Source organism: Stenella coeruleoalba (genome assembly GCF_951394435.1).
Source record: "Stenella coeruleoalba genome assembly, chromosome: 8".
In the NCBI taxonomy this organism is placed as follows: Eukaryota; Metazoa; Chordata; class Mammalia; order Artiodactyla; family Delphinidae; genus Stenella; species Stenella coeruleoalba.
In genome coordinates this window covers 15,353,656-15,423,327 of record NC_137154.1, presented here as the reverse complement: position 1 = coordinate 15,423,327, position 69,672 = coordinate 15,353,656, and the positions used below count along the sequence as shown (strand labels likewise).

General features: G+C 54.9%; 1 protein-coding gene across 2 annotated transcripts; it reads left to right on the top strand.

Annotated features, from left to right (window-relative positions):
* The first annotated feature begins 15,785 nt into the window (after positions 1–15,785).
* On the top strand, positions 15,786–67,470 carry CD82 (CD82 molecule). Of its 2 annotated transcripts, none has more exons than XM_079929693.1 (9): positions 15,786–16,118; positions 42,847–42,929; positions 47,979–48,051; positions 52,858–52,982; positions 53,138–53,212; positions 62,319–62,420; positions 65,744–65,950; positions 66,176–66,259; positions 66,556–67,470. In XM_079929693.1, the coding sequence occupies exons 2-9, from the start codon at positions 42,867–42,869 to the stop codon at positions 66,631–66,633; spliced, it is 807 nt and encodes a 268-aa protein (XP_079785819.1). In that variant the 5' UTR covers positions 15,786–16,118; positions 42,847–42,866; the 3' UTR covers positions 66,634–67,470. The 2 variants fall into 2 exon arrangements, with proteins under 2 accessions (XP_079785819.1, XP_079785818.1); XM_079929692.1 differs by having other exon boundaries at positions 15,981–16,118; positions 42,799–42,929.
* Positions 67,471–69,672: the final 2,202 nt, after the last annotated feature.

The window sequence follows — 69,672 nt, the reverse complement described above, 5'->3', positions numbered from 1 at the left end:
GCACTTTGTATCTCCTACGTTCCTGGACAGCCTGCTCCCAGACTTCCTCATTCCAAGGAGGCATCTGGAGATGCTCGCTGTCCCAGAGACCTGTGGCCAGGCCACCGAGCCGAGCACTCAGATGATAGCATGGATAGCCCTGGACCAGGGAGGCCCTTCCTCGGCTAATCCTAGCCGCAAACCCAGAAGGACATATGTTACGTTCCCTGACTGCAGAGGCTCCTGGGTGAGAAGAGAGGCTCAAGGCTATGAGGTGCGGGTTTCTGAGGGTGAGCTGAACGCGCAGTTATGGCTGGGCACCGGGTCCTTGCTCAGTGGGGCTGCGAGCGCTGGAAAAGTCAAAGAAATCAAAGCCCAGAGCCAGGAAAAGGAGGCAGACACAGTTCTGCATCACGGGCGTACACGCTGATGGGGAGGTGAGAGGCAAGAGACAGGGCGCAATGATTTTAGATGGTAAGAGCTGCGAGGAAAAGACATGGCGGCGTGAGCTTTGGGGAGTGGCAGGGCCAACTTTGGGTCCGTAAAGATGACTCTCTGAGAAGGGACATTTGAGCTGGCACCTGGCTGATGTGACTCTCTGGAGGAAGGGTACTCCAGGCAGTGGGAACAGCCAGTGCAAGGGTCCTGGGGCAGGTGCAAATCTCCCACTAGAGTGAAGGCCAGTGCAGCTGGAACATGGCGAGCTATGCGGGGAAGGACCAGTTGACAAGGGGGTGAGGAGAGCAGGGCCAGGGCGTGCTGGGTGAGTCTGGGTAAGGAGTTCGGCAGGTTGTAGCAGGATGGGATCTTCCTCTTCAACAGATGGCTCCGGATGCTGGCTGAGAACGGACTGGACGGCACACTACAGGAAGCAGGGTGGCAACTGCAGTTGTCCGGGTGAGACGGTCTGGTGTCTGGGCTGAAGGCAGGGCAGATGGGATGCAGGGTCCGATCAGGCATCCATTTGCCGGGAGGGTGGAGAGGAGTTTTGAATGGACCTGCCTGTGCTCTGTGGACAGACGTCCTGGGGAGCAACTCGAGGGCGGGGCCCGGCCTTACAGGGCTTTGTGCCCCCTTCGGAGGCCAGGCCCCGTGGGTACGGCAAGCAAATAACCTGCAGAGCGTGGGTAACTCCTAAAATGTCCTCGGGACGGCACGATGTGGCGAGAGATGGGCCAGGAGGAGCAGTGAGGGCGGGGGCGGGGCTGGGCCGTGACCTCAGCAGGCCCTGGAAGCTGGGCCCACCCCAGCTCTGGGGAGTCAGGAGCGTCCAGGGTGCTGCGGCGGGCCAGGCCCGGCCTGGACTTGATTAGCCGCCGGGAGGGGAGGGCGAGGATGTTGACCTTCGGAGGCAGGCTGGCGTCCCAGTGGCCCCGACACCAGGCCTGGCACCCACAGACATCCGGCCCCTCTCAAGCAGACCTGGAAGAAGCTCTAGGGTGAGGGGCGGAGGTGGGGTGCAGGTTGGTGGGGAGGATTCGGCTCAGACCTGGGAGTCCGGGGACCTGGCTTCCAGCCCCAGCTCTGTCCCCAGGCCCTGGTAACCTTGGACTAGTCCCTAACTCACTTCTCGATCACTTCCCCCATCTACAAAAAGTGGTGGATGAAGCTGGTGGCCCCCTTCCAGGGGCTCCCTTCCAAACCTCACATTCCCTAGGCCTGAGACTGTGGGGAAAGTTCAGGGGGGATGAGACGTCTCAGGGGTGGGGGAGGCCTGGCTGTGGGAGGACAGTGAGGTGACTGGGAGAGGAGGACCTGCAGAGTCATCAAGCTGCACCTGGAAGGGACCTTTGGGGATGCTCAGGGTGACTGCAGGGGAGGGGGTCAGAGGGCTCACAGCTCCTCTCCTGGCCCCTCCAGACCCTGACGGTGTTGCTTTACCTTCTTCCACAGGGGATGTGGCTCGAAGCAGCTTCTACTGCTAAAGATCAGCTTGCAAACTCCTGACCTAGGCCCATCCCATTTCACGGATAGAACGGCCCAGAGATGGAAAGGGACCAGCTTGAGTCACACAGCAAAGAAGGCCGAAGGGACGGAGGTAAGAGAGGAGCATCCACGCCACCTCCCTTATCCCCTTAACACTAGCATGGTTGCCTCTCAAGAAAGATCTTTAGTCTACCCAGGTGGGTTCATGCAGGCACAGAAGAGTCACCCAGAGGCGTACCCAGGCCATTGGCTCTTCTGACATCTTTGGGCAACCCAATCTCATTTATTCTTCGTTATTTGTCCCTACCTCCTCAGAACGCCAGGCTGGTAAATTTTTCACTTCATTCCACTCAGAGAGGTGGGATAAGGTGGGAAGATCTGCAAATGCCCCCGGCTTCCCTGGCAAATGCAGGGGAAACCTAAAAACAAGCAAGGAAACAAGAAAGCAAAGCAAATCCTTATCGACTATCCAGTAGGGCCTGGATAGGAGACCTATGTCCAGACGTAGCACTATTGCCCCCACTTGGCAGACGGGGAAACTGAGGCTTAGAGGGGTGAAGGGACTGTCTTGGTGTTCCCAGCTGGGACCAGAATCCAGGCCTGGGGACTCTACAGTGCGTGATGCTTGCTATGGTGAGGCTTTCCACGCCTCTCCCAGTGCCTTCCCTTGGTTGCTGAACAACTCCCCTCCTGCCCATCCACTGGGTCAGCAGCATCTTCGGGCGTCACTTGCCCTTGCATGAGCCTGGACCACAGTGGCAAGGCCCAGAAGACCCCATTTCAGAGACAAGGGCGACTCCTGGTGGCAACTCATGAGTATGACATGCTGCTAAGTGCTTTGGGAGTAGCCCGGGAAGACGCCAGGGAACTTTCACTCTCTCCTTTCCTCAGACGCTGCTCAGTGTGCCTTATAGAAGGCCTGCTCTGTGCCAGGCACAGTCCAAGGTGTTAGGGACACAAAGCCAAATGTGATCTTTTCCTTCAAGAAACCTCCAGCATGCGAGAAGTTTCCCTCAAAAAACTTCAAGCATATAATATTGTTATATAATAATAATTGCAATGCAAAGCATGAAAACCAAATTTTCACATATTTTTTCCTCTTAATCAGGGCAAATTAAATCCTATACGGAAGTGTAATTTTACAGTAACATCCAACACTACTGGACATTTACTACAGGCCAGGAACTGTCCTAAGTGCTTTACCTGAACAAACTCATGTAATCCTCCCAACAACCTTAGGAGGCAGGCACTGTCATCAGCCCCATTTTCAGATAGTAAGTGTATTACTAGCAACATGTGATATCATGTACATGGTAAGAATATTAACTCCATTTGCAAACGAGTGATCAGAGAAGCTGAGTAACCTGGCCAGGGTCACACAGCTTGTGAGACAGAGTCAGGATTTGAACTCAGGCAGGATGGCTCTAGAAGCCTTGCCCTTCATCTCAATGTCACACTGCCTCTGTGTACAGGTTATACAAGTGAGGCTTCTCTGGCTGAAAGGAAGGGGGGTGGCTGAGGAGTCATGCTTGTTCAGCCCATCCCTCACCTCCTCTGGACACCCAAGGGGTCGTCAACAGCTGTTGACCTCAGTGTGGAAATCAGTGCACACCTGACATGGAGATGTTGACAGATTTTAAGCACAGAAGAGGAACAATTAGATTTGCATTTTGCAATGATTACTCCAAGGTGGGCTGTGGACAAAAAATACTGCCTGCCATTCCAGTAAACAACTAATGTTGCCTGCCATCAAGCCACCAGCCACTGCAGCCTCCCCCAGTGGTGTGCCCTGACGGGAATTCAAGATGAAGAAAAACAGGATACTGGCCCTAGATAGTTAAGATGCGTATCTAAGGAATAATTTCATTGAACTCAGACTCTTGCATCTTCCCATACATAGAAAAGCACTAAAATCATTAACTTGAGATGTCTGGGTTTTTATGATTAGCAGTAATCTTTAATATTTGACTACATTTTTTTTTTTTTCAGCAAAAACTCCTATATATCCTGGCTTCTCCCTTACCTTTTGGGAACTTCCTCAGAGCTAGCCGAGAGGCTCTTTCCCAGGCTATGGTCCTCAGTAAGGTCTCCGAATACAACCTAACTTGCAACTTTTAGGTTGTGCATTTTTCTTCAGTTGACAGGACCAAGGGGCTCAGGACTGGAGACTGTGATCAGAGTTAAGGGGCTGAACTGGGCCAGCAGCCACAGAAGCAGAGGGCAGGAGGGGAGAGGTGAAAAAGTGATTGGTCTTCACCATGGAGAACATATGGCCACAAGCCTAGTTTTCTTTTTTTGCGGTACGCGGGCCTCTCACTGTTGTGGCCTCTCCCGTTGCAGAGCACAGGCTCCGGACGCGCAGGCTCAGCGGCCATGGCTCACGGGCCCAGCCGCTCTGCGGCATGTGGGATCTTCCCGGCCTGGGGCACGAACCCACATCCCCTGCATCGGCAGGTGGACTCTCAACCACTGCGCCACCAGGGAAGCCCTAGTTTTTAATTTACTTGCAGGTTGGGGGTGGGCTATGTTTCTAGTTTGCCTCAGGAGCCAATCAGTTCGTTCAAAAGTATTTATAGAATCACTGCTATGTGTCAGCCATTGTTCTAGATGCTGAGGATATAGTGGGAAACCAGAATGCATTGTTGGCTTTGATTTGCTAATATTTCGTTGATAATTTTTGCATCTATGTTCGTGAGAGATGTTGGTCTGTAGTCTTCTTTTCTTGTCACATCTTTGTTTTTGGTGTTAAGGTAATGCTGGCTTCATAGAGTGAGTTAGGGATTAGTCCCTTTACTTCTATTAATATCTTCTTTTATTTATGATGAAACTTAGAACACAAGTGTATATGAAAATGTGTCTACTACAAGGACAATGTTAAAATCAAATGTTTGTCTACCCAAGCCAGGAAGTGTGACCTTGGGATGGTTCCTCCGTTCCTCTCTTCTCTTTCCTCATTTGTAAACTAGCATTGATCATAATAAACATATCTTACCAATAGGCCTGTTTTAAGTGTCAAATAATTTACAGCACGTTAAAGGCTTAAGCACAGCCCCAGGACATGGGGAAGGCTCATTAATATTAGATAGCGTTATGACCAGGTCTTTAATTTTACATATAGAAGTGTGCCTCAGTATAAAAGTCTCATTCATGCCTAAAGTATCAGATTGTAAATTTTGCACGAGGGACTACATTCTTCTTTTTCTCAGTGCAAAAAATAAGAATGCAAATAATGCACTCTTAACCCATTCAAAATTCCCAACTGATTCCCCAAATATCATGTAAACATATATAATAATTGACTAAGGATTTCTGCATAACATGAAGCAGCTAAAACACCGACTGCCTAAATACTCAACCTCTGTTGGACTCACGAGCGGGTCTGTTTGTCCTCAGGGTGCAGCTGTGTGGATACGAAGCTCGGGCTCCTTCGTGGATGAAGGTTGCAGGCCGCCACGCAACCATTTCTCTAGGTTTTTCAAAAGCACCCCATCACGCTTCAGGAAATGCGGTAATGCATTCCAGAACCAATAACGTCTTTCTAATTACCTTTACTTTCTTACACATGAAAAAAAATGCTACTGCTGGAGGCACACGTATGTGCAAATGCACCGTCTCATACCCTCATTTCCTCCATTGCCAAGCTTTTCTATTAAGTAGATTAGATAGTCCAGGTCTCCGGACTCACCTTCTTTCTTCTCAGGCTTTTTCCCTTTCGTAGGAAACATTTACACTTCATAACGTGGGGAAGACGACAGTGTCGGCTCATGGCCCGTTACACAGTGTAGACACTGGACGTGGATGTCCGGGAAGAACCGCTGAGCTGCTGCCGCTGCTCACACAATCTTTGTACCAGATCCCCCCGCGGTGTAAATGTCTTTACGCCGTGTTCCCGCAGAATCATCAGAGCAGGGTTTCGTTCTTTAGTCAGAGAGTGAATTTGGGGTAAATATTTTTTTCAGGTCCTTTTGAGAGTGTGTGTGTGTGTGTGTGTGTGTGTGTGTGTGTGTGTGTGTGTCACCCTTTCTTCAGAAGAAGTCTTATTGTGATATATACAAAACAGTGGAGCGCAGAGCTGCCCGAGGAACGGGGTAGTGGAGCCCGAAGCCCCGCCCCTGGAACCACCCTGGTGGACTCCAGGCACGTCCACAAAGATATGAAGATATACATCACCGCAAAGCTTGAAGAGCACTGAACCAGATTATTTTCATATTTACAGCACTGCAGTGGCTCGATTTTGTGCTCACTTGTTAGAGCTTTTCTCAACTGGGCTTTTTATAGATGTAATTTCTCTTTTCCTCTATATCATGCCCTCCATCATTTTTGCGTTTGTTGATAATGTCTGCTCTTGTGATTACCGGTTGCTCCTGGGGATATAAGTAAATCGATAAGTGTACTTCTGAATGCTCGCTGGGCCCCCTTGGTCCAGGTCAACATCTCCTGCCTGGATTATTGCAGTAGCCTCCTCCTTGGTCTCCCCTCTTCTAGCCTTGCCTCCCTAAGGTCTGTTTACAACCCAGCAGCCTAAGGGATCCTATTAAAACATGAGTCAGATGATGCCATTTCCCAGCTCAAATGCTTCCCTCTGAGTAAAAGCCCAAGCTGGGAAGGCCCCCCATCATCTGGCCCTGACACGTCTCCGGCCTCATTTCCTATTACTTGCGCCTCACACACCCTATTCCAGTATAGCTTCAACCTCAGGGCCTTTGCACGTGTACCTGCTCTGCCTGGGATGCTCTTCCTCTAGGTAGTCTCACTCCCTCACTTCATTCAGGTCTCCGCTCACATGTTACCTCCTCCGATGGGCTTCTTTGATCTGTTATATGAAACAACTTCCCTCTTCCAGAAACTCCCTACCCTCTACCCTGCTTCAATATCTCCAATCCACTTGTTGCCACCTGCCATACTATATATTATTTTCTGTCCTTCACTGGAAGGTAAGAAGCTCCAAGAGGCAGGGCCTTGACTGTTCTGTTCGCTGCTGTCCTCTCAGTGCTGGAATATTGCCCAGTACACACTAGACACTCAACAAACATTTATGGGATGAAGGAATGAATGATCATTAAGTGTGAGTTAGTGTTAAGCACGATTTTTTGCATTCGGTTGCTTTGCAACTGGTTCATATGGTAACTCGGCTACCTGGAATGCAGCTATGGGAGCTAGAAGAGCTGGTGGTAGAGGGTACTTTGGTTCCCAATTAACCACTCCCCATCCCTGTAAGAGGATTAGACAGCCCCGCACATTGTCACATGACTAGAGGCACCTCCCTGAGGGAGGATAGGTCTCTGCCCACTGACGTGGAGCTTTAACCAACGGAATGTGGGCAGAAGGGACAGGTGCCACGTCCGAGCAGATGCTTTGAGAGCCATCATGTGGCTTGGCCATTGTTCTTTTTCCTTCCCCCATGAGAGCAGCATATCCCAAAGAGGGGCCAAATTTTCCTCTTGAATGTAGGAATGACAAAGACACAAGGAGCAGAGCCTCACCTGACACATGGCAATCTTCAGCAATCACTTAACATCAATGAGAACTAAAACTTGGTTGTTATTAAGTCGACAAGATTTTCAGGGTTCTTTGTTACTGCAGCATAACCTCACAAAAGCTGACTGATACAGGGCTAAGGAGTAGCACTAAAGAAGTAGTTAGGTTAAATGACCTCTGAATTCCCTTCTAGGCCCTCATTCTAGACTCCCTGGCTCATTCTCAGTAAATGGGACATGAGTCACTTTAGGAAAAAAGAGACACTTTAGGAAAACAATATAGCATATCTTTTAGGGTCTAGAGTCAGGCAGTCCTGACTTGCTCCTGGCTTTGCCACTCACCAGCCACGAGATCTTCTTTTTGAACTCACCAAGCCTTAGTTACCTTCTCCACAAAATGGGGATGGTAATTTCTCTGCCTCTGAGGGTCAGTATGAGGATTAGATGAGATAATGCCCAGTGCTTGGCATGTGGTACACCCTCCATCAGCGGGAGTTGCGGTGGACATCTGTCATATTCATAGCTGCCCTGCGTCTTTGGAACAGTCTTTCTATGTTTGAGGAAATTCCCACATTACAAGTTCAACCTTCCAGAGCAGGCATCAGAACTCTAACTCCCAGCCTCGCTGGCAGCCAGCCTGCAGGCCAGTGGCCTCGGTGCCTGGGGTCTGACACTTGGCTGCAAGGTTTGGATTCAGAGGCAGTAGGCTTTGTGAGGAGCTTCCGTGTTTTGCTGTCATGATGGACGTAACCTCCTGGTGGTAGGATTCCAGGGGTTTGCAAAGTTGACTTCCTGGGGTAGAGGGGCATCGGATGGAGGATGTGACAGTGATAGTTGTCTTATTAGGCTGGCGCTCAGCGTAGTCTGAGGTCTTATTTCTGGAAACTGAGCTCGAGCCTGACTCTCCAGCCAACCCCAGTTCCCCACTCAACAATTCAGGGGGCTTTGCAAGTACCTTGTAGTAAATTTTTCTGCATGAACAACTAGACTGTATTTCGCATGCTTACAATGCTTACTAGAATTAATATTATTTCATTACCATTATTAAACAAGAGTCATCGGTCTTCGAGGCCTCCAGATACCCAGGGGGACTGCAGGCCAACTAGCATTGGCTGGTAAATCCCACACCAAGTTCCTTGTCTGGGCTGGGTGGGGAATCTGCAGTTGGAACCTGTTAAGGAGACCTAATTCCATGTCTGCCCTCGCCTGGCTCTCAAGCGGGGCCTACACTCTGCTCCTGGGAGCGTGAATTGACCTGAGGCCCAGGGTGGGAGGTGGGGACCCTCCCCTGTCCCTCCCGTCCCTCCAGGCTTTCTTCTCCTGGTCTCACTCCAGGTTTCTCTTGATTGGCTGCACTGGGTGGTATGGACACCAGAGGGCGCTAAATGCTCATTTTGGAGGGAAGCGTGTGGCTTTTTTTTTTTTTTTTTTGGTGTGCGTGTGCTTTAATCTCTACATTTCTGTTAGGGAAAGAAAGGACTTGGAGACAACTAACCAGTCTGTCTTATAACCCTAATGTAGCAAATGTATGTGCATTGCCTGCAACTTACAGGTGAGGAAACGGACCCAGACAGGTGAAGATGCAAGCTTAAGGTCACATGGCTAGAAAGTTATCAGGGCAGGAACTTGAACATAAACCATCTCTCAGAGAGGAGGACTGTGTCAACACCGTAGTTTTCTTAGGGAGGGTCATGGAGAGAAGGGAAGGAAAGACTGTGGTGTTTTCCTACAGAGGTCTCTGTGGCAGCGCTGACACTCAGAGAGCTTTCAGTACAAATGCCAATTCAGCCAGCATCTGTTGAGCCCAGGACTGCAACCTCAGCTGCCCATGGGGACTAGGCAGGTCACAAAAATGAGGAAACCAGGTCGGGTGGGCAATGGGGAGTGGTGGGGACTGTGGCCAGCTGTTACAAATGAAGGGGACACCACACTCATGTCCACCAGCTCTTGCCCTGTCAGGATGCACGTCAGGTTGTTTGGGTTTTTCTGTTTTTTATCAGAAGCTGTATGTCTAAATGTTATGAAATCCCCCAATGTTGAAATACCTGTGACAAATGCAAAACTTTTTCAACTCAACTCTCTGAGCCTTGGCGTTCTCAACCTTACAATGAGGAGACTGTCTACACCATTGGCTCCTTGGGCCACAGGAATGTTCTTTTTAGCCTTGTGCCTGTTTCAGGGAAGGATCTCACGCTGGTTTTGCGCAGCTCCACCCAATGGCAGGAGTGAGAGCTGCCATTTCTAGTCCCCTTTTGGTAGCAGCTCCCCATCCATCTCAGGAACTTAGGAGTATCTGGAGACACCAAAGCAGGGTTGTCCAGAGAAGCCTTTTCTGTTTTCTGCTTTTCTGCTCCAACAACTCTTCCCTGTGGGCACAGAGGTCACAAGAAATGGTCTCTCATGGGATCTACTGGGGTTCAAGGAGAAAATGATTAGGATTGCTTTGTATTTGTTGATTTTTATTTTTGTATATCTTGAATATTTTAAATAACTTTTTATCTTGTCTTTTCAAATTTTGCTTTGTGTATGGCTCAGAATATGCCAAATGGTAGCAAATTAGTGCATACATCTCGATTATAAATAAATAAACTAACATACATTGGCATGGGGGCTCATGACTGCTTGGGGTACCCAACTCCTGCCGTGGGGTTGACCTGATGCCTGAAAGGGGAAAACAACAGGCATAACAGGGAATTGTGGATGCGGAGACATCACTCAATAGTTTCAAAATTACCCAAGTGCCACAGTTGTTAAAAAAAAAAAAAAGCTTCATAATATGTAAAGCACTACACAAATGCTTGTTATCAAATTAGTCAAATATACCCAGTCATTTTTAAATTGTCTGGAGCATGGTAAGAGTTTGCTTTAAAAATGGAGGCTCTGTTATTATTTCTGCCGTTGCTCTTGGTATGGTAACACCGTGGGGCACCACTGCACTGGTTTCTGGGTCAGCTTGCCCACTGTGCTGAAAGCCCCACTGAGGCCAGGGCTGCGTGAGATTAACCCCTGGAACTTCAGATGTAGCAGGGGGCAGGGTGGGATTTGAGCAGGGGTCTAAATGATCTTTGCTAAATGGCTGAGATGGAAAAAAATCAACGGCTCAGCCTCTTTGGTGGGAACTTGGATCCTGTCCCAGCTACAACCCAGCTCTAAGGGGCTCAGAGTTTAGATCCCCATCCAGCTCTTTGGAGAAGAAAGGCCCTGGCCCTGTTGAACCCATTCAAATGCAGGAGTTACTGTGCTTAGCAATAGACTCAGGCTTGATAAATTGCTATCAACCATTTCCTGGCCCAAGACCCAGCAAGAGGACAGAGTATAGAGCAGATTTATGTCCAGCGTCCGGGACCAGCATTCTTTCTGCTTCTCAGGCGGGAAGCAGGGTCCTTTCAAGGCCCTGGGGGGTGCTCTTTGATGCAGTGTGAGCCTTTAGGAATAGACCACATGGCTTAGTGTTGGTGGTCAGAATCTGGGTACCTAGGTCCTATGCAACTTGGGCTTTTCCTGTTACGGTCAATTTCTGCAACCGAAAACTAAGTTGGCTATAAACTATTACTTCTCTTTCCTCTGTCACTTACTAGTTGTAGGACCTTGAGCTGGTTACTTACCTTCTCAATGCCTCCATCCCCACATCTTGGAAATGGGCATCGTAATAGTACGTACCTCCTAGGGTCGTTGTGATGAGGATCCAGGGGTGCTATTTAAGTTTATAATGTTAAGGAAACCATGCAGGTCGAAGGGAGGGAGGTGCTCCATCTGTTCTGAGTACTCTCTGAAGAAGGATGGTCCTAAGTAACCTAAACACTCAGGACTAAGCGTCTGCTGCCAGACCTCTGATTCATTTGTGCACAAATGGTTGTGTAAGAAAATATTGGGCCCCTTTTTCTTTAAATCAGCTGAATTCAGACTCTCAGTTCCCACCAGAGGAATATCTACTCCAGTCATTCCGAGGTCCCACTTGGGACAGACTGTGTTTTCCAGATTGAGTTTCCCACCAACTAGAATATCTGCAACTATATTGTCTGCCCTGCAAGTGCTTCTAGAACTTTGCCACCCCTCATCGAGAGAAGGAGACTATGTCCCCTCCCCTTGAACCAGGTGGGCTTTCGTAATTGCCTCCGCTCATAGAATACAAAGGAAGTGATACTACATGATTTCTGAGGCTAGGTCATAAAACGCCATAAACTGCCATATGCTTCTATCTTGTTCTCTGTTAGCTCTTGAAACCCAGCCATCTTGCTGTGAAGAGGCCCCAGCAGCCTGCCGAGAGGCCTCATCGAGAGGAACTGAGGCCTTGGGCGCCAGCTCTAGCTGAGCTCCCAGCTGACAGCCAGCACCAACTTGCTAGCCAGCTGAGTGAGTGCACCATCTTGAAAGTGGATCCTCGGGCTTCCCTGGTGGCGCAGTGGTTGAGAGTCCGCCTGCCGCTGCAGGGGACACGGGTTCGTGCCCCGGTCCGGGAAGATCCCACATGCCGCGGAGCGGCTGGGCCCCTGAGCCATGGCCGCTGAGCCTGCGCGTCCGGAAGGGGCCACAACAGTGAGAGGCCTGCGTACCGCAAAAAAAAAAAAAAAAAAGAAAGTGGATCCTCAACCTCCAGCTGAATCAGCTGATATTGTCTAGAGCAGAGAGATAAGCCTTCCCCACTGAACGTACCTCAAATGACAGATTTATGGGCTAAATAAATGACTGGGTGGTTTGTTACCTAACAATAGGAAACAGATGCACCACTCTCCCCCATCCCTCTCCTCCCCTTTCCTCCCAGAGCTGTACAAGAGCCTTGGGGCTTTTCCTAGGCCCAGACACCGATGAGACCCTGACACCCATGTTCTTGTCCACAAGGACCTTCAGATCTCCTGCTTTGCCACCTTTGGGGTGGAGCATCTTTGGGAGGCTAGGAACCCCATGGCCATACCCTTTTGAGGTCTTATAACCACCATCTCCCCTCCCTCCAGGTTGGCCATTTGACATTTTTTGGCCATGCCATGTGGCTTGAGGGATGTCAGTTCCCCGACCAGCGATTGAACCCAGGCCACAACAGTGAAATCCTGTAACCCTAACCACTAGGCAACCAGGGAACTCCCTAGAGTGGTTCTTCTTGCCCCTTTTCCTGCCTCCAAAACTCCTGGTTTCACCTCTGGAATGGACTGGAGAATTCCCCCAAAGATGGAAGTAATCTCTCACTAGAGGTGGCTGTGCTCTCTGCCTAGAAAAGTGACCGAGGTAAGTCACGGTGAAGCCTGACTCCCGCTGGAAGAGAGGAAATGCTGAAAAACCAACCCAATTTGACATTTCAGTAAATAACTGAGACACACATCTATTCATTGACTGTCCGTTAAGCTCCCAATGTGTGCCCAGCATTTGGCTGGGTGCTGGGAAGACAAAGCGCCACCCACAGACCTGGACAGGAAATCCACCTGTGTCCACCCAAAGCCTGCACCCCACCCTCCTCCTCCATCATGCTTCAGGTATCTAAAAACCTAGAAATCTCTGCCGAAACGGCCCAAGCCCAGTTTTAGGGCTTTTACACAAGCGACTTCTCCAGGTCCATCTGTCTGAGGGTACAACATGGCCCCGTGTGCACCCCTAGAGGGGTGACTTGAGTGGTAGCTATAGGCAAGGTGTGTGGACAGAGTTTGGGCATGTGAGCTGAGGTGTTCACAGGCCTGAGTCCTAGGCTACTTGTGACACAGGACACAGATGGTGCTAGGAAGAGAATTAGGACGGGTGTGCTGAAGACTAGTGTCAGGGCTGACTCACCCCGACACCCACCATGTCCCTGCATAGAATTACAAAGAGTACGAGGATTCTAAATTTCAACATGGCCTCCTTGGTCATTATAAAGAATATTTCTCAAGGCAGGAGAATAGACATATTTTATTTTACAGTCTGTTAAATGTTTAGATATATATGTGGGCCTCGGTTTTCGCTATCAACATTTCAGAGTAGCTCTGTGGTACAGGACCAGTGCCCCAGGCTGTAACTCCTATGGGAAACCCTCTTCTATGGGCTGCAAAGGATGGTGGGAGAGTCTGGCAGAGATTCCAGAAGCTGCCTGCAGACTGCCCTCCATGTTGCCCCAGCTGCCTCCATCTCTAATCTGGAGTGACAGACAGGAAGGGGTGGCAGAAGGGACTCATGTGATCTAATGCCTGCCTGGGGGAAGGGGGGCATTGCTGATGGAATCCAGCTGTTTTGCCACCTGCCAATCACCATCACCAACACCCCCAGCTTGAGAGGAGGGGACCCGGAGCAAGGTAGGAGAGGAAGGTATTTCATGCCCATTTTGCACAGATTGGTTAGGGTGGGAGATGGAGTCCAGGCCAAGACAGAATAGCACTGTGGTTCCCGAAGTATGGTCTCTGGACCCGTAGCATCGACATCATCTAGAGTTTTTTAGGCTCTTGGCCCCTTGCAGGAAAGGTGGTGTCCTTCTGTAGGAAGGGCAACAGTATGGGACACTTCTGGGCTTAAAGAACTCCCCAGCCCCACTCCTCCGGCTTGGTGTGGAGATTCTATGAAAGGGACTTTTTACTGGAAAGAAAACATTTATTTACTGAGCATGCACAGTGTGCAAGAGTGGAGAAACACTTCACGAGCACTTCCACATTTAAGCCTCAACAGCCACCCTCGAGATTGCTATTATTTTTATTATCAAGACATCTTTTTTTTTTTTTGCGGTACGCGGGCCTCTCACCGCCGCGGCCTCTCCCGTTGCGGAGCACAGGCTGCGGATGCGCAGGCTCAGCGGCCGTGGTTCACGGGCCTAGCCGCTCTGCGGCACGTGGGCTCTTCCCGGACCGGGGTACGAACCCGCGTCCCCCGCATCGGCAGGCGGACTCTCAACCACTGCGCCACCAGGGAAGCCCCATGATATCCCTTTTAAGGGCTCAGTCTAGAGGCGTTAAGTACCTTCCTTGCCTCGCCTTGGGTCACAAGGCTCCCAGGAGGCTACTTGGTCTGTGTGATTCTCAGAGCACCCTGACTTCTTCACCTTTATGCTAAACAGTGGTTCTCAAACTGAAGTGTGATTCAGAATCACCTTGAAGCCTTGATAAAGCGAACTGCTAGGCTCATCCCCCAGAGTTTCTTACTCAGTAGATCTGGGATGGGGCCCCCAACACACATTCCTAACAAGTTTCCAGATGCTGCTGCTGCTGCGGGTCCAAGGACCTGCTTCGGGAACCACCGTGCTGGGCGGGGATCCAGCTCCCCGCCCTGCTCCACCCATGCAAGACCGGCACAATCAGACCTTCCCCACAATGACGTCCTTGTGAAATGCCAGTGAGATAATGGGAGTGAAAGAGCTTTGTCAGCTGCACAGCTCAATGGCTCTGGTCATAACCCAGGGACCTGAGGCTGGTCCCTGGGGTCTGGGTGTGTGGAGGGCTGGGATGCAGGTGGGGGTACCACAGCCATCCGGAGATCTTTTGCAGCCCATCTTAATTCTGAGCCACTTCTCGAGGGAGAAAGCCAGCTTCTCAGGGATGGACCAGCAGCCCCTGCTGCCCCCCAGCTCATCACCCCATGCCTTCTCCCTTACCTCTGGCAGCCTGCTAGCACTGCCTCAGCAGACGGCTGGTCCGGGCTACTCCTCCAGGGGCCAGTCCAGGCAGGCTGGTGCAGCATCAGGCCTTGTGATTCACGGCCTGGGACTGGGTCCTGCTCACCAGCCTTGTGAGACTCAGGGGCCGTGACTTCCCTTCTCTAAGCCTTAAGTTGCTCATTGGCAACATGGGCGCAACATCTGCACAGAGTTGTGCAAACTCAACGGCCAGTACTTTTAAAGTACGTTTCTAAGCCACAGCTTGGCACACAGCCTGGCCCCTGACGAAAGTTCAATCAGTGGTAGCTGTTAGTATTTTCAAAAAGTGCCTGGGCCCAAGCCACCTCCTGGTAGAGGCCCGGACTTGGAACGCAAACCGCTCCCACGCCGTTCCCCGGTTGCACCCGGATACACCCGCCCCGGAATGCCAGCGTGGGGATCCGGAGGCCTGCCTGCCTCGGGTAGGGTTGCCAGTGTAGGGCAGGGCAAGATTAGGGAGGCGGTGAAGCGAGGAAGGGGCGTTCCTGGGGAGAGGCCTCAAGCTAGGAGGGCCGGGGGCGGGGATAAGCCCGGAGGAGAGGGAGTCGGAGGCGGGGGTGGTGGGAGGGCCTAGGGAAGTGGCCAGCGGCCTGGGAGGAGCGTGGGAAGGCTGAGGGAGGCCGAGGAGGGGCGGGACCATTAGGAAGCGCTGGGAGTGAGGTTTCCCACCCGGCAGGAATGAGGCTCATGCCCACCCAGACGAGGCTTTATCCGGGCAGGGCCCGGGGCCTGGAGGGGCGCAGAAGACCCGGCCGAGGAGGCAGGCCCAGGGAGGGCCCCATCCACAGGGTGAAGTTGGGTCGTAGCGGGGCGGGGCGAGGGGCGTAGCTCCATCCCCCGCAGGACCCGGGCCGGGGCTGGCCGGTTAGAGCAGGGAGGCCGTAGCGGACAGAGCCCGATCCGGCTGGAAGCCAGTCAACATTCCTGCAGGGTCTTGGGGCGGGGCTGGCGGGCCCAAGTCCGGAGGCCGAGGGGGTGTGTCTGGGGCGTGGCCTCCGGAGGGCGGGGCCTGGCCGAAGCCTCTGCGTTCCCCGAAGACTGCCGGGAGGGGGACGATCGAGCTACTGAACCCAGGGCTGCGCAGTCGGACGCTGACTGGGGCGCGAGCGGGCGACGCCAGGCTTGCAGCGCGGAGCAAAAAGCAGAGCCAGCAGGTGAGAAGGGGGTCGGGGGAGGCCTGCCGGCAACCACGAGCAAAGTTAGTTTTCGTCCCCACTTCCAGAGGCCGCTCGGGCAGTTTTCTCGCAACAAGTGACAGGTCGGGCCAAGAAGGCAGCTGGTGGGTGAGAAGGAGCTTAATTAAGTTCCCAAGTTCTGACCCCCAGTTCTCCGGCTCCTCCGTGCTCCAGCTGTGTGAGCCCGGGCGCGTCCCCCGACCTTGCCCAGGACCTCTCGGGTTCCAGTAAAAGGAGGAGGTTGGACTAGGTGGACTCCGTGTTCTTACTGCCCTTTCTTACTGAAACCCCGGAAGGTGAGGCTGGCAGGTGAGAGCGGACTCAACAGGTATTCGGATTGCGTTGCCCAGACTACAGTTTGTCTCCCTGCAGAGTGACACTGAGCAAAGTGAACTCTCTGCGAGCGTGAAGCGAATTGCTTTAAAGGTCACACTAGTTCCTCGCATGGGACTTGAACCCACAGGCCTGGGAACCGGGGGCAGAGCCGGGGGTGGGGGGTGCCCAAGTCAGGGAGGTTTCAGCCTCCCCTTCCCCCCAGCTCTGAGAGCCTAGTAAGACTTGGGGTGGGAAACTCAGCAGGGCATTTGTCCCCCTCCCAGGGCTTTTCCAAGTGAGCTGGCTTGGGAGGCCCCTGGCGGAAACTAGGGGACAAGTTCTTATCCGGGTGAGTGGGGAAGACAAGGGAAAACCCCGCAAACATTGGGCCCAGAGTCAAGCCCAGAGCCGGGGCTCTTGCTGCATGCCCAGGGTCCCTTCCTTGGGCTGGAGGTTTCTGTCCCTGGTGGCGGTAGGTGCTCTGTGCCAGGCCATAGTAGTTGGGCAGCCTAGTTCAGTGGTCAAGGACTTGGGACCAAATTTGGATTCCACTCCCCCTTCAAACTTCAGTTTCCTCATCTGTTAAATGGGGGTAGTGATGGTACTCAACGGTAGTAGTGAGGACTTAATAGAATAATGTGTATATAGTGCTTAGCAAGGCGCCAGGCACCCAGTGAGGCCTCATTGTATGACAGCTGCTCTGATGTGGATGGGCAGGTGATAGACTGGCTTCCTGCCTGGGAATGAGACTGTTTTTGGAGGGCTGGCTGCAGCTCCTCTTGACCTTGTGAGAGTCAAAACTTGCCACCTGCCACCAGCATCACTTTGTCCGTTTTGGGGTTGGGGAATGTGTCATCTGGACCAAAGAGTAGCTGAGTTTTCAGTAATATTGCTTGCAGTTGTTAGGTGTCCCGTTAAATAAACCTCCAAATGTTTACTTAGCACCTACTATATATTAGATGGAGCTAGGTGATACAGAGGTGAACTAGCCTCTGGGTTCTGCCCTCATTTTGAGTTGCTGACAGTGAGGTCCCCATCCCCACCATGCCTCTGCTGGAGAGGATAACTCACACCCAGAGCTCAAGGCCAGATGAGGTCTCATGGGTTTGTACTGGTCTGGTGGCCAGAATCCAGCTCTTCCATTGCATGCTTGGCTCAGGGTGGAGGTGAGGGCCAGTGTGGGCACCTTGTATCTGTTTGATCAGGGCTGGGCACTGAAGGTGGCTGGCTCCCTGCATCTCCTGGGGAGATGAGCCCTACACTGTGGAACCAGCTGGAAAACACTGTGGGACAGTGTTTGACTGAGGGCTGTGCTATGTGGAGGAAACAGCTTGTGTATGTATGGGAGGGTGGTGCTCAGGGCAGGTGAGACACGGGAGAAAGGGAGGTAGTGAGACTTGAACAGGACTTTCTGCCTGGGATCCCAAGTCCTGGTTGGGCTTGGATCAACTTGGGGCCCCAGACTCCCCTCTCCAAGCATTTGAGTGGCTTAAGATTAGAGTTTGGTCTGGTGGGGAGGGAGAGGGGTCAGTAGGTGTTGCCTGTGAGGGGGGCAGGGAGGAGATGTTCATTTCAAACAGTGCTTAGTAAACATCTACTGGAAAGTCCTCCTACCACCCCTCCACCCCATGTGATGAATGACGGACGATGACACACTGACCCCATCCTTAGTTGCTTACCATGTGGTGAGGAACTTAGACAAGGGGACTGTGATAGGAGATAGATGAAGGGTCAGAGGGATCTTTAGGAAAGCTTCATGGAGGAAGTGGAGTTTTGGGTGGGCCCTAAAGATTGCAAAGGTTTCAGTAGCCACAGCAAATATAGTGTTTTGGGAAGAGGAGGTTGCCGAGGGGAAGGCAAGGAGGTCAGTGTGTTCAGGGGATTTTTTTTTTTTTCAACCTTGTTTGAAAGTAGCCCACATACTATATAGCAGACACTATGAGCACAGCTCGGTACTTTTACAACCACCAAGACCAGGGTTCAGATCCGATGGGAAAGGGAACCAGAGGGTTCCGGGGATTTTTAGGAAACTGCTAGATTGATCAGTCTGGCTGAAGAGCTGGGACTGTGCAGGGATGCAAAGGGGGAATGGTCGGTTGGATCAACTTGTAGAGGACCTTGAATGCCACGGTGAGATGCTTGGATTTGATTTGTAGAAAGTGAGGGCCGCTGAAGGTTTCTGAGCAGGGGAGTGACATAGTCAGGGTGGCACTTATGGAAAGACAGTCTTGCCAGATGCTCTGGGGTGCAGGACCCAGTGGTCAAGGGATAACGAACCGATGGCTGTGATGATGGAGAAGCAGGGGCCTGGGGGGCTTTGGGGATGTCTGCAGCTGGGGGATAGGAAAGACACTGTTGGAGGGGAGGGGGAGCAAGTGTCCCAGTGGGTGCCCTTTGTTTCTTTCGATCCCCCATGGAGCCTAGACCCTGGTGCATAGCGGGTGCTCGAGAAGGTGGCTGGATTGGGTGGGTAAAGGCACTGGGGAGGGTGACAAGTGCTACAGAGTGATAGAGAGGGAGCCGCCCAAGAAGGCTCTGTGTTTGCCCATGAAGGGGAGGCCTCTGGGCCAAGTGAAGGGAACTTGAGCCAGTCAGCAGGGGCTGGGGGGGCGGGAGAGCAGGGCGGCTGGAAAGAGGTACCTGCAGCTCTTCCCTCTCAGTCCCAGCCCAGGGAAGGCCAGGGTGAGAGGTTAGCCAGCGGGATCACAAAGTTCCCACATGCGGCAGGGGGGTGGATTTTGGGTTCCTCCAGGGCTCCTCTGAAGTTTCTGCAATGTGGGGCAGTCCCCTCTCTCTATGGCCTCAGACTTTTGAACCACTTCCTGGAAGCGCCTCACCCCCTTCTCTTACCCTCCAACCCTGGGGATGCAGCCCCTGTTCACCCTGAGGACCAGACAGCGCCTCCTGGCCCAGGGCAGAGCAGCCCCAAGCCCCGAGCCTTCCTTTCGATTTCGAGCATCTGGGGCCAGCGGACACCCCCTGGTTTGGGCTCAGCTTTGACCCCCTGCTCCAATTCTTTAAACCCACTTCCTCCACCCCACGGGAAACTCAGGGGGCGGTTATGATTTCACGGAAGAATCAAACAGTCAGGAGTTGGCTGTGTGAGAGGCGGGCGGGAGGGAAGAGCCTGGGCCCCTGTGTGCGACAGGCCGGGGCCAGGGTTGGGGGTCCGGTTTAATCTCAGCAGGAACTGCCCTGCCCACCGGCTTCCCCTCCTCTAAGCCTGGATCTGAGGGGCCGGGAGGGAAGCCTGGAGGTAAACATTGGCCGAGCTCCATGCTACACTTGCTTCCCTCTTCCCTTCGGCCCCTGATGCTGCCTGTGAGGAGGCCAGCCACAGGCCCAGGGCCTCTGTGACGGCCCCGCTGGTGTCTGGGGGCTGTCTGGTTCCTGACTCACCCCTGGGGTTCCCCCTACACTGTGGTTTTCCTGTCAGCAGCTGATTCACTCTGTGCTGACATGGAGACGCAGCTGAGGTGAGGGAAGAGGCCTGTCTTCTGGTTCTTAGAGTTAGTTCCAGCTCTTCTGTTTACAGGCTGTGTGACCTTTCATGAGTTCCTTCTCCTCTCTGGGCTTTCCTTCCCTCCTCTGCTAATGGCCTATTCTTTACTTGGCTCTCAGGGGATTCTGTAACCTGGACTCTGTCGTTTGTAAAGTAGGGCACATGTGAGTGCACACACACCACACACACACACACACACACACACACACACACACACACACACACACACACACAGGGTCTCAATACAAAGTGGAACTGGACAATTCCACCTCCTAACCTTGCCTGCCCCCCACCTGAAGCACCCTTGTCTACCTTCTGCCTGTCCGCAGATTAGGGAGATGGTACAGCATGGTGGTGAAGAGTTGGACTTGGAGCAAAATCTTGGCCCTGACCATTCCTAGCTACTTGACCCTTTCTGAGCCTCAGTTTCTGAATCTCTAAATTGGGGATAATGATGGTAACTACTTCATAGGGTGACGTGAGGGTAAAACAAAAAAGTGCATGTGTTGGGGCTTCCCTGGTGGCACAGTGGTTGAGAGTCCGCCTGCCGATGCAGGAGACACGGGTTCGTGCCCCGGTCCAGGAAGATCCCACATGCTGCGGAGCGGCTGGGCCCATGAGCCATGGCCGCTGAGCCTGCGCATCCGGAGCCTGTGCTCTGCAACGGGAGAGGGCACAACAGTGAGAGGCCCGCGTACTGCAAAAAAAAAAAAAAAAAAAAAAGTGCATGTGAAGCGCTTTGCAATTTTCTACCTACACATGGTGTATCCTCCATGAATGAGAGCTGCTGCTGCCCTTGTTTTCTTCACCTGGCCAGTCTTCAAGGCTTATACTAGGCTGCTTCTCAGGCCCCCAGAGACATTCCCCAGAGCACCAGCCTTCCGTATGGGCCCTCTGTGCCTCTCCAGCGTGTGTGTACGTGCTCCAGGACACCAGTCATTTCCACCTGCGTGGTGCTCTTCCTGGGGGTGGCTGGGTCTCCCCACCGTGACTCTGAGCTTCCTGAGGGGAAGTAGGTCTGAACGTCAGTGGCAGACTTTCTCCAAACCCCCTCCTTTCCCTTCCCCTCTTTCCTCTGCGCTTGCCTACACTGAGAACTTGCCTCTTTGCTGCTGTTTGGTGGCGTATGGAGTATCTCTGTGAACCCTCCCAGCCAGGGACTGCCCCATCCATCTCTGTGTCCTGACTCCTGGTACAAGGCCTGGCCCACAGCGGGCACGCAGGAAATGTTGGTTGAATGAATAAGTGATTCTCCTCAGGGTGGCCCAGTAGGACCCAGTTCAGAGCCAGATCCTCGGTGGCTCCTTTTGGCAAAGGCGGAGCTGGGAAGCAGGGTCTAGATGCCCCTGCCTTGCCCTTCAGGCCTGCCCGTCCCGTGCCTGCAACCGGGGTCCAGGGAGGTGGGAATGGTGTGGCTGGCCTGGGATTTCTTCAGCCCGGGCTCTGGCTTCCCTCATGAGGCCCAGCCTTTCCCCTCCTGAGAGGGGAAGAGCCCAACTTCCTCCAGCCCCAGCCTTGTGGGAGCCACTCTGGCCCTTAGTGAAGCCCGACTCAGCCAGAAAAGGCACGTTCAAGTCAGCAGTTATTTGTGGAAGGTGTTCCTGCCCCGTGAGGCGTGGGCGCAGGGCTGGGGGATGGGAGGATGCCCTCCAGAAGGCCCACCCCTGACATTATCCCTGGAGACCACCAGGTGGGCAGCTCTGGGGGGCCCCGCCACTCTCTCCTCTGGCTTCTTTCCTGGAAGTGGGAGCTTCTGCCTTTCTTTGGGCCCCACCCCTGACTTTCCCTTCTGTGTCAAGAGGTGATCTGGGGTGGGAGTTCCTGAAGATTCTGGACCTAGGCTCATAGGACCCATGCAGAAAAGTGGACGAAGTGCCGGAAGCTGGGCATTAGGAAGCCTGGGTTCGGCTCCTGGCTCTGCTGTGACGTTGCAGAGTGAGCTGCTCCAGGGGAGTGACCTCCTAGGCCAGTTTGCTTACTCCTCAGGCAGAAATGCTCCAGAAGCCTGCCTGGGGTCCAGCTGGCCCTGGCCCAGGAGAGTGGAGGATGAACCATAGGCAATGTCGTGGACTCTGGAATCAAAGTGCCCAGGGATGCTCATTTCTGCCTCTGCTCTTTACCTGCTGGGTGAGACCTTAGGCAAGTGTCTTAACCCCTGTGTACATCAGTTTCAGCATCTAACATGGAGTTGGTTATAACACTTACTTCATAGGGTTGTTTGAAAATGATACGAATCAGCGTACGTGAAGCATTTGTGAGATGTGCCTGGCACATAGTGCTTTATATGGACCAGATGTTTTGGATAGCGTTGCTGTTATTAATAGGAAGCAGGATTTAAGTCTTTGGGGGCAGTCTTTGGTGAATGGCTTGAGTCTGGGAATTTGGAGCCCTGGGTTCTGATCCCAGCTCATCCTTTACTTGCCATGTGACCTTGGGCAAGTTGCAGCCCTTTTTGGGCTGCAAAACTCTATTATCCTGCATTTGCTGCACTTGGCTATTGTGAGACAGACACATGTGATATCACAGTGCGGAGCTGCAGGGTTTTATTCAGGGAAAGGACTTCTGGGTGCCCAGCCTGTTCTCCTGCCCTGAGACAGCCACAGTAGGTGGGCAGGTGTCCACACTGTCACAGAGGTACTGCAGACACAGAACGACAGGGCAGCCCCCCACAATGGCACTCAACAAGGCTAAAAAGTAGGTGAAACATTTAAGTATACACATAATGGGATTATCTAGATCATATTACAGACTTTTTTTTTTTACTTTTCCCCATTTTCTGAATCTTCTGCAGTAAGCCCATATTATTTTTATGCTCTAGAAAGAAAGAAAGAACACACTTATACAATAAAGCTATCAAAAAACGTACTATAAATATTTAAACAAAAATGCATTATACGAACGTGGGATCATATTGAAGTTCTTGTTGTTGTCAACAAATCATATTTATTTCAAAAGGGGGTCGGGTGTTGGTTTGAAGTGAATGTCAATTTGTCAAGCCTCAGAAGACTGAGGGAGTGTCTTTGGAGGGAGACAAGAGTCAGATTCTGAATGGGATCATAATCCTAGTTCCATTGTGGTGGACACACCCCAAGTGCCGCCTGGTGTTTAGAAAGCTTTTCAACAGTCCTTGACGCCGACGGGCTTGCTTTCTTCACGCGTAAAATGGGGATAATAATAATACATAACTCAGAGCGGTGCTGTGAGGGTTAAAGGAGCTTCACAATTGTTTAAGTTGCGAGGGAAGCCCTCTTCTTCTGAATTTGGAACCAAGTGAAAAGAACAGTCGACAAAGATGGAGCTCCAAAGGAAGCCCCGAGAACGTGGCTTTAGATCCAGTCCCCAGAGGACTGGCTAACCGTCTGCCCTGGAACTGGCAGAGTTCCGGTCCGGTCACAGGCAACTCTGAACAGGGGCCAGCCTCCCTGCAGGGGCTGGTATTATGCAGAGGAGCAGCCCGGAATGGACGCTGCCTGCGGGCAGCCGCCGAGCGTGCCCAGTACGTCTCCCAGATGAACCAATCAGATAACCCACTGCTGGGGTCCTGGCCTGAAGTGAAGAAGTGGGTGGAGCGAGGCCAGAGGTGTTCTCCCTGTAGAGGTCCCTCCTCAGGGAAACCAGTGGAGAGAGAAATATGTGTTCCTCCTCATAAGTACAAGGCGCTTCCAGCGATGCCTGGTAGGCAAACACTCAATGTTAATTTGACGTTGCTAACAATAATGGTAGCAATGAGTAATTCTACTACTGAAGTTGGAAAATTACTCTCCCACCCACTGTCTTAGGATATGGAACATTAGAATGTTGTTGCAACGGGACATGATGAGACGTCCTCATTTATAAAGGAAATAGAAACTCAGTGGGGCTGGGGGATGACAGATTTGTCTGAGATCCCACCGCAAATGAGTGGGTGGCTAGCTAGGCCCTGGGTCACTGACGGTCACGTAGGCAAGTCACCTCCCTGACGCTTTGACCTCTCTGAACTCACAGCAGAGGACTAACTGCGGCAGGAGGCTGTGTCATTCAGGGGCTCTCAAATGCCCCTCTGATCCCCTCTCTCACCAGTTTCGGTGAGGATTAAATGAGATAATGGCTCTGGGTAACATGCTTAGTGGTGGGCCCAGCACGTAAAACTCCTTCCATACAAACCAGAGGTTGATGAGGGTGATAGTGATGAACGAACGCTGCGCCTTCCACCCCTTTGAGGAAATGACAGAGTCCTCCTCCCCAAAGACCGAGGTCCCCGGTCTGGAGTAAAGGAGCTTTCCAGGGCCGTTTGGAGATCTGGGGGTCAGGAGGGCCTTAGGCCTCTATGGGCCTGGTCCTCTATAAGACAGTCTGAGCCCAGCCTCAACCTGGGTGCTTTTGACTTAGCATGAGGGCAAAGATGGAGCCTCGTGACTAGAGTCACAAGGTCGTAGTCTTGTGAGCAGCATTACAGTTCATTGAGTCAACCTACCTACTCAGTCCGATCCCACGGACAACATTCAGCCTTTGCTCGCACACCTCAAGGCTTGGAGAGCTCACTACCTTTCATGTCTGGGCATATCTGACTCTTAAAAAATATTGTGTAGAATTTGAACAAACCCACTCTCCCTTGACTTGTTGGTCCTGATCATGCTTTGGGGACCACTTGGGGACCATGTGGAGTACGAAGGCTCTCTGGGTGTGGGGGAGGGTAACCAGACCTCCCTTGTAGCGCCCCGCCCCACCCTCAGGCCAGAAAGAGACATTTCTGTCAACTTTTTGTTGTTGTTTATTTTGCTAATTTTTATTGGAGCATAGTTGATTTACAATGTTGTGTTAGTGAATCAGTTATACATATACCCACTCTTTTTTAGATTCTTTCCCCATTTTGGTCATTACAGAGTGTTGAGCACTGTTCCCTGTGCAATACAGTAGGTTCCTGCGAGCTATCTATTTTATACATTGTAGTGTGTGTATGTCAATCCCGATCCATTTCTGTCAACTTTTTTAAAAAGGCTTCATCTCTACCTGGACCAATGGACCCTTTAAAAAAAGGCCCATTGAAGACATAGTTTTGTGGGAAAAGTTGGAGGGTGAAGAACAGATGCAAAGGAGGAAATAACCGCTCAGAGATGTCCTGTGAACAGTTTGGTGTTCACACAAACACACACACACACACACACACACACACACACACACACACACACGATTGGGATCATACCCTATGAACCACTTCCTGTGCTGCCACTTTTAGGTTGACATTGTAGAGGGAGGATTTTTCCACGTTATTCAATATTCTTCCACAGCGTGTTTCCCGGCTCCCTAGTATCATACCACGTGGATCTGCCGTGACCCAGTTAAGCATTCCCCTGCTGTTGCACACTTAGGCTGTTTAGAATTTTTCATTAGTACCCACATTGCTATAGTGACCAGCTGGTCCGTACGTCTGTTTTGTTCTCAACTTTAATGATCTTCACAGACTGAACTCTTCGAAGTGGCTGTCTCGTCAGATGGTTTTTAAACTCAAGGTCCAAGGACCAGATGCTTGGGAGAAAGCCCTTTCCCTGATACGCACCAGCGTGTACCCGCACATGTCGCTCCAGCTCTCCTGGGGCGAGAGGCACTGTCCGTCCCTCTGTGCTGATTAGCAAGCTCACGGAGGGAAGGGGGCAGGCTCTTGGGGCGTGTGTGGGTGCACAGGAGTCAGACAGAAAGAGAAAGACAGATGTGGAGGAGCTGTTCCTCCTCCACTGTAGTCTGACTTTGGACCCTCCTCCTCTCCGGGAGCCTGCGGTGTCATTAACTAATTATGGGATCTTTACTCTTTAATGACCTCTCTCCATGGTGACTCCTTCCTCCCCAACAGCCTTCTGGGAGCCAGGGAAAGTGAGATGAGTCGGTAGGAGGAGGTTTCTCTGGAGTAGGGCTGGGGGGGTCATGGGCTGGCGCAGTGGTTCTCAAACCCTGATATACCTCAGAGTCTCCTGGAGGGTTTGTTAAAGCACAGATCATACCCCCAGAGTTTCTGGTTCCATTGGTCTGGGGCGCAGCCTAGGAATGTGTGTTGCTAACATGTTCCCAGGAGATGCTGCTGCTCTGGGTGTGGGACCACACTTTGAGAACCAATGGAGTAGTGGATTGGGGCAGGGGAGGCTGTGTAGTGAATTTCAGCTCCTGGGGCTGCTGCCCGTAGGAACCTTGCCTTGTTTAATAAAGGCTTGTGTGAGATCTGAACTCACCTTCCCCCTACCCCCACTTCATCACCCCTTCTCCAGTATGCACTCTCCAGTAGCCATGTGCAAGAGGATAAGATGATTACCACCATCCCCATTTTACAGAAAGGAAAACTGAGGCTCTGACAGGCGATCTGATAGATCCAGGGATGCTCTGAAAGCCGGCAGGAGCGCTAATACAGGACCCCTGGCCTCGTCACCTCTCCCTGCTCCTCCTGAATCTCATTCCCCACCCGCCCCCCGCCCCCCCAACACACACACACACTCTCTGGGCTTACCTCATGCAGGTGTGATGCAGGAGCAGAGGTGCCTTCCCTGAACCCTGTGCCTGCCCTGGGGGACTCCAAGTGAGGGGGCTGGGAAGGCAGGTTCCCCATCATCTCTGAGCCAGGGTCTTGCTCTACGTTTTACCCCCACTAACCATTCAGCAACGTGATCTTCTTCCGAGATCTAGTGTTCTCCAGCCAGTTCATGTTCCCAGTTATTGTTCTGGGCCACTTTTCCGGGAGGCTAGAAACTTTCTCTGGTTGAGCCTGGGCACTGTGTGGTGGGCACAGCAGAGGGAGGGGAGAGAACGCTCACCTGTTGAGCATCTGATGTGTGCCAGGCCCGGCCCTGGGCACTTTGCAGCCGTGATGTCAGGTCATCCTCCCAGCAGCACCCTCCCCCCAGCAGAGGTTATCATCAGCCCCCATTTACAGATGAAGGAACTGAGTCTCCCAGGGCTGAAATAACTTGCCCAACGTCACAGCTGAAGGAGGCAGAGCTGGGCTTTCAGTTCCAAACTCCAAGACTGGGCCCCCTGGTCTGGAGTGGCAGCAGATCCTGGACGGAAGGAACTGGGATGTGGGGGACTCAGGCTGTGCTCCACCACCATCCATGCAAAGAGGGTCAGCCCGAGGGGCAGGGCTCCCCTGGGACTCAGGGTCTTGCAGTGGGAGGACCCTGGCCCAGCCACTAGGAGACCCAGTTCAAATCATACTTCATTCACCTCAGAATGATACCTTATGCTTTATAGCTTTTAGCAGTGGACATTCTCTCACGTACTTACTCCTGCAAGCCTCCCAGCACCTTATGAAATAGGCAGGGAGGGTATTATTACTGAGCCCATTTTACAGATCACGACAGAGGCTGTGAGTGAGCTGCCCAGGATCCTACAGCTGAGGAGGGGATAGAGCCAGGACTTGAATCTGTGTTGTCTTTGCTCCCCGTCCTGAGGCTGGTCCGTCACCCCAAGCGGCATCCTCAGTAAGGAGGGAGAACTCTGGGCTCCTCTACTCTCAGCTCAGGATTGTGGATCCCAGGGCTCTTAGTTGGGGGGGTGGCTCTTGGGTGCCAGGGGCCCAGGACCCCGGGAAAGGCTGACCGGAGATCCTCACTCTGGGCCAGAGACCTTGGGGAAGGAAGATAGGGTGGTCCAGGCTGCCCCTGTTACCGGTTCCTGCCCAGACCTGGACATTTGAGGTCCCTGGTGGGAAGGGGGGTCTGGCCACGGTCCCCCTCCCACCTCAGCTCCTGGTTGCTCTGAGGACTGTGCCTGCCCTCCAGATACACGATACAGAATTTTCCAGCCTCTCAGGCCTCAGTGCCCCTGCCCTGTGGTTCAGCCTGAATGCCCTCAGCTCATCCCTTATCTCCTGATCTGCATCTTCCTTGTCCCTCCAGACCCAGTTCTAGCCGCCTTCTTCCCTGTGGCCAAGCCAACTCAACTGTCTTGGGTTCTGTCCAATGAGTAAACTGGCTAACAGGGTTAGATAACTCACCAGGGTGGCCATGAGAGCAGGGACTGTGGTTCCATTGGGCCCAAGCCCTGGGGGGTCTGCCAGGCTGGCAGGGTTCAGGGCGCTGGGTCTGCATGGGCTGGGGACAGCTGAGTCCCTCAGGGTCAGCCTCAGACCTGTGACTCATACTTTGGCCCCCCTCCCCCCCGCCCCACCCGAGCAAGCCACTTCTCTTCTCTAACCACTGGCTTCTTTATAAAAATAAGAAAGCTGTCTTCCTCACCAACCACTGTGAGGCTGGCGTGAGAGGCAATATGCAAAACACCTGCCGCTGGTGTCTCGTGGGTTCCAGGTGCTCGGGAAGCGCAGCTCCCTCCCCTTGCCTGCAGTCAGCTTGGGTTTCATTCCTCCTCCACCCACCCAGTCCCCTGGGATGGGTGTCTGGTTGGGCATTGGTGTCAGGCCTGAACTCTATCTTCTCTAGCTGGGAGGTATTCGAGGCAGATAACAGGGGAAGGATTGGGCAGAGGGACAGAATTAGCTCCAAACAGGCTCTGCCAGCCTCACGTTGTGAGCCTGGGCACAGTACCTCCTGAGCCTCAGTTTCCAGGTCTGTGGAGGGGGCATACGCCTGTGACCTGTGTTCTCAGGGTCACACAGGGCTTCCTGGGAGAGCTGGAGGAGTGGGGGTGGGAATCCAGGTGACCTGAAGTGCTGCGTGCTCCCTCGCAGGAGCCTGGAGTCCGGCCAGTCCCAGTTCATTTCCATGTCTGCTTTCCTGCTGCGACACAGACAGCCCCCTTTCCCTCTGGCCACCTGGAGGCTCACCAGGCTGCTGTGCTCTTGGCTCTGGGCCTGGCGTACGGGGTCACCATCCGTCTGGACTCGTTTCTTCCTGTGCAGCTCAGGGAGCCGGCCCAGGCCTGAAGGCCTGCCTGACTCAAGGTCCCTGCACTGAGAACTCTCAGAACCCCACCCCTGGCCCCTGGGGCTCACCGGGGGCACAGACCCCTTCCAGTAGGACCAAGCCCCTTTCCTTTCCGTTTCTGTCTGTCTGCACACACCCCTCCTACCTCTCTATGGCCTGGAACCTTCTCACGGTGATAATAATCACCATGGTTCCCTTTGTTGTGCTGGAGCATTCTGACTCCTCAAGCCTGTCTCCTCCCTGTAAGGTAGGAGTGAATTGCTGTCATCCCAGAGAGGGGAAAGGACTTTTCACAGCCCGCAGTGGGGACTCACGACCTCTCTGCCCAGCCCCGTCCCCCAGCCCTCAGTGTAGGCACGCCCCTGGAGTTGGGAGTGGGAAGTGGGTTGAGAGGAGGCGAGGGTGGCGGAGTCCTAGGTCTCCAGGGTTGCAGGGGCAGTATCCCTGCTTCTGGGGCTGGCGTAGGGACTGTCCCCATTGCTGAGGGGGGGAAGTTGAGGTTTAAGGGAGAGGAATGAGATAGTGAGGACCTGGCTGGGCTTTGTTCTTTCCTCCCCAGGGCTTGAGTTGGGGGGATTCCATGGGGCTGTGTGGGACCGGGGTACTCATTGTGCCTTAGGCGCTGTGGGCTGAGGTCAAGTCCCTCACCCTGTCTCAGCTCCCGTAGGGCCTGGGAGTGGCTCCAGCACCTTTCTGGTGATAAAGACCCAGCCTGCTCACGAGTCTCCGGAGGGGTGTCGCGCGCGCGCGCGCGTGTGCATGTGCGTGTGTGTGTGTGACAGGGTGGGTGTGTGTGTGTGTGTGACGGGGTGGGTGTGTTTGTCCAGGCACCGCTTGGCGCTCCCAGAATCTGGGGGAGGCCAAGGCTAAGAAGAATGGTCTGGGGAAGGGATGGGCCATTGTTGGAGACTGGGGGCGGAGGGTGGTGAACAGCCCGGGTGGGCTGCAGGGCAGAGCTGGGCTGGCTCCCAGGGTGGGGTCCTGCCTGGGCCAGCAAGGCCTGCGCGCCAGGTGAGCTTTTGCTTCAGGCCCCCCCGGGGGCTTCCCGTGGAGACCAGAGAGGGCCTGAGGTCTGTGTGCTGGAGCCCTGGCTGCACGGGAGGCTCCCTTCACCTGGGATCTGTCTGTCCTTCTCTGCCTGCCATTCTCTGTCTCTCTTCCCTCATCTCTGCCTCTGCCTCTCTCACTCTCCCCTGCCTCTCTTTTTACCTGCCTCACAGCCAATGCCCCCTTCAGTCTCCCATGCCTCTGAAGCCAGAGCATCTCTGGAGGTGTAGCAGGTGTTGAGGCCCAAGGCCACCCTGGCTGAGCCCAGTCTAGGGGAGCTGGAGCCGTCCCAGCCCCGCTCCTTAGCAATCCCTGAGGACCCAAGAGGCCCAGGGAGCCCTGGACAGGGATCCCTGACAGGCTGTGCTGGTCTCCTCTGTGACCCGCTTTCCTGCCCCAACTGCCAGGTGTCCGGGTGGGTTAAACGGCCGCCGCCCTGCCTGGGAACTTGGGGCTTGGGCTCTGCCTGCCATGTGGGAGGTGCAGCCCTTCCTCCCAGCCCCGGAGGGCCTGGACCCCTGCAGCTGACTGTGGAAATGGGGCCCCCGGGCCACCCCTTGCTGGAGCCAGGTGCCCGCCACGGGGAGGATTGGCTGTGCTGGAGTCTGGGCCCTGTGTCTGGAGTGAGTGCCCTGGGTGCTCTGAGGCCCTCAGGATATGAGAGGGAGAGGCCTGAGAGCTGGTCTCAGAAACAGGGAGGGACGGACAGAGGGGAAGGCTGGAGGAAGCCACCAGCAGAGAGAGGGACAGGTACAGAGGGGAAGAGACTGGGGAGGCGGAGGGACTGAAGGACAGAGTGGGGAGGGCCCAGAGGCCCTGCGGTGCCCCCTCCTCCCCTGGCCGAGTGGCCTCTAGCTGGGTCTCAGGTGGAAGACCCCCTCTACCCCCTACCCTGCACCTCCAAATTCTTGGAGTTACAGACCTGCCCTTGCCCTCCTCGCTCTCCATCTTTTCTGTGTTTTCCCCCAGGACCTATGAGAGAAAACGTACCTGTGTATACCTGTGTGTGCAGCACTTTGCCTTTACTGTGTCTCACTCACCTCCCTCTCTGTCTGTCTCTCTCTCATCAAATGTCCCCAAAGCCAGAATAGCTCTTAAGCCTAGAAAGGTGCTGAGAAGTACAGCTTGGGAAGTAGGAAGTATTAGCCCATTTTACAGATGAGGGAACTGAGGCTCAGAAAAGTTAAGTGACAGTGATGGGTAGACAGAGCCAGGGTTTGAACCCACATCTGTCCGATGCCCACCCTAACTACTCATGCCAAGATGATTGGGGCTGCCAGATGGTGCTCCATGAGCGTCTGTGCAGGAGGATGCTCTGGGAAGGCTGCTCGGAGGAGGTGGCATCTCAGGGGCCCCATCTCTTCCTTCCTGAACCCAGGATCTGGAGGGTGTGTGCTGTGACTGCTGCCATGTGAGGTCCCTGATTAGAGCCCCCCTCCTTCTCCCTAATTACCCTGCCACCCTGCGGAGGGCCCACACCCAGCTCCCAGCCTCCCCACACCCAGCTCCCAGCCTCCGTCTCCGCAGCCCTGACCCAGAGGGTAACCCTTTGTTAGCCACCTGTGCCCAGCTGGCCAGGCCCCGGGATGGGTGTGTGAGCTGGTCCCTGATGCCTAGTGCCTTCCCAGAGTGTCTTCAGTTGGCTGGGTCTGGAGGCTGTGTTGTGAAACCCAGTTAACGTAGGTTGGGCCTTGGTGAGGTTATTTTAATTACGTATCATTTATAACTTCATTTCTGCAGGCAGTGCAGCATGACAGTAATGCTCAGGGGCTCTGGGTCAGGTTTTGGGGTTCAACTCCCAGCCCTGTGGTATGGGCAAGTCCCTTCACCCTGAGTCTCAGTTTCTTCAACTGTGAAATGGGGTTAAAAGCAGTACTTACCTCATAGGGTCATTGCAAGGACAAAGTAAGCCACGTGAAGCGCTTAGCACAATCTCTGGCAAATAGTAACTGTAAAAACATTGACTTTTGTTATTATCGAATACTGAGGGCTGTGTTCTGAAGAGCCCATCCCGTCCCACAGAGGAAGAGCTGGAGGCTGGGTAGAATCCCCGTGCTGCTTTAAGATGATGCTGGTGTGTAATTGCTTAGTTTCCTGTCTCTGCCTTCTCCAGACTGAGCACTCCCTGAGGGCAGGGATGGGTTTCATCCATCCACTTCCTGTGTCCAGCTCCGGCCCAGCCAGAGTTGGGGGGGGGGGGTCAAAGAACTGCATTGATTCAGGATGGAAACTGAGCAGAGATGGCCTCTTGGGAGCCCTCTGGGAGGGCAGCCCCTCAGGCCTTCTGACCCATGAGCGGTTCTGACCCCCTTGAGGTCGCCTCTGAGGGTTAGGCCTGGGTTCACTCACATCCTGGTGGTTCAGCCTGGCCCTCTGCACCCACCACTGCCATAGCTGGCTGGTCTAGGGTAAGAGTTCCACAGCCCCTGTGTGCTTGTTACACCTGCAGACACCTGGCCCCACTCCTGGGTACTCTGATTCCATGGGCTTTGATGCTGGGTGGCCCCATGTGAGAAGGCTTGGCAGTAAGGAGCAGTATCACAAAGCAGGTAGGACATTGGACTCCAGAGTCAGAGGGTCTGGAGGACAAAGTTCAGCTCGGCCACTGTCCTCCATGTGACTGGAGCAAGCGCCACCGCCTTCCTGAGCCCCAGACGCCCAGCTTGTAAAACAGAGATGATGAAGCCATGCTCTCCACATGGCGGGGGATGTGCGGTTAAACAAGATAAGATCTGTGAGGCGCCGTTCACATGGGGATGCTTTCATTAACATTCATTTCATCAGTCCTCCCTCTGCCTGACACCTATTTCAAGCTCTTGGGTGACAATAACTTTCCAGGGTCAGTTTGTAGGAATCTTTGTGTGTCCCACATCTCAAGGGAGAGTCTCTATGCCTACCCTCCTCCTGCCACGTAAGGAAGGGACTCTTTGCCTAACGTGACCTCTTCTCAGCGACTCCTGCCTCTGTCATGCTTACTTTCTAGGCTTTGGCAAGCCGATTCCACCATCTCCCTGGACAAGCCTTGATATCCCTATTTTACAGATAAAGGCACTGAGGCTCGGTGGGGTAGGCAGCTTGCCAAGGATTACACAGCTCTGTGAAATGGGATTAGAATGTAGGTCTCCCTCAATTCAAAGTCCATACTATGAACTGGTCCATTATTCTCCCTCCCACCATGGGGCTGGGGAGGGGTCCTCAGAAGGTAGTTGACCCCTGAGAGCCCACCTGGGAATCTGGGTCTTCTCGTTAGGGCCCCTAGACTGTGGGGCTCCTGGGCAGCCTCTCATATAGTCCTAAATATCTGTCTAACTTAGGGCTTCCCAACTGATGTACCCGAATGGCTGGTTATCTCCTCAGCCCTGGGAACAGAGCTCTGGGTGGGTCACCTCAGACCAGGCCCAGTGTTGTCTGTCCACATCAGGGCGCTGAACAAATATGTGTACTTCTCTACGTGTATCATGATGTGAAGCACGTTGGGAAGTACTGACGGCTCTAACCAGTCCCCTCCCTGCCCTGTACAAATGCACTCCCCAGAAGGGTGGGGATTCGTGGTCCTCTCTGGGCCTCAGTCTCTTCATCTTACAAGTGGAGACGGAAGTAGGTGATGTCCAAGGCCTTTCTAGCACTGTGAATCTGAGTGTACAAGCCTTAGAACCCGGGGTTGAGAGGGAGCAGGGTTTGCATGGGGCCCAAGCAGCCTGCAAAAAATAGGAAGGGGAGCCATGGAGAGGGAGAGGTCAGAGACTATGGCTCAACCTCAACTTGAACCTTTGGCTGCATTGGGCCAGGTGGGGAAGCTGCAAGTTTCAAAGTGTCTGCTCTCCCCAAAACTGCACCCTCTGTCAGAGTGGCCCCTTCTTCATGCTGAAAGCCCTCTGGTCTCATTGCTTGGGTTTCAGAGAAAAGCAAGGAAGGACCACATCTGTTGGCCTCATCAGCCAGTGAAGGAACAGTGTGGCCAGGATTGGTGGGGCCGATCTTTTCCTTCCTGACGGAAGCCAAGAGTCAGGCCTCAGAACTGGGGTAAGATGGGGTGTCAGGCAAGCAGACTGAGGTGTGGCAGGGTGGAGCGGGCAGGCTCCACCATTGACCTAATTCACTTTGGCAGCAGGTGAAGAGAAAGGAGCTCTTGTCTCAGGTCAGACCTGAAGTTCAATCAGGGCTTAGCCACTTACTTGTGTGACCTTAGGCAAGTCACTGAACCTGAGTCTCAGTTTCTTCATCTGCTGAATAGGGGTAGTAATATCTCAGGGGGTTGTTACAGAGATTAAACGAGAGACAGTGGGAATGGCATTATACAAATGAAAAAGTGCTGTCACTCTACAGCCATGGTCTGGCCAGGGTGGCTGGTGGCCTGCATTCCGCTGCTACCCCTGGCCTCCTTCCCCCAAATGTCAGGGGTCAGTCCCAGCTTCAGGCTGTTAAGGTCCTCAGGAGAACAGGAGCCTGTCACACCGGCTCCTGGGACCATTGCTCCTTGGGTTCAGCCTCTGTAAGACAAACAGGAGGCCTTGGGCTCCAAAATCCTGCGATTCCTGGGGACGTCTGATCTGGATGTGTTTCTTCCACCCCATGGTGTTGTTGGTGGTGGCGTTTGCTCACTTGCGTTGTGAGCAGCTGACAGTGCCCCCAGAGCTCTTTATTTGCCCCATCTCAGTCCCCCAACAACCCTACGAGACAGGGGGTCCTGCTAGTATCCCCATGTTAGAGATGAGATGTTGGCCTCAGAGAGAGGTTCAGTAACTCCCTTGCTTAAGGTCACACAGGAGGAAGCAGAGCTGGGATGCAAACCTAAGTCTTGAAGGAAATGTGAGATCCTAATCGTGCTTTATGGCCTCCTGATTTTCTGGTTGCCAGGGTAAGAGTTTTTTTTTTTTTTTTTTTAATTTATGTTTGGCTGTGTTGGGTCTTTCATTGCTGCACGCGCTGGCTTTCTCTAGTTGCGGCGAGCAGGAGCTACTCTTTGTTGTGGTGCGTGGGCTTCTCATTGCGGTGGCTTCTCTTGTTGCGGAGCACGGGCTCTAGGTGCACAGGCTTCAGTAGTTGTGGCACGCAGGCTCAGTAGTTGTAGCTTGCGGGCTCTAGAGAGCAGGCTTAGTAGTTGTGGCGTACGGGCTTAGTTGCTCCGCGGCATGTGGGATCTTCCCGGACCAGGGCTCGAACCCGTGGCCCCTGCATTGGCAGGCAGATTCCTAACCACTGTGCCACCAGGGAGGTCCCGGGTAACAGCTTTTTATTTTTATTTTTCTGTTTTAACAACAAGGGGAAAAGGTAAGACCCAAGATGGAAAAATAAGGTAGTAGGAAGGTCAAAAAGCCAGCCCCTGGAGTCAGCATGGGTTTCAGGAAACACATCACCTGTCACACATGAAAACAAACACAGCCACCTGTGACCAGTCTCTTTTCACAGGCAATCGGGACAAAGTCCAGAGAACTGCAGAGCTGGGTGGCCAAGAATCAGCTTGCAGGTGGAGTGTCTGCTGACAGGCAGGTTTCCAGAGTAGAGCAGCCAGGCCAGGCTTTCTCACTCCACTTTCTATCCAAGCTGACTGAGCTCCCACGGGATCAGTTGTCTGACTCACCAAACTGGCTGGACGTCCAGGTGTCAGGCAGGCCCCTGAGGCACAGCCCGGAGGCTTAGGGACAGAGGCCCCCCCACCCTGTGGAGGGCAGAGGCCTCCTTCCTTAGGGGGCCCAGCCCTGCCCTGTTTCACCCCACCCCGCTGCCTGAGAGCAGCAGTAGTTACTCTCTGGCACAGAAGCCTCCAGGCTGGGCACGTATCTGGAGGCTGGATCTAGGCCCCCAGAGGGCTTCAGACTGTTGGTCATGAAATCAACAACTTCCGGATAATCATCATCGTCATCGTCATTGGTGGCTTTTACTTGACACTTACTGGGTGCCAGGCATTTTATGGATACTAACTCATGTAAGCCTCACCATAGCCCATTATTAAGTCCATTTCACAAGTGGGAAAGTTGAGGCAGAGGGGTGAAGCGATTGCCCAAAGCCACACAGCTGGAAAGATGTGGCAGATTTGGCATCTTCAGGCGGAGAGTGGGAGGGAGGAGGGGGCCAGGGGGCCAGCATGGATCGAGCCCTGCTAGGTGCTAGCCTGATTACAGTTCACCTTCACACCTGTGAGGGGTGGGTGGGTTTAGTCTCCCCATTCACTGATAAGGAGGCAGCTCTGTAGGTTACGTGGCCCGTATGGAGCAGATCCAGGGGTGGGAACCAAGGGCTGCTGTGTGACTCTGAGTCCAGTTCTCCTTCAATCTCTATACGGAAGGCCTGGTGAGCTGGGGCAGGACAGCAGATGGAAAGAGAAAAGCCTGGACCAGGAATCTGCAGGTCCTCCACTGTGTGTGCAGCCCTGATTTTGCTCTGTGATCTGTGGTCTCCTGCTTTCTCTGGCCCCTCTGAGAAAGGCAATGATCTCAAAAGTCTTCTGCACAGTGGATATCGCTCTCTGATGAAGGATGCGGGGAATGTGCCTTCAGGAAGTGGAGGATGGAGCAGAGGTCCAGGAAGCTTCATGTGAGATTCTCCCCGGCCAGGACCTGCTGCACCAGGGACCCCAGGCCTTCCTGCATCCCACTCAGAGCAGAGGGACCAGGCCATGCTGGGTCTCCATAGATGAGAATCCCCTGGGAAGCTTAAAAAAAAAAAACCCTATGCCCAGGCTGCACCCCAGGCCAATTAAAGCAGGATCTCAGGGGCTTGGGGCAGGGGGTTGGCGGGGCAGGCACCAGCACGTTTTAGAGCTCTCCGGATAATTCTAATGTATGGCCAAGACTGGGGGCCACTGCTCTAGAGCAACTGGGAGACGGGGAAAGTAAGTCCTGGCTTTCCGGGGTTAGTGGCCCCCTGAAACTGGATGAAAGCGTGCGCCTGCCTGTCTTCATGCATCTTTATAGAGAGAGGGTTCACGGCTTCTATCGGGCTTTTCTGACCCAAAGGAGATTAAAATCCAGTCCTGGGAGGAAGCAACCCCTCCCCACAAGCCAATGATGTCATTTTTAAGGCCCAAAAGCCTCCAGTTGCAGGATCAAAGTTGGTTTTTCTTATCTCCTCTAAGAAACCTTTCCTGACCTCCCCAGACTCCCCTTTCTGTTCCTTCTTCCTGCAAATACACATCCAGGGGTTACTACGTGCTAGGCACTGTCCTAGGCTCTGGGGTACAGGGCAAGTGAGACAGACGCAGCCCCTCCCCTGAAGGAACCATATTCTCATGGGGGCTCCGGATACCCCAGTGGACCAGTAGGATGACTGCAATGAGCAGGGTCATGTGACAGGCTCAGGTGTCAAAGCCGCTGTTCCTTACAGTTCTCAGGGAAGCCCCCATACCCGAGTCTGATGACTTGCGTAGGGCAAGGACAGGCGGCTGTGCATGGGCATATTTTGGTTCTAACGCGCAGCTGGAGTTGAGGCCCGCTGTATAGATCAGGTGTTCGGGTAGGGCCTCTGGGAGGAGTAGCTCAGTCTACTTATAGGAAGGGAAGGAGCCAGCCAGGGGCTTTGGGGGAAGATGCTCCTGGCAGAGGAACCGTGAGGGCAAAGGCGCTCAGGTGGGCAGGGGCCTGGTGTACAGAACAATAAGAAAGAGCGGCCTTAGGGATGAAGGTGGGATGGGGAGGACGGAGGTGCTGAGGACCGAGGAGGGGCAGGGCCAACCAGGCAGGGCCCCGCTGGCCACATAAGAGTCTGGATTTTATAGCAAAGTGTCAGCTACATCGCCATTGGAGGGTTGCAGGCAAGGGAGTGACAAGATCTAGTTAGCATTTTTCAAAGAGCCCTCCCTGCAGTGTGCATAACAGCTTGACAAGGGCAGGAGTGGAGCCTGTGACCAATCAGGGAGCAGCACTGGTCCAGGGGGGAGGTGAGGCATGGGGCCAGGAGAGGTGGTGGATTGGAGGAGACGCCTGTGGGCTGTGGGATGAGGGGAATGAGGAAGAGACCCGAGCATGGCTCTCAGGTGCTGGGTCTGAGCCAGCTGGTGGGTCGAAGGGCCGTGCATCTCCTCGCCTCCTTTGAATCCTGCAGCACGTAGAGTCCAGGAGCCCTGGCCCCCAAGGGACACTCAGGGGCCTAATGTGTATTCCACGTGATGTTAGGCTGTTGAGTGAAAGATGGCTTTAAGTCAGCAGTGTTTACTGCCAGGTGTCTTGGAGACACTAAGTGTCTAATGTACAGTGACTCGGGGAGAATTGGCGCTCCACAAACTTGGTGACAGCAAAGACTCTTGTTCTTAAGGGCGTGTCTTCTAGGACTTGTGTTTGGAAGAACTACTGTGGAAAATGCTGCTGCTCTGGTCCCAGCCTGTTGTTTGACCGTTGAGGAGGCAGGTCCGGGGCGGGGGGCGGGGAGGTCCGGGGACAGTCACCTGTGCTGGGTCTCAAACAGCACGTCCCATCAGAGCAGGCGCCGAGCACGAACCTCTGGACTTGAGGGGCTGCACCACCACACCACTTGGTTTCCCCAAGGCTATTCAGGGACACCCAGGTTCTGGGGTCAGGCTGGAGGGCTCCTCACCCAACCTCAAGTGAAGGATAAACCAACCTCCTACTCTGCAGGGGTGGACTCACAGAGCCCCAACACAGACAAGAGGTTCTCTTAAAGAAGGGGATCTTCCCCAGGGGCTCCGGGGAAGGCGAGGGAGCCTTGCTTGTGGGTCCTGGCATGCAGAGGTGGCTCAGGGTGCTCACCCTACACATCCCCCACCCCACCCCTTGGGGGAAGACAGAAGAAGGCTGAAAACAGAGTCTCAGCTGATTTAGGGGCAGTGGAGCTCAGACTCCCTTTGTGTGACTGAGTACTTGAAAGTCTTGGTGTTCTATGTGGAAGTTCCTTCCCCTCCCCTTCACCTCTCCATCTATCCACCCAACCATCCCTCCACTCATCCCTCCTTCCATCCACCCATCCCTCCATCCCCCATCTATCCCTTCATCCATGTACTCATCCCTCCTCTCCCTCCATCCCTTCCTCCATCCATGCATCTAGTCTTTCATTCAGCAAATTTGTTGGGAGCCTACTTTGACCTCGTAAATAATACATAGTCTCTCCCCTCAAGCTATCACAGTCCACGGGGGAGACGGGCAAGTAAGTAGAAAATTACTGTACAGCATCATGAGTTATAATAGTAACCTCCACTTATTGAAAACCTGCTCCATGCCAGGCATTTTACCCACATTATCTAATTTAATCTCTGGGCAAATCTGCCAAAAAGGTTTTATTTTCCTCTTCTCACAGATGAGTTAGTTGGGATTCAGAGAGGTTAAGTCACTTGTCCAAGGTCACACAGCTAGGAGGTGACAGAACATCATTCAAACCCAGGCAGTTTGATGCCAGAGCCCATCGCAGGAACTGCTCTAGTATCCAGTGCCATTGGAAGCAAGCAGAGGGGGAGGGCTCCTAACCAGCATATGTGTTGGTGGGGAGCGTGTGGCCCTGATGGTGGTCACAAGGGTGGCTGGAGCAGGAGGTGTCCTGGAGGAGGTGGATGTCTGAGGTCTGTATTAAAGGATGAGCAGGAGTTAGTAAAATATTAGTAGCATAATAATTCCATTGTATAAACTGATTTGGCATAAAATTATATATTTGGTCAATTTAAATTGGAGTTGCTTAGAAATGGTCAGTTTACCTGCTATAGAGTATAACATAAAATCAGCACCTCCTTCCTACTGCTCACAGAGCTGTCAATGCCTGTTCCAGAATTTTCCAAATAAGATGTACTTGCATCTCGTTCCCTTGTTTTGTGGCTTTCCAGACATCCTCACAGGAAAGCATGGGCAGACCTTCTAGTGTTTCTGTAAAGCACAATATTGGGAGACTCTCTCTTTGTTTAGTTTCATGAGCAAGTGAAACGCTCACCCTTCACTCCTTCCACAAGTGCCGATAAAGACGCTTACCCAGCTCCAGCTCACCCAGCCCCGACTGTGCGAGGCGCTGATCTCACTTTTCTTTATAACAGGGGGTTCAGTTGGGAAATGAGGCCCTGTGAGTCCTTTCTCTGTGGCTGTGCGTTGGCTGATCTAGAATTCGAACCCTTGTCTATTCGATTCCTGCCGCCCAGCTCGTTCTCCCCCAAGATCCCGAGCTAATGGCAGTCCTGATCCTTGCCACCTTTTACAGACACTTGTGTGTGTGCCATCTGATCCCCTGCCCCAGGGGCCTGCAAACTTCTTCCATACAGGGCCAGGCAGTAAATGTTTTAGGCTTTGCGGGGCAGTGGCCTCTTGTCATGACCGGCCCACGCTGCCGTTGCCTGTGACAGCAGCTGCGGACAATACAGCTGGGTGCCAATACAACGAACTTATTTATTTTAATTTTCCGTGTTGCAAAATAGTCTTTATTTTTTCCCATCTATTTAAAAATGAAAAATCTGTTCTTAGCTTGCAAGCCGTACAGAATAGAGGCGGTGGGTTGGATTTGATCCACAGGCCCCACCTGGCTAATCCCTGCCCTACACCAACCCTTATTCTTATTGTTGTGGATGAGGAAACTGAGGTTCAGGCCTCAGGGTGGGCGGGCAGAGCTAGAGCGTAACCCCGGGCCCTCTGAATCCGACTTTGGGGTCTCCTCGGGGCTTGGTGGTGGTTATGGGTTCCCTGAGGTTGATGCCAGACCCCATCACGGGGCAACCTGGATACGTCCCCAGACTGAGCTGACTCCCAGCCCTTCGTGGAACCGCCCAGCTTCTGCCCAGTCTGGAGAACGTGTTCATCTCCTGCTCCCTGTTTCTGTGAGCGGGGAATGTCAACACTTGCGGGACAGAAACACTTTGTATCCTGGATCTTGGCCAAGAGGCCCTGGAGCCACGCACCCCGGGCTCTGATTCTCAGCCCCTTCTCTTCCCTCAGGCGATTCCCAGGTAGTCTCTGGGCCTGCCCTGATTGGCCAACCCACCTGCCAGTCATGGGGCTGCCTGGCTCCTGTTTTAGTGTCTGAACCCACCCAGCTGCCTCCTGGAGAGGAGGAGGCGGCCTAAGGGGCCGGGAGGACTGGGTTCTGTCCTTGCTGGTCCATGTGGCCTTGGGCAAGCTGCTTCACCACTCTGAGCTTTAGTTTGCTTGTAGGATACTGAAGGGCTTTTCTTTGCCCTATGCCTGCTTCAGTTTGTGTGAGTGACAAGAGGCCAGCGGGGTTGCCCGGAGAATCGGGGGATACCAGCCCAGCAGCCTCTGCCTCCTTGCCCACACACCAGAGCTCCTTTGAGCAGTGACCTTGGTGCTCACCACCTACCTGGACAATGGAATCCCAGCCATCCCCAGAGACCCCTTTATACAGCCTTGGCCGCTCCCCGGAAGGCAGCCCTTCACAGATCTTGACCTCGGGAGTTACCACTGCCTAACGAGCTATGTTTCTCGGGCAAGTTACCTCATCTCTCTGAGGCTGTCCCCCCACCCCATGCTCCCCAGGACAGGAAATCCTTCCTCACCTTCTGGGCAGGTCGTGAGGATTAAAGGGATGACACATGCCAATGGCTGTCCAGAGCCGATGCTGTTCAGGGGGAGGCCAGGTGTTCACTGTTGTGAACAGTGAACAAGAACTGCCCCTTTCTGAACACCCGCCGCCCAGCGAGGCTGCCTCAGACACCCAGCCTGAGCGGAGGATGTGGGAGCCAGAGAGTGGAGAAACTCCCTTGCCTGTGCAACACGGCTGGCGGACATCAGTTACCAAAGGACTGTTTCAACACTTCTCCAATTTCACAAGAATGCAGCCGGCGTCCCGTTCCCGCTGCTGCCCGCTCAGATGCTGTGCTGGAGTTCTTCTGGGGAAACGATGATTTATCTATAAGCTGCTTGGGGCTGAGAGACTCAAGCAGGTCCCTGATAGGAAAGAAAAACAGGCCTCCTTTGGTGAGAGACTCCTTCCTCTCTTGCCGTTTCACTCCGCGCCCGTTTACGAAGCGCCTGTGGTTGTCAGGCGCTGCGCTGGGAAGGGAGAGAGGAAACAAAGCTCTCCTTCATGTGGACCATCCCCAGCAGTTCCTGGGGCCAGGCCTGGGTTCAGGATCTCAGATCTCTGGATCTCCCGACACGGGGCGGGGGTGGGGGGAGGGCACGGAGGGGAAGCCCTTGTTTTCTCCCCCTCTGGGCCTGGGGGAAGCCCCAGGTGGAGTTGCTGAGGCCAGACTTCCCTGGTTCTGAGTCACTGCTGTCCCCGCATTTCTCAGACCCAGGTCTTGGACCCTGGAGCCTGGAGGAGTGTTCAGTCTCATCTCCCCACGTAGCTCTTGGATTCCCCCTAAGGCTTTAGTCAGATGTTGCTTCCATGCCGCTTGTGACGGGGTGCTCGTGGCCAGGCCGTCTTTTGCTTTGTTGGAGGCTTTGCTTCGTGCTGTGCCCGAATCTCCCCCTTAACTCCCCTACCCTGGTCACTGGAGGTGTCGAAGCTGGGCTCCCACTTGGCAAAAATGATGCGAGAAGGGCGAGGGGACCTCCGTGTGGACAGGGGAGAGTCACAAGGCTTAGGACTGCCTTGCACCCTTGCAGGAGGAAGAAGGGATAAAGCCCATGCCTTGGGCCCTCTGTTCCCTCTGCTCAGTGGCCTGCTTCTCCCCACCCCCCAGCCCAGCTCTGCCCACACAGCTGTCCCAGTCCAGCTGTCTCGGCCCCAGCTGCCTGTGCTGGCTCCCTTAGCCCCATGGGGCCTGAGGGCCATGGCCATTCCTGGGGTTTCTGGCCTCAGGGAGCCTGAGGGTCTCCTCCATAATTTTCCTCTAGACTGAGCCCTGGTGAAGTCGCTGACCCAGACCCCAGCTGCCGCCTACCCCCCACACCCTACTGCATGGCTTTGGGTCAGTCATCTAAGCTCTCTGGGCCTCCGGGTCCCCTGAAACAGGACCTGACCTTAGTACCTACCTCATGAGGTAGTTGGGGGGGGTGAGCTGGGATGATCTGGGGCCGGTGGGTCTGGGGTACCCACCAGCATTGATTCCCTCTCCTCTCCCCAGCCCCCAGCCAGGTCCCGCCCCGCGCTGACTGACCTGCCTTCTCCGCAGGGAGCTCCCGGACCAGCAGGATGGGGTCATCCTGCATCAAAGTCACCAAATACTTCCTCTTCCTCTTCAACTTGCTCTTCTTTGTAAGTATGACCCATGCTACCCAGATGCCTCCAGAAGAGATGCTCCTCCCGGGCACGTCCCAGTCCAAGACCCTCCAGCCTGGGGATGGTGGTGGGGTGTGGCTGGGGCCAGGGGGCTGAGGCCAGACTGTTGGAAATGGAAGCAGGTGGGAGCAGTGAGGATTCCCAGCGTTCCCAGCTGGCTGGATGGCAGAGCACTGGATGGCTCCCCCAGCCTTCCCCCTTCCTGGAGCACCGAGGCTGCCACACCCGGGCTCTCAGGGCCGGAGGTGGGCGTGGGGAGAGGAGAACCCCCGGGGCATCCCCTGACTCCTCATCGGGAAGTTGTAGGGGAGCCTCTGGGATCTTTCTCGTCCTGTCCCGACTCTCCATCCTCCTCCGCCCGCTCCGAAGAACTTGCCTGTTAACACGTCTGGGTCTCAACTGCCCCCATCACACTCCCACCCACACGGTGGGGGGTGTCCCTGGAGCTCCCAGAGAGTGGGCAAGAGGAGGCTGGCCTCTGGGCCGGGGTGAGGTCACAGTGGTCCTTCCCCAGACCCACCCTGGCAGGCGTCACCCGGTCATGAGCCCCGGGGCCGCCCAGATATAAGCTCTGTGCACATCTGGGGCTGCTTTTCCTGGGGCCCCAATTTTCCTCTCTGGTTTGGCAAGACAGACTCCTGCCTTGGAATTGCCAGGATGATGGAATGAGTGTGTGAGTGTGTGTGTGTGTGCGTGTGTGCGTGTGCGTGTGCGTGTGCGAGATTATGTGTAAGTATATATGTGTGAGTGTATGTGAGGTTATGTGTGTGTGTGTGTGTGTGAGTATATATGGGTGTGTGAGCGAGTGTGTGTGTGAGTGTATGAGTGTGCATGTGTGAGAGTGTGAGTGTGTGTGATGGGGGTGGGGCTGTGGGGAGAGTGGCCTGGAGGGACCTTCAAAGGAGTGCTGCTGGGGACTGTGGCCTCTCATGGTGTTGGTTCACCCTATACTGTTAAAAACATCAGATTTTTTAATAGGATATTTATTATGATTCAATTTTAGTTTTTAAAATGTACACATACATGAATATTTTTGAGAGGAGAAGAAAATACCTCCAAATGTTAGTGTTGGGATTCCTGGGAATTTGGGTTTTATTCTTTTTGCTTCTCTGCAGTTTCCAAATTTTCTACAACAGACATGAATTTCTTGTAGGAAAAAAAAGTTTTACATTACAAGTTACATAGGATTATAGAAAGTTTGGAAAATAAAGAATCTTTCTAAACTCCCCCTCATAACTTTAACCCAACACACAGCTACTTACAAGTGTGTTCCTGGCACACACAAGTACACCCACGTGCACACACACACACGCACACGCACATGCACGTGGACAGCCCTGGTGTTGCCTGCCCTACTGGTCGTCCACCTTGGCTCCAACCCCAGCTCCCCTCTCAAGGACGGCACTGGGGCCCCACTGCAGCTCTGGCCCTCCACTGATGGCAGCCGGGCCTGGGCACCTGGGTTTCCCAGCTTGGCGGTCAGGTCCTTCCCAGCTGGGCCAGGCTTCTGGAAAAAAGTGGCTGCCCACACAGGCACGCCTTTCCTGGCAGGCACTTGGCTCCCAGGCTGAGGCCCAGCTTTAAGGGCCAGCTGGCCAGGGTTGGGTGGGGAGAGCGGGAGCCCTGTGGTTCTGTCCCTGGGGCTCTAGGGACTGGAGGGAGGAGTCTGGGCTATAGCCTAGGAGGTGGCAGGGCTTGGGGTTCAAGGGCACAGACACCCCCTCTCCCCCCATGCAGTGGGAGGGAGGGAGGTAGAGACTTCATGGAGAAAGGGAGAGGGGTTGATGGTCTGGGGCCAAGGCGTCCCTTCCGCTCCCAGTCTAACCTATGGAGCCAGAGCCTAGAAGAGCCTCCCTTGGGCCCGAGCTCTGGGGACCGGTCTCGCTTGGCCTCCTCCCAGCCACTCCAGGGTCCTGGGGGGCAGGTGTTCACTCCCTGTGTGCTGGGGCCCAGGACGGGGCCCATCAGGATGGTGGTGGAGTGGGTGTCGTGGGGGAGAGGGGAAGCTTTTATCACAGGAGGGTGAGAGGGAAAGGAAAGAGTGAGAGGAGACTCTGTGTGTGTGTGTGTGTGTGTGTGTGTGTGTGTGTGTTCATTCACAAATACTTCTCCACCAAATGTGTCTTTGACACCCCTGTGTATTCAGACCCCGTCCTGGGTGCCGGCTAGACATTCGCCAGCAGGAGAGCCGCGACTTCTTCACTCACAGGGCTTCTGTTCTGGGGGGTGATGGGCTTCGATCAAACGCTCACTCCAATGGATGATAAAATTGCAGTTGTAGGCGCTCCTGGGAAAGATGGATATGGCCCCTAAGAGAGAGCAGATAACAAGGCACTTGACCTTGTCAGGGTGGTCAGCAAGAGCTGCCTGGAGTTCTGTGTGAGGCTGGGGAGAGCAGGGTCCCGGCAGCAGGAGCGGAAGTCCAGCACAGGGGGAGTGGGCCAGCGGGTGCCTCTCCGGGGCTTGGGCGGCGTGGCCCTTCCAGGAAGGACCTGGGTCTTTGTTTCATGCACAGTGGGAAGCGGTTACACGATTGAACTCATGGTCTGGCAGAATCGCTCTGGTTGCCGTGTGTGCTCATGCATGCACGCGGGTACACATGTACCCCCTCGCCTTCACTCCCTCCGGACCCCAAACTCCCCAGAAAACTGCCCTGTCGTCAGCTTTTCTCAGATCCTAGGAGACCCTGAGGCCGCAGCTGCCGTGGCCGTTCTGGGGGTAGGACGCTGGCTATGAGACTCCTGGCTCCTGTCGGGAGATTCTGGTGGGTCTGGGTGGGGTGGGTTAATGTGGGGTGTGTCCCGCGGCCCCAGTCGTGGTTCACAGAGAAAGGGGGTTTTGTGGTTCCTCCCCCAGTCTGGTCGGCCCCCTGCCCTGGCCTCGCTTCTGGCTGTCCCGTGGCCTGGCGCTGATCCAGGCACACCTGGTGCTCAGGCCATAGTCATCAGACGTGCAGGGGAGCTGAAACGGCAGCGCCAGGTACTTCGCTCCCTGGGTTCCGGGAGGCGAGCCGAGGAGCTTGGCTGGGCAGTCTGGGATTTTACTCTCTTTGGGATTATATTTGCCAGAGGGAAGTTTCTGCCCTGTCTTGAATTCTCTATTTGGGAGGACTGTTCCCCCTGCAGCCCTGCCCCGTGAGTGCAGGAGGTGAGCGGACAGGGGCTCCGCCACGTGGGTCTGAGGTGGCAGGGGCAGACCACGGGCCAGCTGTGCTGTGAGGTGTGAGGCTGGGGTGAGCAGGGCTTCAGGAGTCTTTGGGAACCTGACTGCCGGGTCCTGTAAAGCCCACCTTCCTCCCCGCAAGCTGTGCAGTCTGAGGTGGGGACTTCCTCTCCCCAGGGACTGGCTTTCTAGGCTAAGGCCCGGGACGGACCTGAAGTATCCCTGCAGCTGATGTGCCGACATCTGGCACAGCTGTATAGTCAGACCTGACTTGGAGCCCCTGATGAGTGAATTGGGTGACCTCGGGTGAGGTTAGGACCTCAGTTTCCCCATCTGTCAAGTGAGGACGATAACAGGGCCCATCAGACAAGGAGAGAGGAGGGGACAAATGAGTGGCTGGGGACAAATGTGGGGAGGTCCTTGTACTTTCCTCTTCCTGGTCGTCAGCCGCTGTTGTCTTTAAGGAACCTGGGCCAGGGCGAGACGAGTGAGGCACTCACTGTGGGATCAGAAACAGCGCGGCACTGCATGACATCGGGGCCCCGCTCCTTTTCAAAAGGAAAAATCAGGAACACCAAGCCTGTCTTTATTGAAAAGCTTGATATTTTGTTCATCATGATGGATTCTTTTCCCCCCATGAATTTCCATTTCTTAAAAATGATTGCTATAAACTCGTTTATCTTGGTTCCTGCGTGTTTTTGGTGTCCCCTGAATTTTCACATGTGCGGCAAATGCCCCGTTCACCTTACCCAGCGTCCCAGCTCTGGTGGTTAAGGTCTGTAGGGCAAGGCTGATAAACCCCTGGGACCCAGCGGCTCATCGCAGGCTGAGGGCGTTATCAGTAGCTGCTGCCCTTGCACCAGAGGTTACGGGATGGTGGCTGAGGCGGGGACCCAGGGCTGGTAGTAAAGGTGGGTGGGGACATGCTGGGACCCTGAAGGTGGGTTATCCCCCAGGTAGACCCAGGCCAGGCCCCAGGGAAAGGCCAGACTTATGGGGTGATGCAAGCCTCCCCGCCTCCATCCCCTCAAGGGAACCTATGCTTTTGCCGGGACTGCAGGCCCTTCCCTAGCCGTGGCTGGCTTAATGGGGTCTTGCTGGGCTGATCTTGGCTGGGGGAGGTGGGCTCCGGTTGTGGGTCTGCCCCCTGGTGGAGGGAAGAGAGGCAGGGAATACCTGGGCCTATGCCAGCCACCCTACCCCATCCCCACCACCATTCGTTTGCTTTTCTAATCCTGCCTTTACACAGTTGGGTTCATGAACTCACTCATCCGCGGGGGGGCCCTCAGCACCTGGTGCGCCCAGGCCCACAGAGCTGCATGCAACCCAGCCCTGCCCTCAGGGAGCTCACAGTCTAGCCAGAGAGACAAGTGGCAGAGTTAAACCCAGAGGGAAAGGCTATTAAGGAAGTGTCCACGGTGGTTGCCACACAGTAGAGGCCCCTTAGTCTGCCTGGGGGTCAGGAAGCCTCCTGCGGAAGGTGGCCTTGGAGCTGAGAGATCTGGAAGACGGGCTGGGCTCCGACGGTCATGTCCCCCGAGGGTTTCCCCACCCTGAGCCTGGCTTGTTGGGGAAGCTCCCAGCCCCCAGGCTGGGGCAGGGCCAGGAGATAAGTAGGAGGGTACAGGCTGCACCCCCAGAGCCGGTATGCTCAGGTTGACCACACGTGGGGGTAGGAGGGCCTCCCCACTCATGGCCCTGCTGTCTGGGTTGCTGGAGTTGGCTGGACTTGAGGTGCGGGGCCTGAGGCCACCCTGACATCCCTGGCTGGACAAGGATGTAGGCAGCTCCCCTGTGTCCCCCCGGCCAGGCTGCAGGGGCAGCTGGGAGCGGCCCCCACTAACTGCCCCTTTCTCCTTGCAGGTCCTGGGCGCGGTGATCCTGGGCTTCGGGGTGTGGATCCTGGCCGACAGGAGCAGCTTCATCTCTGTCCTGCGTAAGGACCCCTCTGCTCCGCCTGCCCCAGCTGCCTCTGAAAGGGGGCCGGGGCCGCAGGCAGGGCTGCTCCCACGAGTACTTGAACCTCAACGCCGTCCCTTTTCCAGCTGCCCTCAGGGCCTCGCTTAGGTCCTGCATGCTGACCATTCCACCTTGGGCCTCGCCCAGGTCCTGCATGCTGACCGCTCCGCCTTGGGCCTCTCTGCAGGGGTTTCCAGAAGGAATTTTCTCTCCCTCCCCAAACAAAGCTGCCGTTGTCTGGAGAACACTGGGTGGGGGATGAGAGAGGCTTGTTCTCCATCCTGGCCCCCTCCCTCTGCCCTGACCTGAGAAAGCCTCTTACACCCTCAGTTCTTCCATTTGCCGGCTCAGCAAAACGTGGCCAACAGCCCCTCCCCTTCCTAGTTCAGAAAAAGGGCCAGGAGTGGCAGATCGTCAGATATGCGTGAAGCGCCTACTGTGTGCCTGGCACCAGCCAGGTGGGTCAGGCAAGTGTGCTGACGAGGAGGTGCCGGGCCCAGTGTCTGTCGTTTGTGGTCATGATGTGCCAGGCATGGGGCCAAGCATTTGGCATAGATAAACTGTCTTAATCTCACAACAGCTCTGTGCAGTAGCAACTTCCTGCCTTACAAATGAAGAAATGAGGCTCAGAGAAGTAACGTCCCTCGCTCGAGTTCACCCAGCCTCTGAGTGATAGGTGTGGGACTCGAACCCCCAGAGCTTTGGTCCTAAATGCTGCACGTGGTAGGGGAAGCCCCTTGTCTCACTCTTGAAGCTGGAGGAAAAGAAGCCCAATGATGATGATGAGCGCCCTTTCCGATCTACTCACAGTCACCACCAGGAAGTCTGCCAGGCTTGCTGCGCTAGCGTCTAGTGGACGTCCTGAGGAGGGAGGGAAGCAGAGCAGAGCACAGAGATGCCACTCCCCTCAGCAAGTGCGACCTTGGCTCACTTCCCCTCCCAGCAGCTGCCCTCCCCTGGACTCAGGCCTGTGACAGCTGCTTGATTTGAATGAAACGGAACCAGGCTAGGATGGGTGATGGAGGGGCCCTGGGGGCTAGGCCTCCCCTCACACATGAAGGGAAGCAAGGAAGATCCACCCTCCAGCCACTTCCGATGCCGTCTGGGGCTGTCAGTCCTCACTTCTGCTGGGACTGCTCCCCATTCTGGGCTAAGGTTTAGGTTTCCAGCCCCACGCCCTCCCCGCATGGGACACATCCCCCTTGGCCCTGCTCGGCCCAGGCTCCCGCTTCCTGGGCTGTGGCCCACACCCAACGGGCACTGCATCTCGGGGCAAAGTCTCAAGGCCCAGCCCGCCCACGGCGTTTGTGCCCTCTGCACCCCGACTGGGGCCCCGGGGACGTCCTGCTGCTCCTCCCTGTTCGGGGCTGAGAACCTCAGGCTGGCCAAGCCTTAGAGGCCCCCTGGATGAACCCGAGTGCCTTTACAAATACCAAGACCTAGCCGCCCCCAAGGGATCTGACTTCAGATCAGCACTGAGGTTTTTAAGAATCTTCCCAGGGGTTCCCAGGGCAGCCAGGGTTCAAAAACACCAATCTGCTAGCCCGGTCACTATACCCTTGGGTAAACTGAGGCTCAGAGAAGAGGAGAAAAAGACTCGCTGAGAGTCACACAGCAAGTGAGGTCAGATCTGGGAACCCAGGGCCTATCGTGTGCCAGGCCTGCATGGCACGGCTCTTCCCTTACCAACTGAATCCTCTCCGTCCATGGGGCTAGGCATTACTAACCCCATTTTACAATGGAGGAAATTGAAGGGAAGGGAAGGAACTTGTCCAAGGGCACACACACAGCTAGAGGGTGAGGGAGCTGGGATGTGGACCAGGGGGCATGGCTCCTGAGACCCCATCCCCTGTACCGCAGGGCTCTGCAGCACGCCCCGCGTTCACACCGTAACGAGCGGAATCAAGCACAGTGGTTAAGGGCACAGACCGTGGAGCCGGGCCGCCAGGGTTCCCATCCTGGCTCTGCTGTCTGCAAGCTGTGTGATCCTGGGCAAGTTACTCCACGCTCTGTGTCTCCTCATCTGTGAAATGGAGACAATAACAGACAGTAGGTCATAAGGCTATCGTGAGAAATGAGGCGAGTTAATAAGAGTTTCTAGTAAATAGTAAACCCTACATGAGTGATTGTTAAATTAGTTTATAGTACCATCTGAACCTTAGAACATCTTTAAGAAGTAGGAATTAGTTTTATTTCACAGAGCCAAAAATAGAGGCCCAGAAAATGGCTTGCCCGGGGTCAGAGCCTGTTAGCAGCGAAGCTGGGATTACGTGGCACCCTCTTCTCGTGCTCCTCAGTCCCTTTCAGTTTGGGCCACTTCCTTCCCACCTCGCTGGTACCTCCGAGGCCCAATAAAACCAAGGGAAGATGCTGGCCTTGGTTCACAGTGTGCGGGCTACCCCACTCCTTCCTAAGTCAGGTTGCTCAGATCAGGGCCAGCCTGAGACCCAGGAGGAAGACAGGGACTGGTATTGATGAAATTTTCTGAGAAAAGAGAGACGCCACACTGCAGCTCGGCTGGCCTCCCAAGAGAAGGACCCGAGTGGGGGTCTCAGCCTCCAGCCTTGCCCCTTGGGCCCCATCTGCGGCCTCTTGCCTGCTCTGGGCCTCTGGGCCCTTACAGACAGATCAGGGTGCAGATCTACCCTCATTGGGCCACGGCAGAAATTCAGCAAGATGGTTTGGATAAAGGGCCTTTCTCAGGGCTGGCACACAGTGGATTTCCAGGCAGTGCCACTTGCCTTTTGATGGGGGGAGTATTCGCTGGGAGGGCTTGTTGGAACCCAAACCCAGGAAGTTTAAGAAAAGCAAACTTTGCTGGCCTTCCCCTGCTGTGGTTGATGGCTGAGAGCCAGGGCGGTGAGGGCCTGGAGCAAAAAGGAAACCCCTCACTCAGCCCCTCGGGGCCTCTGTCCGGCTCCTGGGGGCTCCTGTGAGGAGCTGAGCGGGGGCCTCCCTCCCCTGGTGCCTGAGAGTGGAGTGGGCTGGCCAGGGCTTTTCCTGAGCTCCAGAACATTCTGTCTGTGCCCAGGAAGTGGATGGAGCTGGATCACACTTTCCTCCCCACCCACACTCCAGCTTTGTCGTTATTCCCTAAGGGCCCTAACGCCCCGTCCGTGGTCGAGGTGGGGATCTCAGCCCCTCTGAGGTGCCCCCAGGGAATGGTGGTCAGTCAGCCTATTGACGGGCAACTGTGGCAGCCCTGGCTGTGCCCGAGACATCGGGGAAGCACATTCACCATGCAGATTCCAGACGGTCTCCTGGAAAGTCTGCCTGGCTCTGACAGACCCGGGAGTCTGCATCCCTGAGAGGTCCTCCTGATCTGCTGAGGCCCCCTTCTGGAAACACCCCACACCCTGAGAGTGCCGCGCCAGCCTCCCTGGAGTGCCTGGGCTGTCAGGGGAGAGAGCCCGCAGCGCCCTGCCTGCCGGGGGGCGCGTCCACCCTGGTCCACCTAGCGCGTCACAGCCTCAGGGTAGAGGGGACCCCACGCACCCCACACCGGGGAGCTGGAGAAGGACATGAGCTTCTCCCTGTGTGATCCGTTGGGATTCTTGGGAAATGCTGGTCAAGTGCCCCGATGAAACTTCTGACCTCCACCTACCCCGGGGGCTCTGTCATCGCCCTTAGGCCCCTGTCTCTCCGCCTCAGGCATGTCGCCTGTCAGACTCCTCTCTCACTCACACTGATCCGTTCTTTCTGACCTTCTTTTTATTTTCCAAACACGCCGAGCTTACTCCTTCCTCAGGCCTTTGCACCTGCTGTTCCCACGGCCTGGAATGCTTTTCCTCAGCTCTTCCCTCGGCTGACGGCTTCATTCTCAGCTGAGCGATCATGTCACCTGCTCAGACCAGCCTTCCCCCACCACGCCGGCCCCTCCCTGCCCATGTCCTTGACCTTAGCCGGCTTCAGTAGCTTCCCGACCCTTCCCACAGCCAGAAGAGACACTCCTCACCCCATCAGCTTCGTGGCGTGGGGACCTGGGCAGGCTGACGGCTGTATCCCCAGCAGGTGGCACAGAGCCTGGCATACGGTGGGCCCCGGGTAAACCTTTGGGGGCTGAGCACATGAATGGGCGGCACGCCTGTGTCCGTACACGTGCCCGGTGCTTCAGTGCAGAGTGTGGCGCTGGGGGCTTGCCTGTCTCCAAGTCCCAGCTCTGGCCCGTGCTGGTGGGCCTCTCTGAGCCTCAGTTTTCTCATCTGTGAGATGGCCGTGCTGGTACCTACTGGGTAGAGTTCTGGCAGAGGGGAGACGGCACATGTGAAGCCCCTGAGGCCTAGGGAGTGGGCACGGGAGGCCGGCATTTGGTCACGGACGAGGAGGGAGGCAGGCCCTCAGCGTCTGTGGCCTCAGCGGAACCTGCCAGTCTGTGGTTCTTTCATTCAACAGTTATTCATCCAGCACTTTGCTGTGCCAGACGCAGTTCTGGGGGCGGGGGGTTCAGCAGGGACTAGAGTCCCTGCCTTTGTGCAGCTCACAGGCTTGTGGAGGCAGCAGACAATGAGCGAGATAGGCCGGTAGAACGAGAGTCTTTTCAATCCTGGTAAGCGCTAAGGAGAAAAACGAAAGCGGGACGGTTGGGAGGTGGGGATAGGATAGATGGGGGGTGGGGCGCACGTCTAGGGGACCAGCTTCCACAGCTGGTGAAGGAACGGGCTTCCGGCTGGATGGCTGACCCCAGAGCCTGACCCCAAGGCAGGGATTTGGTAGCAGCCCTGCCCCGGTTTTGTACTTAGTACGGGCGAGATAGGCTGAATCGGATGCTCTTGTCCACCCGCAGAAACCTCGTCCACCTCGCTCAAGGTGGGGGCGTATGTCTTCATTGGCGTGGGCGGCTTCACCATGCTCATGGGCTTCCTGGGCTGCATTGGTGCTGTCAATGAGGTCCGCTGCCTGCTGGGGATGGTGAGTACGGTCCTCCAGCACCGCCCGCCCAGCCCCCCTCATCCCGCCCAGAGGGGCCTGAGTAGAGCCCCGGCCCAGCCTGGGTGAGGGCGTCTGAGGCGCGTAGGACTTGGTGGGAGCCCCCAGCTGACTCTGTGCCTGCTCTGTGTTCCCAGTACTTTGCCTTCGTCCTCCTGATTCTCATCGCCCAGGTGACTGCTGGGGTCTTATTCTACTTCAACATGGGCAAGGTAAGCACCCTCCTCGTCCCCACCCCCCGACCTGGGCTGGACCAGCCACGTGGGGTGGGGGGCAGGGTTGGCCTGGGACGGGGGCTAGACAAGAGGCCTCTTAGTTGTCACAGAGAAACCCATAGGTGGGGAATTTCCTGGCGGTGCAGTGGTTAGGACTCCGCACTTTCACGGCCAGGGGTGCGGGTTCAATCCCTGGTCAGGGAACTAGGATCCCGCAAGCCATGCGTTGCTGCCGAGAAAAGAAAAACCGGAACCCACAGGTGCCAGGTCAGCCTCCCAGGCTTCCAGCCCCCTGTGGCCACATGGCAGAAGGTTAGAGGAGAGGACAGTACAGGTCGGTGGAGGCGCTGCTGGGCCCAGATCTTGGCTCGATCCCACTACTTTCTAGCTGTGTGGCCGTGGGCAAGCTGCTTTCCTCTCTGTGCCTGTTTCACCTTCTGTAAACTGGGGACATTAATAAATTTAACTCTCAGGGTTTCTGTGATGATTCAGTGAGATGATCTTTATCTTAGCAAAACACTTAGCACAGTTCTCGGCACCTCATCCACAGATGAGGCCCAGGGAGGAGACTGTCCATGAAAACATTATTCCCGTGTCAGCGGGAAGACACTCAGCGTTGAGGAATAAAAAATCAGACATGCTGGGCTTCAACTCTAAGGACATTTGTTGTTGACTGAACCAGAAGTCAGGTTCGGAAGCTCGGAGGCCCTGGTTCTGGCTGTCTGTTCAGCATCCTCATTGTGACGGCTTTCCTTCATCTTGCCACTCACCTCATGGCCGCAAGATGGCTGCCACAGCACCAGGTACGACATCTGTGCTGCTGTGGCCTGAAGAAAGGGAGTGGGCTAGTGCCAGCCATGGCCACCCCTTTTATCAGAAAAGCAAGCCTCCCAAAATTCTCCCCCAGTCTGGGTTATTAACACACCCCTAGCTTCAAGGGGGCTGAGAAAGTGAGTATCCAGCCTTCAGGCTCTAAAGACAGAGACGTAAGAGAGGAGGGAGCTGGCGATGACTATTGGGCCTGCCAGTCGATTGTGGCTGTCACGGTTATTGTGGAGCACCTACTCCATGCACGTGGTATTTTCTAGAAGCTTTATACACATTGTCTCGTCCTCCCAGCAGCTCTGCCGTGTAAGTGTTACGTTGATGGGCAGAGAAGCAGATGCCCAGAGAGATGAGTAACAACGACAGCAGCGGTAGTAGTGATGATAACCCCTCATCCCTAATCCCTCTTCGGCACACACCAGATCCTGGGCACAGTGTTAGCCACTTTACGTTCCTTCTTTCCCTGAGCCTCACCTCCTCATCCTGCAGGTGAGGGGTGAGGGCACAGAGTGGTCAGTGGCCAGGCCAGGTGAGAGCCCAGGCTCCCTGAGGCCAGTCGGAGTTCACCCATGGCTCAGCTGAGGCTGGGACCCTGCCTTCCTCCAGGGCTACAGTTCTTGTCCACTGACTGGGCTGGCAGAGCCAGCGGCCAGGTGATCTCCTACATTTTACCACTTGAAGGTCAAGTTGCCACAGATCTCTCTTGGAAGGAAGCTGAGAAAACATTACAGCAACATCAACAACTAATGCTTAATAGAATTTAGAACAAGCCTGGCAGCAAACGCTTTGCATGTACTGCATTTAATTATTCGTTCCTCACAGCAAGCCTTTGAGGTCACGGGTATGAATACCCTCATTTTCAGATGTGGAAGCTGAGGCACAGAGAGGTTAAGTCACCGGGCCAAAGGTCACACAGCTAGTAAGTGGCAAAGCCAGGATTTGAACCCTGGCAGCCTGGCTTCTGGGTTCATGCTGGTGAAATTTTCATTATAGTGGTTCCCACCTGAATCTGCTTTACTTATTTATAATCCGCCCAGCCTGTTTCCCAGGAGAATTGGAGCTGGCTTCCAACATAGGCATAGAGCAACTAAAATCAGTATGAGAAAGATCCGAATGCACACTGAGACAGAAGAAGGCCACTGTTCCTGAAGCTAGGGGACAGCATACTCAACAGCAGCTGAGAGCTAACTTGAACACTGAGCTTCCTGGCAGCCAAGGCAAAAGGGGAAATAGCAGTTTAGTAGATGAAAGGAAAGGAAGTTTAGTAGATGAAAGATGGCTTGGTGCCAGACAGAAAGCCAGTGTTTAGGGAAGGGAAACTACTTTTCCAGTGCAAGCACTATGGGATTAGGTCTTCATTTCCACCCTGTGACACCTGGGGCTTCTCTGGGACCCAGTCACTGGTACATTACAAAGAGAGTGGTTAAGAACTGGGCCCCAGTGAGCCGGTTCCTGTGACTCAGAAGCTGGCCAACATGGCAGGGGTGTCAGGCAGTCCACCTTTTCACCCCTGTTTCCCCATCTCACAGTAATAAAGACGGTGCCCATCTGTGAGCGCCAACCACGTCCCAGGGGCTGAGCTAGTCACTTGGCGCACGTTTTAGTTTTGAGAGCATTTTCAAGTTTAAGAAACTGAGGCCCAGAAAAACAGTGACTTTGGGCCACGGTCACACTCAGCTCAGATGCATCAGAGCAGAGATTTCCATCTCCATCCCTCCGACCCAAGGCCACGCCTTCCTCTACTCCATGCTCCTCCCCTCGAGCTGGTATAATCTGCCTGGCCGCTGACAGGGAGCCATGCCTTAGAGACGCCCCCAGCCCCAGAGCAGGGCTTGTTTGGAGAATCAGCTCTCCTGACTCCAGTCCAGGCTGTGTCTGTCGTGGTACCTCACCGTCCCCTCCTGTGCTTCCCCGCAACCCCCAGGCTCCACACCTCACACCTCCCGCCCCCAGCCCCAGCTGGCCTCACCTTGGCCCACCTCCTTTTCTGGAAAGCGGGGAAATTTCCTGGCTTTGCTGGGGAAGTGCTGGCGCCACTCGATCGCCCGAGTTGGAATGAATGATTTATGTTTTCTTTCCTAGCGCATTGTAAATCCCAGTGGAAGACTAAACATGCCCGGGTGGTGTTTATTCCTGCAGATGAGGCCCAGTTGGGGAGGTGGGACTTGTGTGAGCCTGAAGGAAGCAGGCTTTCTGGAAGGCGATGGGTCCGATCTTCCTTCTCTCTCCAGGCCTCCTGGGCGGGTTGGAGGGACTGAGCCTCTGGGCTCCCCCTGAGGTGGTCTCCAGGGCCGTTATCTGTCCTTCCTCCCAGCAGCCACTGTTCCCAGGGCAGCAACAGGGGAGGCTGGATGCCTTGGGCAAAGCACAGGCCTTCCAAGCCGTGGGTTCTGTGTCTGTCAATGGAGGAGAATAGACCTGGCTGGCCCCCACCCCTGCCAGCGTTGCAGGGAACCCAGACTGCAAGGCTTGTAGAAAACATAGAGGGGTGGCCCAGGGCCCGGACCCCGGAACCAAACTGCCCATGCTGGAGCCCTGCTCTGACACCCTCGGCAAGTTACTCAGCCTCTCTGTGCCTCAGTTCCCTCCTTTGTCAAATGGCAGTAATCCTACAGGTCTGCTCTATTTATCTGCGATTCCGAAGTCCAAAAAACACTTTGAAAAACAAAAGTACCATTTGCAACTCATTTGGTGGCAAAATGGAACCGGAACGGAAATGAGCTTGTTGATGGCCATGGTTTACCCCCTTTAGGTGCCCCTTGGGAAATATGAATGGGAGAGATTGTGGGGGGGCGGGTGACACATAGCTCCCAGCCCTTCCTAAAATCTGAACGTTTCTCAGTGCCAGAGCCCACTGGCCCCAAAGGCCGCCTGATAGCGTGGTGGCAAGGCTGGAGAGCGTTGACAGATGGGAAGGGCATAGTGTCCGCCTGGTGCAGAGCAGATGTTTGCTGGCATCGTTGCAAGAGTTTATTATTACTGTCACCATTACTAACTTCACTAATGCCTAGTAAGGGCCCAGTAAATGGCAGCTGTTCCTGTTGTCACCAGTATTAATGTTCGTATTAACAAGGGCTGTGGGAACCAGGATTTAGGTGTGGAGTTAAGATTCCTCTGGCTGTTTCCTCATCTGATCACTATCTAGCCCCTGTTTAGTGGGAAAAGGACAGGTCTGGGATTCAGGGCCCTGTGTCCGGGATTTGAGATGGGGGGGGCGCCGCTATTTGCTGTGTGACCTTGAACATGTTACCCAGCCTCTCTGAGCCTCAGGTGACCTCTTGGGCCATTCCCAGCTCTGATACTCTGGGATTCTGACTTGTTCTCTCCAGGCAGTGAAGGGTGGGAGGTCAGTGAGGAAGGAGGTGAACTTGTAACTGTTTCCCAGCATGTGCTGGGAGCTGGGTTTGGTGCACTCATGCAGGCTGCACCACTGACCTGCGCGTGTGAGACCGCTGAGGCTCTGAAAGGTCATATCAGGGGCTTGTGCAGAAGGTCTGAGGGCTGAGAGCGTGGAGGGAAGGGGCTCGCAGGGTCTGGATGGGAGCCGGGGGTTGGGGGTGGTGACCTTGGCTGGGCTGGACTGCTGTGTGCTCCCCAGAGAGGGTGGCCGGCCAGGAGAACTGTGATTCCCTCCCTCCTCCTTCCCTCTCCCACCTAAGAAGCCCAAAGTAGCCAAATGGCCACGCGCATAGGACTGAGTGCACACGTGGTGAAACGTGCTCTTTGAGGACAGTGCCGCTCTGTGAGACATCTGAGATGTCTGTTTCCCTGCGATGGAAGCTTCCTGATCCACTAGCTTGGGTTTCTACTGCCATAGGGAGGCAGCTGGAGCCAGGACAGGGGGAGGCGATGGTGACCTTCCTCTTCCCTTTTGGGAAGGGGGGAAGAAGGCGTCCAGGCTGTCCTTCTGGAAAGGAATGTGGAGAACAATGGGCGGAGACTCTCAAGCACCTGCCTGCATGGCTCCCATGCCTGACTCAGGCCCCACCCTCAGGGAGCCTGTGGGGGCGGGGCCGGGAGCAAACGACGTCGTCCTCCTGCTGAAATCTGGGGTAACTGGTCATGTAGATTGCGGCCGGACTCTCAGAAAAGCCTTGGATGGTCACTGAAAGTAAACATGCCACCCCCTCCACATTCACCAGGGCAAAGGGTCCTCATTTCTTGCCAGGATCCCAGGATGAAGCCTCAAAGCATTGGCAACACCTTCTGTGGGAAACCGGGAGGGGACAGGAAGGTGTGGGTCCCTTACGTTGCATGGGGGTACCTCATTGTAAGAGGCAATTTGACACATTAGAGCATGGAGAGAGGGCTGAACACCATCCCAAAGGGCCATCAAAGGAGCCTGGAGACTTACCCTGGGGAGGAGGGGGTAAAGGAGGACGTGGGTGAGTCTCAACTATCTGAATGATGTTTGTCCTGGGAGAGAACAATTTGATTTGTTTTCTGTGGTCCCAGCTGGGACTTGGGAGGGAGAGGGAGGATAAAAACTAATGGGTAGAAGTCATTTAGGCTCAACTTAAAATGAATTGCTTGTATCAAGAGCCTCCCCAACCTGCAATGTGCTATTTTGTGTGATACTGAGGTCCCCATCACAGGGAGCATTTAAGCAGAGCGTGGAAAAGTATGGGGAGGAGTCTTACGTTTGGTTGATATGTTGGACTCAAAGTGTCTTCTAATTCTACCTCTCTGAGAAAAGTCACACTACAAGGTGACATAAAAGCACAGCATGGGGTTGGGGGGAAAGAGAGTCATGCCAGAGGATGGAAGGATCTCAGGCCAGGTGGATATGGTGGGTGGCCTGCTGTGATTAGAATCTCAGGGTTCCAGAGCTGCACATGGCAGGTTATGGTCATATCTCGTCTGCTTGCCGGCTGTCTAATCTTGGGAAGTTGTTCTCACTGTCTGAGCCCTGGTTTTGTCTTCTGGGAAGTGGGGAGGATGGTATTGGGCAGAACCAGGGCTGGCTTCCTGGGTGTGTACCCCGAGCAGCCACACGGTGTCCCACACTTAGAAGGGTGCCGTGCTTGGTTTGATGTCTTGAAATTCGTAATCACTTTGAAATAAGGAGTCCTGCATTTTCATTTTGCACTGGGTTGTAAATTATGCGGCCATTCCTGGGCAAGACTCTTTATTACATGTGAAAGCAACCCAGATCTGGCTGCAGGCTCAGCTGGATCCAGGCTTCTGAAGGCTGCCACCAAGACTGTCCCTCTCCAGGCTCGGCCCTGCTCCCCTCCATTGGCTCCCTCCTCAGGCCAGCTATCCCCAGTGGCTCTTGGGGTGGCCACCAACAGCTCAGGCCCTCATCCCACCAGATCAGCAGAAATAGAGGGCCCATGTTTGTGACCTCGGGTCACATGCCCATCCCTAGACCGCTTGCTGTGGTCAGGGTGTGGAAGGCACTAAGTGGCAGCCTGGGTCTTTGCCCATGGCAGCAAGGGGGCAGGGCTTCCCAGCCACATGGAGGGATTGAGGGGTGCTTACTGCTAAGCAAGGGAACTGCTGTTTCAAGAAGGGAGAGTAGCTGTGGGGCAGGCAGAAACCACAGAGAGGTTGCAGCAGGGATGAAGTGAGAGGGCGAGTGTCTTCTCACTCTCCCTCCCTGCTCCTTCTTGTCTCAAGAATGGCCTGGTTGCCAGGGTAACTTCCCTGGGCTCCTGACACTGCCTCTTGGGCATTTGCTTCAGCTCCAAGCTGAACCAGCCCCTGCAGCCATGGTCCCCGTGGCCCAGTTGTGTCCCTCAGCCCCATTCTGGGCTGGAGGATGGTTGTGGTGTTTCCATGGAAACCACCCAGCCTCAGTGGAAACCACCCAGCTTCCATGACCTTCTCATTTCTGGGGCCTGAAACAGGGAAGTCTGTGCTGCTGCTGCGGCAACCATGCCGGGTATAAATAGAGCCCAGGTCGGTGGGGGAGGGTGGGTGGGAGGATGTGGGGAGATGGCTGTCTATGCATATGCCTCTGGGAACCCCCTCCTTTCCACGCCTCAGGGATCATCTGCTCACCGGGGAGTCGAGGTGGAGCAGAGACAGTCGGGGCAAAAAGACTGAGATTCCGCAGGCAGACAACCCCCGCTGTGTGACATGGGCAAACCACTGAGCTTCTCTGGGCCCTCCTTAAAACTGCTCTGACCTGCTGCAAGGTACGGCCATGTGGTTTAAATGCCGATAGAGCTTAATGGGTAAAAACTTGGGTTCCGGAATCAGAAGAGCCTGGGTCCAAACCCCAGCTCTTCACATGTTGGCTGTGAGTCCTTGGGCAAGTTAATTAACCTCTCTGGGCCTCGTTTTCTGCACCTCCCTAATGAGGGAACGAGGTCAGTACCTGGGCCATAGGTCTGCTCAGAGGATTCAAGTGAAATACTGCATTAAAAGTCCTTAGCATGGCGCTGGTAATAATAAGCATGAGATCAAAGTTAGCTGCAGCTGTTGTGATTACTGACAGGCAAGCTCTGCAAATTGTAGAGCTCCGTGTGCGTGATATCAAAGAAGTATTGATGCTTCGCTAAGAGTTTTATGGAAAGGGAGGGGGCAGAGAGCAGTTCCAGAGGGTGGGGCTGCCTGGGGGTGGGGCTGGCCTCGCAGGGTTGGTGAAGGCCCGCAGCAGCTCGAAGGTCGGTCTGGAGGATGTGGGTTCTCTGAGCGCTGCATTCGTGAGGAGCTGGCGGAAGCCCTGTTCACGGGCTTCTGAGCCAGGCTCTGTAAGCGCCCCCCTGGAGGCACCTGTCCCATCTCCCCAATTCCTCTTTCTCAGCAGCAGAGGACCAGGTGCGGGGCTGTCCCTTCGGTGCCCCTACCCCTCTCGGGCACCTTGCCCCAGGGTTCTGCAGGGACAGCAGGTGACCATGACCAGCCTGTCCCTGCTGGGGCACCCGGGGAGGCCCCTGGGCAAAGTCGGCAGGTGGGGCCCGGCCTCTGGGCCGAGGGAAGCGTGTCCGCAGCTCTTAGGCTGGTTTCGGGTTTGCCTCCCTTGCACAGCTGACTTGCTCCTGAAAAGCTGCGGTGGTGAGATCCTCTATTCAGAGCCCCAGTAAGAGGCCTTGGGGGCTGAAGCCCTTTGATCTCTGCACCCCGCTCCTGCCTTCACTGTAAATGACTGTTTTCTCTGGGGGGTTAGTGAAAAGCAGGTGCTTCTCTCTTCCTCCATGGGGGACCCTGGAGTCCCAGCACAGGCGGGATGCAAACTTTGTGGGGCCCTGGTGTGGGGCAGGTGGCGGGGTTACACACGCGTCCCTTACCCGTGCTCGCCACACACTTACTCTGGCCAGGCTGGGTCAGACCCAGTCCCTGCCCCCGCAGAGCTGATGTTCCAGTGGGGGAGAGAGACCATAAATCCTGGAAACAGGGGAGCAGGTAATGACGAGACTATGAAGAAAAATATATCATGCTTCCCCTTGTAGGATAAGGAGGGTCTTGGAGGAGACAGAGAAGGGCTGACATTTTCTGGGTGGTCCAGGAAGGCCTTTCTGAGGAGGTGCCATTTGAGTAGAGCTGTAAAGAAAGTGGAAGAGTCAGCCGCATTCATATTTGGGGAAACAGGGTCCTAGGCGGAGGGGACAGCAAGTGCAAAGGCCCTGAGGCAGGAGTATGCCTCGCACAAAGACAGCAAGACCTGTGTAACTGAAATAGAGGGAGGACAATCAGAGGACACGAAGTCTGGAAAGAGCAGGGCCAAATGGCGTAGGGCCTTGTGGGCTGTTGAGAAGACAGCGGTGTGTCTGCAGAGCGTGGTGAGAGGGCCCTGGCTGGTTTTCAGCAGTGACGTGGACAGATTCCCATCTAAAGGGCCATGTGCTGCTGAGTACTGAGGAGACGGTCAGGTGGGAGGGTTTTTTTTTGTTTTTTTTGTGTGGTACGCGGGCCTCTCACTGTTGTGGCCTCTCCCGTTGCGGAGCACAGGCTCCGGACACACAGGCCCAGCGGTCATGGCTCACAGGCCCAGCCGCTCCGCGGCATGTGAGATCCTCCCGGACCGGGGCACGAACCCGTGTCCCCTGCATCGGCAGGCGGACTCTCAGCCACTGCGCCGCCAGGGAAGCCCAGGTGGGAGCTTTTGACCCTGACCACACTGGGCTTAGCGTGGTGACCGGGGGAGAAGGTGCCCAGGAAGTACCAGGAAAGTGAAAATCGGTTGGAATGGGTGACGAAACGCTTTTGAGCTCTGAGCGTGTCCCCAGTGTTTGGGGGGAGTGGGGGAGAGGCAGCTTAAACACATATGACCGGAGGTGGGGTGCGGGTTTCAGGGAATCTGACCTCGGTCCTCACTCTCCCTCTGCAGCTGAAGCAGGAGATGGGCGGCATCGTGACCAAGCTCATTCAGAACTACACGGATGGTCACGAGGACAGCCTTCAGGAGGCCTGGGACTACGTGCAGGCCCAGGTGAGGGGACGTGGGAGACTGGCCTCTGTGTGTCTGTGTGTCTGTGGCTGGTCGTCTGTGGGCCTGCGTGTGCCTGACAGACAGACGATGTTAGCGGTTTGAGTGTCAGTGTGTATCTGTTGGGGGCAGGGCTCCTGAGCAGCCCCGCTTCCTGCCACCCCCAGCATTTCCTCGCCCAGGGGCTCCGGGCGCTGGAGCCTGTCCAGGGCTGTCCCCAAGTGGCCAGAAGCAGGGGTAGCCCTCGACCCTCTCCTCTGAAGCCGGACTGGGGCGTGCTGACAGCTCCCCCTGGAGGTTAAGAAACCGGGTGCCGTGACAGTCTGCAGAATGTCTTGAGCATTTTGTAACATAAGAGAGTTTGGTGGTTATAGCTGAAAACGGAGAACTTGTCTGGCTAACTAGTTCTCTGGAAAGTTATGTGGCTACCGGGCCAGCTGTTTGCAATCAGCTGGTTAGCAGGTTCAGAATCCTTGTATTTTATCATAAAGGTTAGAAAGCTTAAGTTTTTAAATAATGGTTGTCAGCTGAAATGCACAGCCCCAAGGAATCCCCTTGTTTCCATTTTACTTCTAGTTTAATTGGGAATGAAAGTTAACGTTTATTGACAGCTTCCATATCTATGAAAATGATTCTATGATTTGCTGATATAATAAAGTATGTTGTCAGATTTCTTACTACTGATTAGCCTTAAATTCCTAAAATAAAAATATTTGATCAAAAAAAAAAAAAGAAACTGGGTGCCAGAGCTGAGATGCTGACGCAGGTCCGAGTGGAGGCTGCCTTTGGGGAGGAGCCGCGGGAACCTTCAGGGGTGAAAGGCATGTTCTATTCAAATCTTGGTCCAGGTGGTGGTTATGCCAATATGGGTGGCAAAGTTCATCAAGCTGAATTTGTACACTTTGGTGTGTGTGTGTGTGTGTTCCACCTCAAAGCGAAAGAGAGAGACTGGCTGGCTGGCTGACTGACTGACTGCTTGATAGAATGACTGACTGACTAACAGAATGACTGATTGGCTGACTGACTAACAAGCAGACTGACTGACAGAATGACTGACAAACCGGCTGAATGACTAACAGAATGACTGACCGATTGTCTAAATGAATGAATGACTGACTGATGGATGAAACAACTGACGACTGACTGACTGACTGACTGGGTTCCCAGCCTGCCTCGATGATGGACCAATCAGCACACACGCAAAGCGCCCTCAGTGATGGGACCCCAGCTGCCCCGCTTTGGTGGTCCCAGGTGTTGTGTGCCCTTGGCCAGGAGCCGCCCTCTCCATGCTGCAGCTCCCCCTCTGTCACAGAGGGCCCTGCAGACAACAGTCACTTAGGACCTGCCGGCACTGCCTGCCGGCTGCCTTCGGGGAGACCTGTGGGATGTGAGGGGCAGGGACAGGACAGCACGAGAAAGCCTGACACCAGGAGAGCGTGGAGACTAGAGATGGGTCTCTGTCCCGGCAACATGGGCATGTCCATCATGTGAGCTGGGAGGAAGGGAGGGTGACACATTCTAGCCTGCGTGCTGCACAGAGTTTTGGTGACACAGGGGGCCTGTGGCATCTGGAGGGCTCCAGGAGCACAGGGAGACGTTTTTCATGCCCCCTTTGGTTTGATCCGCAGTGGCTGAGACCCTCTGCTAAGATTAGAGGGAGCGGGGTGTCCCAGGGTGAACAAGTGTTACCCTTCAAGGAGCCTGGGGACAGAGGCGGGTCCCTGGGGAGGTGATGAGCACCCATCATGGGAGGTGGTGGACTGGCTTGGGGATTCCTGCAGGTTGCAGGGCCTCTAGGTGATTTGACGTCTGTCAGATGCTGCTTGGGATGGTGGTAAGAAAACAGAGGGTGAGTCAGGCTCCCAGGGCTGAAATACAAAACTCAGCTACTTCCTGGCCAGGCCTTCTCTGAGCCTGTTTCCTCATGTATAAAATGGGACTGTTGACCCATGCTTACGTGAGATGAGTTTATAAAGCCCGAGGCACTTGTCATGTGGCATGTGGGTGGTGATGTTTAATCATCACGCACAACCACTGAGACACCGGGGGCGTCAGTGCAGGGGCTCCTGGTGAGCGGGGCTTTGCCTGCTGCAGTCGAAGGACCAAGGCAAGCTGCCTCATTTTGCTTGGGTGTGGGAGGGCCTGTGGGTGCCCCTCAGAGGTCTGAGGTGCCAGCCTTTCTTGCTGGAGAGGAGGCAGCCAGGCACCTGCAACATAAAGAATAAATCCTAGACCAGCAACTGCCTGGAGCCGGAGAACGCCTGAGCGAGCCTGGCACGCCCTCTGCTGGCCACCACGCTGCTCGTCAGGCACTTCCCACCAGAGATAGGAAGGAAGCAGGTGGGGAAGCGACCTCGCGCTGGGCAAGGTGTCACACAGCTCTCCCATGCTAGCCCTTCAGCCTCCCGGGGGCCCTAGCAGAGTGGCTGTTATCACCCCATTCTCCGGTGAGGAAATCGGGGCTCAGAGAAGTGCAGCGGCTTGCCTGTGCACAGGGTAGGGCCAGAAATGGAAAGGACCCTCCCCCGACTCTGCTCTGCCTTCCCGGGCATTTCCCGGCACAGGCTTAGTCCCTGAGGTCCCAGTCCTGTCGGGAATTCAAGCCCACGTGTGATCTGAAGCCTCTCGGGGTCCCCTTCATGAGCCCCCAGAAAGACTCTTTGCCTCAGGAACTAGAGCATTTTCTCCTCTAAAAAGGCAGATGTACCGTGTTTCCCCTTTCACTCTGGCAACCAGGAAGCTCAGCGCCAAACCTCAGCTCCAGCATGTTCTCAGAGCCGAAAAGTGGAACTGGCCTTCCCCGGGCGATTACCGTGCTCTCCAACCTGAGCTGGATGCCTTGCCTGCCTCGTCTCATTTAGTCCTTATAACAGACCGAGTTAGGAACCTTTGTTCCCTGCATTTTGCAGATGGGGAAGTTGAGGTCAGCACTTTGATCAGAGTTGAGTAGCTGGTAGGTGGCAGAAATGGGATTTGAACCCGGTAGCCTGACTCCAGCCCCCAAACCCTTAGCCGTGTGCCGTCTGCCCGCCTCACGTCCCGTATACCTTGACCATCTTCTTCCAACTTGACCGTCCCTCCTGCTCTGCTTTATATTTTTGCTGATTTTGTTTCCTCCTGTTTTCATCGTTTATGGTATATCCCGAGAGCCCCTTTAAATCCCTTGTGGCTCACAAATGCCAAAGTGAAGCGTAAACTCTAATCCTGGTGGATTGGCCGAGACCGGGCTTGGGGGCAGCTGGAAGGGGCAGATCTGAGCTCCTGTCCAGGAAGACCCCAGCTGAGCGGGCGATGGACTCGAACAGCCTGTCCCCTTCTCTGCCCAGGTGAAGTGCTGCGGCTGGGCCAGCTTCTACAACTGGACAGAAAACGCCGAGCTCATGAATCGCATCAACATCACCTACCCCTGTTCCTGCAAGGACAAGAGCAAGGACAACAGCAGCATTTCGCCACAGACGGGCTTCTGCGAGGCCCCCGTTGGCAATGGGACCCAGAGCAGCAACAACCCCGACGAGTGGCCTGTGTACAAGGAGGTGCGTGGATGGCTGTCGGGTAGGGCTGGGCTCGGTGCACAGGGGGTTCAGACCCTCAGTCCCCCCGGCTCGCTCATCTGTGTATTCATCAATGTCTCCATTCAAGGAACACCCAGACCCCTCTCTGCTGGCCCTCCAGGCTGGGGGTGGCCCCTCCTGGGGATTCTGAGTGATGGGGTGAAGTGGCCCATCGTGGGGTGACGTGGCTGTGTTCTCCACTTGTAGGGCTGCATGGAGAAGGTGCAGGCCTGGCTGCAGGAGAACCTGGGCGTCATCCTTGGCGTGTGTGTGGGCGTCGCTGTCATCGAGGTCTGGGTCCCACCCCCTCCAACCCTCCCCATGCTGCCCTCCCGGGTCGTCCCTGCTCTGCAGGCCTCCAGTGCGGGGAGGGGCGGGTTGAGGCTCTTCAGCTTCTAGAGGCCCTGCGGCTAGCGTGGCCTGACCGCTGCCCCTCGCCGGCCCCTCTGCCGCCTGAATCACGGGCTGGTCCTGAGGCTCTAGTTGAGGATCAGCTTCATCCAGGTCAAGGCCCGTGTGTTGACCTGGGGCCTCTGGGGACCTGGGCAGCCCGGCCTGACTCTGACTCTCGCCTTCTCCCTCGACAGCTTCTGGGGATGCTCCTCTCCATATCCTTGTGCCGGCACATCCATTCCGAAGACTACAGCAAGGTCCCCAAGTACTGAAGTGGCCGCTGTCCCCACCTCCCTGCCTGCCCCCCAACCTCAGGGCTCCTAGGGGTCTCCCTGGCTCCCCCTCCAGGCCTGCCTCCCACCTCACTGCCAAGACCCCTTGTCCGTCCTGTGCTGGCTGGAAGTGGGGGGCGTCCTGGGGCCTGGACCCCTCTCCTTTGCTTTTCTGCCGCCAGCCTTAAGCCCCAGCTCTTCTGTGGCTCCTCCGCTCACTGTCTGCCAGGGTTGTCTTAGCGACTCCGAGAAAACGCTCCCTGCACAGGTGGGCTGGGTTTCTCCCTGCCTTGGGGGCTGTGTATATGGCGCGGGAGGAAGTGTATTAAAAACTTGGGGGCGGGGTGGATAAGGCGCCCTGGGCTGTCGGGTGACTGCCCACTGCGTGGGTCAACTTTGTTTCCACTACTTTGTTTCTACTGTCCTCGGTTTTCACATTTTCGTTGAGGTGGGAGGGGGGGCTTTACCTGACATGAGGAGAGCACCCCTTCCCCAGCCTGAGCCAGCCCCACCCGGGCAGCTCAGATCAGTCTGGGCCGTGCTGTGAGCGGTGCCTAGGTGAGCTGGGCTGGAGCGGGACTGCCTGGGCCAGAGGGTCTGGACTGGCCCTGGGCCGCCTAGGGAATCAGACGGGTGAACCCTCCGGGTGTGGCACAGAGCTGGCCCTGCATTCTCCAGGACCCTGAGCTGTCCAGGGAAGCTAGAGGATGCTTTTTCCTGTCCTCTGTCCCCTGGGGACTGGGTGGGTAAGGCTGTGCCTTGTAGGGGAGTGGGGAGGGGCCCTGTGTACAGTTCTGTAAAACATAGATGACTGATTATTAAAGAGATTTGTAACGATCCAGCCGGCCATGGTGGGGATGCTGCTTCCCCGGGTTGGGGGAGGACCGCAGGGGAGAGGTAATGTTAACAGAGGGGCTGGGTCTGCAGGAGAGCGTTGTGGGCGCCTGACTGCTGTCTCCAGGGCCGGGGGCCCTTTGGGGGCATCTCTGGTCCCCTGTTCAAGCTGGAGCCATGAGAAGTGTGACGCCTGCCTCGTCCATTTGCGTGGCTGCCGGCGTGGCTGGAGTTGGATTTGTGTGTTCAAACAGGTGTAGATGGTACCCCTAGGTTCCGGCCTCCGAGGCCAGGGTACAGGTGCCCCTGGGCTGGCCGCGGGGGTGCATCAGTGAAGCCACAGAATGAACTCCGCCTCTTTCTAGAGCATCTGTTTTTCACAAAGGAAGGAAACGTTTTCATATTAAAGAAATGTGATGGAGTAAGATGTGCAGAGTTCAGGAGGTTTTTAAAGACGCAAGATGAGACTTTAAAGGAAGCTCTTACTTGTGCACAGGGGTGAGCCCCACACACCCCCTGCCCAGCATCACAAAGCCCAGAGGAGTGTTCAGATGCTGTGCCATCATGGCGGCTTTAGGACTTATGAGGAGGAAGTTCCCTGGGGTGGAGGGGGCGGTGTGGTGGGTGGGGAAGGCTGGGAGAATGGCCAGTCTAGGGTGGCACTTGTTCCGCCATCTCCTCCTCTCCAACTTCTCCGGGACGGGGCCCTGGAGGCAGAGGAAGGGGCCGTTGGGGGACTTGCCTCCCTGAAGCGGGGCGAGAAGGGTAGTGGAGGTGTTTCAGCGGGACCCACCAGGTGGCGCTGCCGCCCCAGCCTTGGAGCTGGTGGAACCCAGAGTTGTTGTCAGGTCACTCCAGGTGCGTCACCAGCTCCAGGCCTGTGGGTCTCTCAGTCGGGTGGGTTGGTTAAAGTGCAGATTCCAGGGCTCAGCAGATCTGGGCTGGGGAGAAGGAAACTGCATCTTTAGCAGCCCTCCAAGGTAATTCCTGAATCAAGTTGCTTTAGTTCCTCAGGCTCTGAAAAGATGTTAGCTACAGATGCTCCCCAAAGAGAGATGGGCTGGAGGGTGGACCTGGGAAAGAGCCCTTGTCTGGACAGGAAGGAGGGAGGGGTGCACCTTAGAGACAGTCTAATTCTTGATCTGAATCCAGTTAATTTCTTGCAAGAGGCTTTCTGCCGCTAAAATCCAGGGCAAACCCGCTCTCGGGCCTGTGGGAGGTGCCGGGCACAGCCCTGGGCTGAAAAAACCTTCAACTCCAAGGGGCTGTTCGCCGCAGTCAGGGACTCTCCCTGGAGCTCTTCCCAAGCTCAGAGGGCTGAGGGCTCTGAGTGAAGCTGTCCCAGCTTATTTCGTGTATAATCTGCCTCATTCCACAAAGGAAGTGCATCTAAAAAAATATAAAAACTTAGAGAAAAGTAAAGTTATGAGGAAGTATAGACTTGGGTGAAATAAACACACGTTTATTTGATTTGCCCAACCTGCTGATGGCAAATGCACAGTGAGGGGCTGCAGGAGGAGGGCGCTGAGGAGCCCGGGGCCCTGTAGGGAGTGGCGGGAGAGTCTAGGTGGCCACAGGGCGGCGCTTCCCTGCCCTTCAGTGACGCCTGCGGATGGGGCCCCTAGTGGGACACCTGGAAAGGTAGGTGTGAGGGTGTTGGGTGTTGCAGACAGGGGTCTCTGCCCGGGTGCTTTCTCAGGATCCATCAGGACCCAGGAGTTGGGGACGACACCAGGCTGGGGCTAGTAATCAACTGAGCACAAGGAAACCTCGGGCCCCTTTCTTCCCCATGCACAACTCTCCTCCACCCTCCTCGTCCTGGGTGGAAGAATGGGAGCGCCAGGATGGTCCAGGAAGCCCAGAGCCCCTTCCCCAAAGAGCAACAGCAGATGTTAGCTGAGAACACAGCGTGAAATGCCTGGGACTCTGGGGCTGAGGCTGGGAGTCTCAAGAAGGTGGGGGGCAAGCGAGACCTGAGGTAACTCCTGTCCCAGCCACCAGCTGACCTCCGACCTAAATGGACCTTGGCTACCTCCCTCTCGAGTGGGTGAAGGGGAGGGATGGGGGAGTATAGAAGGTTCTACCTGGCCTCTCCTCACGGGTCCTGTGCCACAGAGAGTAGGAGTGGGTTCAAAACTGTGCCTGAAAATATTTTAGAGAAGACAGGGAAGATGTCGTAAGTGATTAGGGGGTGGGCTAAGTGCC

Excerpts from the sequence above, each read along its gene's own strand:
- CD82 (XM_079929693.1), top strand. The coding sequence starts at position 42,867 with ATGGGGTCATCCTGCATCAAAGTCACCAAATACTTCCTCTTCCTCTTC. Across the intron at positions 53,213-62,318 it reads TCTACTTCAACATGGGCAAG|CTGAAGCAGGAGATGGGCGG; the intron begins GTAAGCACCCTC and ends CTCCCTCTGCAG. Across the intron at positions 62,421-65,743 it reads GGGACTACGTGCAGGCCCAG|GTGAAGTGCTGCGGCTGGGC; the intron begins GTGAGGGGACGT and ends TTCTCTGCCCAG.